Consider the following 72,089-nt stretch of genomic DNA (forward strand, 5'->3'; position numbering starts at 1 on the left):
GCCACCTTCATAGCTTCTAATGGTATTCATCTAATTGTCCATCAACAGCAGCAGAGTGTGGTTTCTAAAAGTGAACACTCCCTGAGGAAGGAGATAAGAGAAAGAGAGAGATAGAAAGAGAGAGAGAAACAAATATAATGCTGACTGGTATGTTTATAGTTTAGGGCCATCAGTCTTAATTACATACCAGCAACAAATGTGATGTCTTTCCACATTTCTGTGGCATTTTTTCCCAGCTTCTGCACACTATTATTCATTTTGTATTTAAAATATGCATATGGATTTGTTTTGGCCTAGATCTGTTGTGTCTATGAGGACTGGATGAATACATGTGCATCCTGCTAAGGCTGGAATAAACATAACAAAAAACAAGGACAAAACAAGAACCACAAAACAAATAATTGCATACTGCGGACCAGATGTATCTACTCACAAAAACATTGTTGTTAGGATAGGTTAGGCTAATGCAATGAGAACTATTTAAAAACCAAACAAGGACACTAAATGAACTTGATTACAATTATGTGAAAATTAGCCTAAAATTATGTTTTTAGTCTGCATACAATATGTATAATAGTCATCAGTCACATGTTTTGCAAATACATGGTAATTGAAACATGATAATGAAAAAAACTTTATTATTGCAAAATACAATATTAAAGGTTATATTATTCTGAGCGTACGTTACAAACCTGCAATATAGAATTTTATGAGGTTATCATGATATCCAGTCAAGCAAGCAAACTATGTGGTAGCATTTTATCATATCATACTTAAATGTTACATTACTTCACATTGTACTTGTACTTTGTATAATTGTTAGCTTATTACTATTTTTTTATCATTTGTCCTAGTAACCTTACCATTGTCAAGTACATGCCACTGTATACTTACTCTTAAAAACAATATTGGATAAAATATATATTTAAAATTGTAATGGTGTTAATGATATACTAAAAACAGACAACAGACATACAAAACTTTTTATTTAATAAATACAAATATATGTTATAAATTATAACCCAAAATTATAATCCAAAATTAGCCAATCACACGTTTTTTCTTGCACAGTCAATTAAATGCTAATAATTTTAGCAACTGCAACTTAAGCAAATCAACTGTTTCACGTTTTCTAAAATTTTTCAAAAGTCAATTTCTTTAGTCAAAACTGATCACTTTTTTATTTAATCTTTTCATTATATATATAGATAGATAGATAGATAGATAGATAGATAGATAGATAGATAGATAGATAGATAGATAGATAGATAGATAGATAGATATAATACATGCAATTAAATGTACACATAATACTAGACCTTTTATGCATGTCAGAAGAACATATGCATTGATTTTAAATAGACAAAAATCTGCCGCCTCCTTTTGGCCAACACCTTGCACACTATACATCTGAGGACTAATTACAATATAACAGTATGATGTAAAAACATTTTACTAGATTTTTATATTACTAAATGATTTTTCAAATGAAAAAGAGAATTAGATACCGTTATCAAGTCATATGTTAGCAAAACAAAATGAAAAGAGATTTGCTCCTTTTTTTGCTGCTATAATTAACCTGCGCACTCTTCTGGGAAGACTTTCCACTAGATTTTATAGTGTGCCGATGGGAATTTGTGCTCATTTAGGTACAAGAGTATAAGAAAGGTCAAGATTTGATATCTAGTGAGGAGGTCTGCTGTTGCAGTTCATCTCAAAGGTTTTCACTGTGGTTGAGGTCAGTGCTCTGTGCAGTTCTTCCACTCCAGCCTTTGCAAGTGATGTCTTAATAAAGCTCAATTTGTACAAAGAGTCATTGTCATGCTGAAATAAGGTTGGGCCTTTAATCAATAGTGAAAAAGAATAGTAATTTTACAGCATACAAACACATTATAGATAGCTGTATGCTTCTGGTTTTGTGGCAACAGTTTGGGAAAGAACCACATATCCATATGATGGAACCACATATGAGTGCATGCGTTCTACCGACTTTTCCTGTTTCCACAGACAATTAATTTAATTCTAAAATCATACAGCAGCAATATGTATTAGAGATATATTAAAGATTATTTTTTACATTTTTTATGTTTTATGGCTTAGCCAAATGACTTTCAACAAGTTACTAGCAACTTCACCACTAAACTTGATTTATTGAACTATACATTTATTCTTTATTCTGGTCAGGGTCAAGGTGGATCCAAGATCCACTCGAAACACCACTAGAGGTCAGTATGCAATAGGTCAAGCCAGACCCACTACGCAGAAGAACTGGCACAGTTTGATGCCCATGTTTAACATACCAGACTTAGCTGCTCAGTAAATTATTGGTTTGGTATGTGTGTTATAGCATGAAGATCAACACATTATATTATAATACTCCAAACATTTGTTTCCGAGTAGCAACTGCGAGACCTAATTGCGATGATAGCCGAAAATTATATTCTTTTTAACTAGAATGCAAATGTATCCTCTCTTACAAACCCCATCCTATAATATAACATAGATAAACAGAAGATAAAATAGATTTAGACAAGAAATTCCCGACAGCTTTTTGTTTACCCTTTTCAAACAGAATTTAAATGCACTCCATGACAACAATCTTTTTTGATCATTTTTGATAAGACATGTACTAATGTGTAGTTTAGGGCAATTATGCAAGAAATGACAGATCATTTGTCATAACAATATCCACTACACATCCATTATTTTCAAGTATATTCGGCAGACTGTGTTATTACCCTCAGGCTATCATAGTAGTAAAGTGCAGAAAGCAAGTGATGGGCTTGCTTTTGACAGTTAATTTCCCCATGTTAACATTCACTACAAGCCAGACAATAATCAACTATTTGCTATATATTTTATTTCTCAAATCAGAAAAGTGTTACATTATTTTTTACAATGTATTGTAATATATCATGGAGTGCATAATACATTACAAAACATGACTTTTGAAATATGCTGATGACCTGGTGTTTGTATTGTATTCATTTTTTATGGCTCACAATGGGGCCATCATTTAATGTACTAATCTTTGTTGGTTTATATACGCAAGCCTAAATCACACAATCCTTTGATTTCAATACGATTAACAGCCTTCCGACAAAATCCCTGACAAAGAGCGCCAGCCTACCACATTAGCATTTACATGTAAATGGATGCAAATTACAGAGCAGCAGAGTAATGGTAGACAGAGAAATGACAAGTCTTTGATAATCCCTAGGGTGGATAAGGCCAAGAGGAGATATTCAGTGGGGCCCTGAGATGCGCACTGCACACATGGCACTGGATAAGGAGGAGGAGGAGGAGGAGGTGCAGGAGGAGGAGGAGGATAAGGAATAATGTGATAATGTCTTCCCAAAGTCTCAGTCAGAGGGGGATGGAAAGGGGAATTGTATAGGGGAATCCTTATATCAACTGGTTTTATTTTTAGGTTAAGAACGTGTGCTTAATTCGATCACCTTTATATTATATGTGTGAATTTTGCTGTGTCGTTTCATTTTCTTAGTATATACAAATGATTTAAATTACGTGAATTACACTCTACACTTATTACAGGGTAGCAAATATAATAATTTACTTCTTTTTGATCAATAACATTCAATGTGAACATAACTCTGTCTTTCTGTATTTATTACAATAAAAAACAAGGACATCATTTGTTTAGTGTGTGATGCAAATGGGTGTGTTTTTTTTTTCAAGGTGTGTGGTTCTAATTAACAAGCTGAAACTATGCAATTTTTCTCCAAACACAAACATACACACGCACACACCCAAACTAATGATACTCTTTTGTTGTATGTATTGTATGGAGACAAAGTTCTTTTGTTGTACCTGTCTTTGTAGCTTGTTTTCAGATTGTAAATGTATTCTGTAATCAAGTCTTTATCAGTAAATATGGTGAATTTATGTTCTTCGAAGCTGATTGTTTTTGGTTTTTGTTGCTTTTTTTCAATTCCTTCCTTTTTCCTGCAACAGTCGATTTAATGATTTTAGAAGTGTTTCCATTGTTTCAAATGCTATGGAGTCCCAAAGCTCTGACACTCCCTTCCTTCCCCCATTCATCCATCCCTCCCTCTCTCTCTCTCTCTTTCTCTCTCTCTCTCTCTCTCTCTCCCTCCTTATCTCTCTCTCACTCTCTCGTGCTCTGTCTCTGTTTCTGCATGGCCTACCCCACATGTTTTGCCTTTTAGAGCAAAACCATGGTCACACACCTCCACATGCAAATAAGCTCTCATGCAGTGCAGCTGTAGCTTTTTGAAATTCTTCTGCAGAAGGGAGAATAAAAGGGAGTGGCACAGAGACAAAAACAAACTTGTATTACAAAAAATATATAAATGTCAATTACATTTAGCTGTGTTACAGGTTTTGTTGCTTAAAAGACTCCTAAATAGCTATGAACTTTGTTCATTTTAAAACCTTTTTTAATACCAATTAACCTCAGTTCCCAGCTGAACTGTTCCTCCTCCTCCTGCTTCTCCTTACTCACAAGGTGAAAGGTGGAAATATTTCTGTGGCTGGTGAGTCACAAGAGAGTCATTACTTCACATTGTCTGGCCAATGATTATCGATGTTAGAGCAGGAGCAGGCAATTTTGTGCATTCTTAAGGGTGAAACCACTGAGCTGGATCAGTCAAGGTTACTAGTCCTTAAATATTTGGTCAGCCATGACATAGCACCTCTGGAGCAGAATGGGTTAAGGGCCTTAACCTCAAGCTTGGCAATACTGAAGATTGAACCCCTGCCCTTCCAAAAAGTAACCCTTATTTTATCACACAATTCTGACATTCCTGCATTATTTTTTCCTGTATATGTTGTTTCATGAAATCTTTATTGAGAAACTCTATACTTCAATATTTTGTGAAAACCTACATGTCAGTATTTTGACATTTTTCTCAATATTCCTGTGAAAACTTCAGATTTTCCTCACATATTTAAGCAAGTTGTAAGAGGTTAAGATGTTGGAATTCCGATTATAAAGGTTGTGAGACAAAATCCCCATCCCCAGTTGTATAAATGACATAATTGTAAGTTACTGTGGATAAAGTTGTCTGGCGATTGCCATGAACGTAACTGATTTTCTTTGAATGTATCTCAGAAGTAAGTAAGTTTGCAAAGTAAAGGGGAGGAGGAGGAGGAAATTGCATTTATAGACTGGATTAATAGATTGCTCAACTTCTTCTACATTCATAATACAACCTGTTTTTTTTACAATAACACTCACTGCCTTATCCTTCCAACAGAGTCTTGCTCCTGTTTTGATACAATTTTACTGAGCCTTATTTCCCTATGTTTTGTATATCCGGGTTTGAGCTTCTTCTTTTTAATGTTGCCTTTGCCAAGTTAAGCATGTTTGTAGATCACCGAACCTTTTGCCTGATTATCTAGTCTGATTTCTGCCTTTGGGTTTGTCTTTGCTGGTTTGTCCAATAAAACATATATTGCATTAAAAATAGCCCCTTTCCTTTCTGTCACACAGTAAAGTAACCAGTACAATTCTAAGCAGTGTTCATTTTAAATATAAGACAAATATAGCCTGGGACTAGATCTTTTCCCCCTGTTTTCGCAAATTCTTTTACAGTTAGAATTGATATATTTATAAATAAACAGAATTTACATTAAAATAAACAAAGTAAATGTTTAATACATATAATAAAATAATGTAAATAATATTCCTAGTCAAATTTAATCATAATTTTGCACAAACATGTGAAGTCCATGCCAGCTCAAGTGCATGTTCTTTAAATGAAAAGGAGAAATGCCAAATATTCGAGAGAAAAGATTTTGCTTTGCACTCAGCTTGTTGTCAGTAATATAATTTGTAATGAAAACTGCTTGAAAAGAAAACAATAGAAGCATCGTTGGTGGTCTAGACCCTCAGATTAGATTATTGTAATAAAATACAGTCACAGACATGTTTTAATTGGCTTATTGCTTATTTCTTACTGACATTTTCTAATTATAGAATCAAAACTAATCACATTTAACTAAAAATACCAATATGGTAACAGGACACCATGGTTTCCATGGGATAAGATTCTTTCTGCCACAGAAGTCCTGAAGATCACACCAAACATAGAAGATACTTGGCAATTAAAACTAAATAAAGCAACACTGCACTGTTTATGTTTATAAGTCTGTAAGTTCAGTCCAAAGAGAAAAAATCTAAAAGGAAAAACTTTTCCATATTAATGTATGATAATTTATCATAATTATGCTTGTTTGACATGTATTTATTGTTTAATAATCTGCCCAAAATTGTTTGCACTTTTTGCTTGGCTAAAATTACCCCCAGAGTGGCATTCATAAAAGGTTGTATTTTTTTCAGCAATAAATTATACATGAAATAAAACTTACATGATCATCTTGAACTTTAAGCAATAAGAAGCATGTTATTTCAATTAAACATCAACATGGCTTCAGCAGTGAAAAAGAAAAGCCCTCATTAAATTTCCTGATTTGAACATGGTTTCACATGACTGAGTTACTTCATGTTTTTAAAGTTAATACCTGGAAGGTGATCTTATAATATATTTTAAAATGGCTTTGTGTTGAGTTTAGGTCTGAATTTGGATCACTGGTATGATTTCACAGTAATTTTACCACAATTATTCAACACATGTCATAACAATCCTATATTTTGTAGTTATATGCCACATCTTTGTTAATGTCCTTGTTGCAATCATTATTGCAGTTGGCTTACATTTATACTACATTAACCGACTGTGCTCACTCTGCCTAACCAAATATTTAGGGTTTTTTTGTGAAATTACAGATAAAAGTTTACATACAGTATTAAGAATCTTTGGTTTTTGTCCTCAGTTATACACATGTTCTCCTCATGTCTGTATGGGCTCCCTCTGGGTTCTCAGGTTTCCTCCTCCTTTTTGAATATATGCTTACATAGAGAATGGTAACACCAAAACTAAATAAGCCAGTGCATGGTAAAGTGGCTTTACTATACTGGTCTTGTGTTATCATGTTATGTACTATTGTGTTATAGTGTTATACGTATACTCTCATTAATAATGTTGCACAAAATGTTCACTTGTTTACAAAATGCTCCTAACCATGACACACACAGAACACAGGTAGAATTCAACCCCCCAGAAAACTCTAGAAATGCAAAGTGTATTAATATTTAGTTCTATAAAATTATATTGTTTTATTGTTCATATTTGGTTTAGATGAGTTATGCTGTTGTCAGTTACCAGAGATGGCAAAAGTACACATCCTTCGCTAAAGTAAAAGTAGCGATACTCATGTTTTAAAAGACTCTGGTAAAAGTTGAAGTACTGACAAATCTTTTTTACTCAAGGTAAAGTAATAAATGATGGGCTTTAACAGGTACTTAAGGTAAAAGTAGCCGTTAATCACACATTTTTATCTGTTTAAAATGTACCCTAAATACTTTTCAAGTTTTTAAAACTCTAATCAACATGGGCATGGACAAATATGGATGCATTATGCAAATGCATGTTTGATGAAAGATTAAATATTCTTTTAAATGTTTTCGAGTAATTATGGTGTTTTAAATTACATAAATCATAATGACACCAAGCGGAACCTTTGCTATGTTTCCACACGGAAGATTAATGAGGTGATATCAAAGAAACAGTAACTTTCATACAGATTATATAATCAGAGAATATGTTTTAGGTTTATTCAGTAGAAAACTAGACATTTTGGGCTTACTATTCATATATTTATTATGCCTGTGAGGTAAGTATTTACTGAGATTCAGGTTGTTTTATTTATGTTTGTGAAGAGAGATGACAGAAAGCGCCACACGTGTCTTCTTTATTTTACAAAAGCACAATGTTTGGATATTATCGTATACATATAAAAGTAGACACTTTACAGTTTTGAATGATGTATTGCTTTCATCTGTATGACGGTAATTTTAATTCATTTTGAGAGCAAAATGCCACAAAACGCGCTAGTGCGTTTGTCGACCCCAGGTATTGCCGGATGTCATGGCGGATTTTGGTGCTGATTTGACACTGGGCGCATCAGCAAAACAAATGTTCACTGATTATAAAAAACATTTCGGTGGAGTGAATTGTTTTTCATACGTCCGAGTAAAGAAAGAACGTGTGTTGTGCTGAAGGTTCTAATTTCGATATAACACAATCGGAGAAAAGATGATGATCAGGTGATCAGGAATGTCTCTGTTCTCAGTCATGTTTACATCGCTGACTCCCTCTGTCTCATCCACATTAGCCATGCTGTACTTCATGTTCCTGCTCATTGTTGTCTTTGTTTAATAGCCTACGTCTGTGGTGTGTGATAACCAGAAAATAATACACCAGTGGTATGATGAAAAAAAGCCGCGCAATAAAAAGAAAAAATATCACCAAATAGATTCAAACTAAAGTCTGGTTTGAAAATGTGAACAGAAGAAAGTACAGATATTTGTGTGAAAATGTTATGCGTGAAAAAGTTGTCCGAAAAATAAATAGTGAAGTACTGATACCAGAAAAATCTACTTAAGTACAATAAATAAGTACTTCGTTACTTCAATCCTCTGTTAATTACTCGTTACTGAGAGACCGGGCTGGTGTGTGTGTGTGTGTGTGTGTGTGTTTGCGCGCGTGCGCCCGTGTATGTGTGTGTGTGTTGAGAGGTAAAGGGGCGGAGAAGAGGCGCTTTTGTGTGAATGGGACGCGACCGTGGCGACGGGATCCTGCGTTCTAACATACACAAAAAAAAGCGATCGGGAAGAATTGTATGTTCACATTGCGTTTTTTTTTTTATTTGCTCCAATTTCAGCATTAATGACTGTTTACCGACTCATGTTTTTTTTTCCTTACGGGATATGAGGCTGTAGTATAAAGCCGGGCGAAGAGAGAAAGACAATACCGGGACCTGACACTGGACTGGAACAGATCTGAGAGGTGAGCGCGCTTTGTCACTCACTGCCACTGATCGCCACCTTTATTGCTTTAGTTGCCACAAAGAATAATCTCTTTTTAAAAAAAAAATGTAAAGTGTGTCTTATCTGTTCTGTTATCTTTGAGACAAGCTGCTTTTTTCATATACAACTTGTATACAAAATATACAAAAACCTGACATGCAGGATCTAATAGGCGTATACGTAGTTATATGTGTTGTATTGCACTGCTCAGTGTTATTAAAACGATTTGAGATTATGGATGAACTGGACACTGAATAAAGTAAATGATCTGCCTGGAGAACTGGAAAAGAGGACACAATGACAACTAAGACAAAAGATTGACTTTCCTCTTTTATTGTAGTATTTCTTGAAATCAATCAGATCCTATCGAAGAAGTGATGGAAGAAAAGGGATCTGATAGCAGATTTGATTATGAAACATGGCAACAAAAATGTTTCTGTTGTAGCTCATTACAAAGCTGTGTTGTTATATGATCTTGTGCCAGGTTGCCAATCACACAACACTTGGCAAATCTTAAGGAAAAACCTGTGTAGCACCAGGCATGCATGCTCTTGTTTTTTCTGGAGTGACACATGGTGGATGTTGATTAAACCCTCTGGTCTTGAGTGTCCTGAGTGGTGGTGTTTTTTTTTTTAAAGACCCAAACTCTATGAAAAAGCTTGACTTTTCCCTTCAGTGTTCCTGGCTGTGGTGGTGAACTTCCCGTTTCCTGGGAAAGACAAACAATAGGAGAACGGAGGACATGTGACATCCGGTCTGTGTCTGAAGCTGACAGAGCGCAGACCAGATTTAAACCAGTGTCCTCAAGTCTTAATAAAACTGATCTTTTACAGAAAGTGTTGGAAAGGATTGGGATATTTGAAGCAGATGATGTCAGAGGCATGCTGTGTAAGCAACAGGAAGGAGACACACTTAAAAAAGAAAAGAAAAGTCCATCAGGGATTCGGGTGTGAATTCACAGGTGATGCATTACTTGAGGGCAGACATACTGTTCCTTACATTTCATGCAGGCTTGTAATGAGGGTAGGATTATATTGATTATGAAAAGAGCACACACACACATGCACACACACACACACACACACACACACACACACACACACACACACACACCTAAACAAACAAAACAAAAGCAGACAGGCATTGTGCAGATTTTTGGGCTCGGATGTTCAGTTGCCTTTAATGCGGTCAGCTGTTCCTATTCAATAAAGCTATTAACAGACACAAAAGAATAAAACCCAGTCAAAACACGAGTTTTTTGACTCCCAGGCTACATTAATGGTCTCACATATAGAAGTCATTCTCCTAATATTTAAAACAAAAGCCTCCAAAATCCAACCTTTTTTTTATGTAGACGTTATTATATGCCCTATTCAGCATGAAGGGGATTTGTGTAAAGTCAGTGTTTATTTGGCATTGGATGCCACTTTGTTCGCCTCTTTGCTTTTCCAGCATTTTTTTTTTCACACATTTGAGATTAGTGAAATGTTATTTGATACAGTTGTAAATCCAGTCTTGTTTGTGATGACTAATATGACATATGAGCAAATTTATGGTGACACGTTTCTGGTTGGACAGGTTTTCAAGTGCAGGCTCTGCACAAAGGACACAATCCTAATCGAGAATGAAAACCTATGATATAATGTATATAGTAGAGTATATAATTATAGCAGAAGCAGGAATCCATGTGTGCAATTTTTATATAGATTTGACCAGCATGGGTGTGCGTGACTTTGAGTTCTGGAGAGCCATAAAGTCTGTTACTGAAACAAAAGCAGGCTTTCAGGTTTATAGTGGAAATCAATTTGAAGCCCTGTAGGTCCCCTGTAATGGTCACAGCTGGAATGGCCTAAAGGGACACGGAAATGAGGAAGAGTCACTTAAAGAGAATCGGTTAAAGTGTGCCTGGGCTACGATATGAACTGTAGTCGTGGACAGTGTGGGCCTACAGCAGGAGTGTAAAACAAGACAAGCTGTTCGCAGTCACATCAGGTCCCCGAATTATTCAAGGGAACAAATTAACCGTGCTGCTGCATATTGTTTGGGCTGCCGGGTTTGGGCTTGATTTAAATAGAAATGACCACCTTGTGATGTAAGTCGGGTCTTTGACTGTTGAGATCGACTGGATGTTTAGTGTATTGACGAAAAAGATTTGTTGTTATCATTCTATCCCACTTTGCTCCCTTTTGCTTTGTATTTATCAATAATATTAAAATGTTTATCTTTCCAATAATACAAAACGTGTCCAAGTGAATGCATTACATATATTTGTAGCTGTACCATAAGTGTTAATCTTAATCCCATGATAAAGAACAAACTGCAGAAACCTTCTAACTTAATCCTTGCAATATGAATTTCATGAAAAGTGTTTTGCCTTAATGTCTGATTAAACTTTCAGTGAAAAACTGTAGACCAAGATTAGTAGACAGATTTACATTATTATCATGGACACATGAAAATTGTTTTAATACCCTCCTTTATCTGTGAGTCTCTTTAGTTACATTAGTCACTGAAATGCTTTCTAGGCTAATTCAAAGTGACACACTGGTTTACCTTGTGCACATGTGTGAGTGTGTGTGTGTGTGTGTGTGTGTGTGTGTGTGTGTGTGTGTGTGTGTGTGTGTGTGTGTGCGGAGGCAACTTGATGGCAGATGCTTTTTGCTGCTGTGGGATCCCTCTGGGATGCTGTACTTCTCTTGGCAGGGATGTTTATGGAACAATAGGTTGCACATTTGTTAACAAATCCCCTCTAAAAACTGTGCATTCCCCAATGATATCTATTATTTACCTAATGGATTTCAGAGCATTGCCCTTTTTGGTGATTTGTTCTGTAAGAATAAATGTAAGCCTGCATTTCAAAGCCCATTGCTTGTAATGCAGCTAAACAAACCAAACATTTACAATATGCTGTGAGTCTTTGTTGCTTTGTTACTTGTTGCACTCTGATGTCTATTTACGGCTGAGTTTTCCATTGTTTTTTTTTTCCTTCTCGGTTTATGTTCTTGGATCGGCTCTAAAACAGGTTTCACTGCCTTTTTTCCCCCTGCGAATCAAAGAAAATATACCATATAGCTGCAGTAGCCTCAAGCCTTATGGCCTTTCTGAGTGGTGGGTTAGACTGTTCTTGTAGAGCTTCAGGTGTTTGCATTTCTGGCATCGTTTTTCACTTCATTTATAAATCAGGATAAATCTTGGGCAGAAAACCCTGAGAACAAAGCATGCTGCTCTGTCTCTTACAGTACCCAGTTGTCTGCTATTCACCTGATGCACTAGAGGGGAAAATTGAAGATGATTTGTTCAGTAATTACCTCATTCATCACTGAATTGTACCGCACTAGGACATACGCACGAACACCTACATATACGCACATACACATGGTGCCACTGTAGAATCTAAATAATAGCAACTGTTAATTTAATTCCATAGTGATTGACCTCAGCAGGATGGGTCATCGATGATGGGATAGACGTTGCCACTACTCAGTGTGTGTATTTGTGAGTGTGTTTCCTCTCTAGAGAGACATTAGTGTGGAGTATATAGAAACAGAAGGGCACTAGGGAGCAGTCATGACCTACAGTCTGGAAACAGCAGAAATCAATAGAGCAGCGTGGGTAAAGTGCAATGTCCCTGATGAATAGGCCTAGTTAAATGTGGGGGAGGAGAGGTAAACTGTACTGAGTGGGAGTGAGATAGAGGACCCCTCCTCCCTTTTCTTGTATTTCTTTGTATCTGTCTCTCCCGGTGTGTGTAAATCAGGAAAAAAGAAGCATGCAGAAATGTCAGGCTCTCAGGCCAAGCTTTTCTGACCACGTTAGACTGTTGTATATTCTCACCATTAGTCAGACTAGACTGTGGGGTGAGTCAAAAGCCAAATACTGAATAAAGTGCAGGCTTTTGGTTGAAAGTCGTGCTGTTAATTTGACCATTAGCTGTTGTAAATTCAAAAGAAGTTTAACACTGCCACTGTACATCATTGTTGCTACCTGTTTGATCTCACTGTTCACAAGAAATTACAACTTTGTGAATGTTAATCGCTTTAATAATTACATTTACAGGCCTTTTTAAACACTATTTGTAAATCTTTGCCAATTGTTTTCTGAAAAGAGTGTGTGAGATTAGATTATATATGATTCGAAACATGAGACAAACAATGATAGACCCTATATAGCAAAAAAAGGCTATGAAATCAAACCCATCTATTATGGCAAGCAGCACATCTGTTATGTTCTTGTTGAACATTTAAATTCTAAAAACCATGGGCACCCTCTTTGCTGTTGTAATAAATAACTGTATTTTGGAACATGTCTGTGTAGGGTTGTGCTAATTTGGTTCAAAAACTGAACCAAATTAGAAGGCCTTTTTTACAGAGCTAGATATTCCTTCTGATTAGAACCGGCTTGGTTAACTTTGAGAAGATAGCTTCAGAAGAAAAAGATCACCTGTGCCTGACAGCCTCATTGACCCCACATAGTGTTTAATGTGAACAAGCTGACTATTTCAGGCCTTCATTAGAAAATGATTACCCGGTATAGAGTTCAGTGCAGTGGAAACATAATTAATTTCAGAGAAGAGCATTTCGCAATACCCAATGACCCGTGCATTCTCTTCTGCTGAATGAAATATCCAGAGAGGTGATGAGACAGGATTTCCTGCTATGAATCAGCCCTTTCTTTTGTTAACTCCATTTACACAATTGTGCCATGACATTTTGCCATGTCACTGAGGATCTCATAATGACTGTACTATCGTAAGAGCACACAAGACTGGAAGTTAAAAGAAAAAGGTTGACAAGGCTAAAAACTAATGTAAAAATATTCTCCATAGACACATTTTAAAATCTTGTGTAAGAAAACTGTTGCAGTGTATGGTGTAGAGTTGCACCAGCCGCAGGTGTACACTAGGTCGTGGTGTATTTTCCTCTTCTACCATCTTTCACTGCCCTTAAAGAAAGCACTGTGCTATGCTATAGCTTTGTCTGCTAATGAAAATGACCTAGAGCACAATGGTGTCAGTCTCACTAACAATATGACCTGAGCTTGAGCTGAAACCTGATGCTTTTAGAGTGTGTTGCTGAGACCACTGCTCCCAAACTCTAAACGTTGTTAAATATCAGCTGACTCTATATACAGTGCAATTGACTCCAGGATGATGAGGGAATAATTAGGTGTGGAGAAAGGTGATGAACCATGACCTAATGTTAGTGATACCTCGAAAGAACAAAGTTTAGATGTAGGGTAAACCTATGTAGCCATATAACTTTGGCACATATGCACAATGAAAAGAAATTAATTAATTCAGTAATAACAATGGTATTAATACTAATATTAATAATAACAACAGTAAAAATAAAAAACGTTTAAATAACCCCAAATGTTGCTAATAAAAGAGGTTGTAAACAGTACCATAGTCTGCCTGAATGCCTGATACTAATTGGCTGGAAGGTGTTCGTTCAAACCAGTCTATTCAGTTTAATCACCTAAATGTAATTGCAACCATAGTACTATACAGTTACAGTTGCAAACAGTCCAAGTTCATTGGCAAGTTTATTATACGTTTTAAATGCACTCCGCTTCGTATAAGGTGGTTGTTTGCCTCCACTTTGTGTAGATGATCCCTTATGTAATTGTGTTATAGTGATAAAAATAGCTCAAAGATTGGAACAGTTTACAACCCTCATGATTGTTTAATTGGTGGAAAATGGAAAATGAATGCAATTTAAATGTGATTGCAATTTAATGTAAATACAATGTTTGACAATATTAGGGAAAACAATATAGAGGCTCTTGACAGGAAAGGTTTAACCTAATGCACACCCAAAGCAGTAAAGCTTAATGGATGAACTGTGCCTAACCCTTGACAGATTTGTTGCAACATGAAGTGGACTTTGGCCTTATTCTTCCCATGAGCTTCCCAAAAGTTTATTAAACATGAATTTTAGAGGTAAAGGCTTTCCTTCTCCTAGCTGTTTTTTTTAGTTGATTAAATCCAGTCCATTGATATTAATTTTTAGGTTTAAATATTAATTTAAGGTTAAATAAATTAAGATGTAGTCAACTTAATGCAATACAGCATTTTCACAGTTAAATAAGCATGCTGTGTTGTAATAAGCGTGAGGTGTTGCATAGTCCTGATTCGTGTTTTGACAACACTTCCTTATTTCAAAGTAGCATTCCATTTGAGTCAACAGGAAGAAGGATAGTGGAGCACAAACAGTTCTTGTAACAAAAATGTGTTAAGAATTAAGAGTGATGAAGGGATGGCTCTAAATGAATGAATCCATTATTAAGAATATCTTTTTTTTTTTTTTTTTTTTTCGAAGACAGATTAATTCAACTTTTGAAAATACCTGAATAGAATCATCAACAGACTGTAAAGGTATATGATTTTCCATTTTATTATATGTTCTCAAGAGACAATACAATAAAAATTGAAACTTGGATATACTTTAAAGTAGTCAATGTGTAGCTTGTATAACAGTATAGATTTACTGTCATCTGAAAATTACTCAACATTCAGCCATTAATGTCAAAATAGCTGGCAACAAAAGTGAGTACACCCTAAGTGATAAAAGCTGAATGTCATTTAACCAATCAAAGCCACATGTCCTATTTATCAGGTTCCTTCTTGACAAGACCATGCAAATTTCTGTATATTTTATAACAACAATTTGAGTACAATTCTCTCATACTGACCACTGGATGTTCAACATGGCACCTCATTGCAAAAGAACTCTGAGGATTATATATATATATATATATATATATATATATATATATATATATATATATATATATATATATATATTCAATATATATATATATTCAATATATATATATATATTTAATGTACATACCCTTTAACATATATGTGCATATATTATGTATTTTTTAATAGTAATTAGAGTTTTTCTAATTCATATAGATATATAAATATTTGAAATGGCAATAGTGTTTGTAACCAAGAACTCTAACATGGTGTGTGTTTCCGCCCACACACTGAGTATCGTCCCATCTTCTGTCTGAGTGACTAAATAGGCATTCAAATTAGGTTTTGATGAAACATACCGTTCTCATGATTCCATTAACCATGATTAGTTGTAATCCTAGTTGGCAAGTGATGTTAATGAAACTGAACATGAGTAGTAGTAATACAACACAAAGTGTTTTAACCAGTTTAACAAGTGTTTTGCAGGAACTGTCATTTTGAACAGCTGCCCCATGTCTATATTTTCTCTTAAGTTTTTCTTTATTGATATATTTGTATGTATTATAATAATAATAAAAATATTCTTATAAAGTGATAGAATGTGAAAAGATCACTGTGGTTTTACAGGGAGGTACATATCCCCTCAGGTCACACTGGTCCATACTGGGACGCTAAGGCAATCTATTCATCTATTGCATGTGATATTTAAACCCAACACCCCTTTTCTTCTCCTCTCTATTTTGCCTTTCTTTCTTGCTAAAGCTTAGCATCTGTGCTGTCCCTCAGAGACCTTATTAGCGGGGGCAGAGGGACAGCATGCAAGTGACGTTAGGCAGTGGCATCGTTTACCTCCTCCTTCTGCTCCGTGGCATCTGTGTTAGGCACACACTGTTTACCACGGTTCATAGCTTGCTCTGTGATGTGCTTTTCTGTAGCCCAATGCCAAGAGCAAAACCCCAAATCTTAGTCTATATGGACATCTCAATGGTTCAGTAGTGGCAGAGCCAGACATGCTGTCGCGACTAACAAAAGGAGGGGCCTTTTCCTGCACAAAACATTTCTTCTTGTGCTTTTATCAGACTTGTTCAGATTTTTTTTTTTTTCGGTGAACACTTGGTTTATGAAAAAAAGCTTCAATAAAATGTGACTTAGAGGGTAAAGTCTACTATTGAACTGAGCATATGATTAATATTAACTCTCAACCCAAATCATCATGGATATTTTGATGTAATAATCTGTAGTTTATTAAGTAATTAAGCAGTTGTAGTCAGTCAGTATGGACTTGGGACGTGTGTTTATGCATGTGTAATGTGTGGATTTTAAACACCATACAGATTCTTGCCCATCAGGTTTGTGTGAGTCATGTACAGTAGATGTAGTTTTGATTCCTTTTCAGCACTGTGAGAGTTTCACACATTTTACATTGTGTGAATGTGATCACGAAAATGAGAGAAACAGCCTTTAAAAAAAGGATGTGTAAGTGTGTGTTGAACATAAATAAATACCTAAATACTTTATCAATTAATTAAACGTATTAAAAGACTTCCTGCCCTCTACGGCTTTAACCTGTGCAATAACAGTAGGTACTTGGTTGAGCAATGCATTGTGGGTGTTTCCTAAAACAGCACAATATTGAAAAACAGATAATAAGCCCTTAAGGTTTAGCAGCATGTATCATAAAGAGTAATTGCTATTGCAGTGAAAAGATATGTCTGTACAACCCCTGATGTATAGAGTCTTTACAATGCTGAGGTCACACAGATGACACTGATGGACAACTGTGAGTCAGGGTATGAGGTCATCATGAATTGTCCAGCTGAACTAGGAATACCAGACAAAAACCAGGGGCAAGAATTGACAGATGTACTGGACAACCTATTCAGTGTTCCCACTGCAAGTTATTTTAGTTATTTCAAAAAAAAATTTCATATATTATATATACTATATATATATATATATATATATATATATATATATATATATATATATATATATATATATATGAAATTTTTTTTAGGGGGTTGTGATGGTACACAAAATTCGCGGTTCGGTATGTACCTCGGTTTTTAAGTCACGGTTCGGTGCAATTTCCGTACAGTTGTACAAGTTCAGTACATACACAGAGAATCAGCGAATATAGAGCTATGGAACAGAGCTATGTTTTCCCCTGTGTAGCATCTGTCCGTATACATTTGGGAACTAATGAGACCAGTTGCAGGAGTTTTGGGAGAAAAATGTTGTGTCATTTGTATCTGATTCTAGCTACTTAACAGTCTTGGGGTTTCTTTGTTGTTTTTTTGTTTCATAATTTGGCAAATGTTCCAACCTGTGAAAGGTCTGGATTGCAGGCAGGCTAGGTTCATACCCCCAGAGTCTATTGCCAAGCCATATATATATATATATATACATATATATATATGCATATTTTACTTTAAAGCCTGTACATACGATTCAGGATAATGTTTGGATCATGTTCACCAGTGGCGGGCGGTCAGGGCCAGCCAAGTTTCATCTGCTGGCCTAAACACTCAGAAGCACTAACCTACATTTACAACCTAAATTCTAATATTTGTGTTATGTATTCATTGTTCAGAATTGGGTTAATCCTGCAATTGTTGTTTTGTGCTGTTGGTGGTGCTGTCTGACCCTGTGTATATACTGCTGAATGGTTATTGGGTAAAGAAGAAAACGGTGATTAAGTGCACTCGGCCTCCATTGTGTCTTTGTCTGTTGAATATACTGATATTCAGACAAACACGACAATTTGTTCCATGAAATTGTATTAATTTATTCCCAACAGTTTTTTCTCTTCATTTCGTAGCGTTTCTCTTGGCTGCACTGCTTCCAGTACGTGTATGTGGATGTTACATTTTTTGTTCAATCAGATTTCAGCCTCCATGTGCTGCCATGTCAATCTAATCTGCCCAGGGCCTGCAAAGTCTATTCTGCTTGCTTTTTATCACAGTCTCCTTAAGAAAAAGCTCTATTTATTCAACCAATTAGATTTCATATTCGCCTCACAGGACCAGCTAGCTGGCCCAAAATAGAGTCAGCATTTTTCCATCCTCTGATTGGTTGGATAGAGGGAAACTGTTACAGCCAAGTTTGACTGGCAAAACACTTGTTTAGCGCTCTGCACACATTAATACATCTGAGTTAGATTTTTATATGCCTATTGATGAAGAAAAATTGATTTGGTCAATTTTCTAAATTTTCAAGAAAAGCTATACACCGTGAGGAGAGGTCAGCCAACCCCGAAGCTAGCTATCCTGTTTCAGCCCAGGAAATGGGTTTGTTCGGCACTTCCAGACCAGTGAATACGATCGGTACAACTGTTACCACTCTGACTTCTTTGCATGATAGAGCGTTAACCTGCATTTGTGGATGGTATGGCAAACCGTGTTAATGGACAATAACTTCTGGAGGTGTTTCTGAGCCCATGCAGTGATTTCCATTACAGAAGCCTGTTTTTAGTGCAGTGCCATCTCAGGACCCAAAGATCACCTACATTTAATATTCATTTTTGCCCTTATCCCCTGCGCAGAGAGATTTTCTCTTGGAATCTCTTGATGATCATATGTACTGTAGATGAGATAAGTCCTTGATAATTTGATGTTGAGAGACATTATTCCAAAGTTGTTTCACAATTTGTAGACACATATTTCACAGATTGGTGAATTTTTTTACATTGTAATCTCTTAATCTAAGCAACTCTGCCTCTTTATTAAACGTGTTTTTTTTTTTTCACACTTTTTTACATGTGTGAGTGTGTGTGTTTGTGTGTATATATGTGTCTATGTGTTTTAGAAGGATTAAGTGTGTAAACTGGGGATGTGGGAGTGTTTGTTTTGGTCTGTGCTCACTACTGTGTTGTCTACGACTACAAGCTGAACCTCAGAGAGCTGACACAGGCTCATTTTTTTACTGAAGCAAACAGGCTTCTTCCTGCTCCTCCTTCACACATTGTCCCTCACTCTTGAAAGCTGAAACGTTGAAAGACTGCTCTATTCCAAACACCTGAATCAGTGGAATCAAAAATGTCTCCTGTGATTAGGAAAGGTGTTGCCAATAGTCCTCTTTGTCTGCTACTGTGTATGGTCCAAACCTGTACTAATTAACATCCATCAATTTGATGTCTACATTTGGATACACTTGCCAGAAGAGTGTTGCTGTGAGTGTAGAAGTGAGGGAAAAAGAGACATAATAGAAAAATGCAATTTTTTTATACTTATACACCTAGTCCACTTACTATATGTACTTATTTTATATGTGAATGAAAAGGGACCATCGTAGGTCCACCAAGATGTCGACTTTATCTGTGTGCAGAGCAGAGCAGTAAAACATGCCTTTGACATTTGTTGTGTAGTGTGTGTATATACTATATATACCTGAAATATACTGTATAGTGGTCAACATGGAATGCCCTATCAATGGTGACAGATTTTGAAACCATCCTGAGGTTCCCGAATTTCATTTCTAATTTGCAAGTGGGAAATAGGAGCTACTTCCCAAAACGCCAACCTACTTCAGGGTAAGTCTTTGTTTTGATCCTCTGCTACTGTGTTTGTACCGTGAATATAATGATTGATGTTGGTTTAGACACAGTGGCATGTTCAAGCCTGCTGAGAAGCTTCTGTGCATTCCACTAAGAGCAAAAAAAAACACATTCCAGTATTGTACCTTGCTTGTTGTGGTGGTCATTGGGGGAGAAGATGTTCACCACATTAGTGTGAGATGCCAGAAAACAAGACAGTGCCTAAGAGTGGACCTGTGTAAATTTACATTATTTACTTATTTGGATGACCTTATAGACTTAGAGACAGGAGATTGCTGAGCAAATGAGACTAAATGAGTATTCAAGAACCTAACAGAGACAGATGTTGGTGGGATTTAGTCCAAAAACCACTGTTGCAATCGTACTTCTTTTGTTATACAAAATGAAATATATGTGTAAAACAGTATGTTAAGATTCATGACACATGTTTTCAAGTTATTTTGATTGTGTTTAATTAAAGCTCTATTCCATTATTGCCATTTTGATATGACAGTATTAGGATTTTAAATACTCTGTATGTTTTTAATGAACATCTTAGATACTTAATTCTTCCATTTATCATTAGCAAAATTAGCAGTGAATGAATAACTGTTTATGTAACTGTTATCCTCAGCTTGGGTTGTGTGGTTATGGTCGCTGGGTTATTATCCAATTTGGGGCAAATCAAATTAGAGCTGTTGCTGCAGCCTTTTTATATTGATTGGCCTGGATTCATAAAGCAGTTTGGTGCACTGATTTAGCTAGCAAAGTTTGTGTTTAGTATATTATACTACTTTCCTCAGTTTCAGTCATACATATGTATTTTACCCAAACATACGAATCATGTAAAGTTAGGAACTACACATTAGTGAGTGTGTACACATCTTTAATTTCTAACATCTTCTTAGTGGGAGGCTGCTCTCACAAAACAAACTGAGGGGAAATGGATTCCCAGATGCATCACATGAAAGTTGAATGTGTTGGTCTTCTTATTTGTGAGACTATGCATAATTTCTTCATTTATGGGTTGGTAGCACACGAAGAAAATACCATTATCATTGTTGTGAAATAAATATTTATTATATAAGGTTTATCTTCCCATGAAGATCCTGATTCCTTGATCTGGTGTATTAATGATTAATTAAATTCAATGTTATTGGAGTAATGCTTTTAGATATTGTCTCGAAAAGATCTCTGATGGCAATGGCAAGCTCCTTGAGACATCATGTGGAAGGAGGCTCGATGGAAGAGTGAGCCCTTGGCTACATGGATTGTGGGATTATAAATCATTACTCTTCTGCAAATGTGTACTATAAAGTTAAATCATAATGTAAAGTGTATTAAAAGAATGCACACTAGGAGTCAATTGTGAACAGGAATGTCTTTAGTATCTAAGTGAGATTATCCACTTAAGCGAATGAGAAGGCAAATTTTCTTTTACTTTTCATGTTCAGGTTATCCACATATGCAAATATGCTGAGGGTTTTAATGATTTTCCTGAAGTTCCTTGTAAAAAAAGTCAAAATATACACAGAACCTTTTTGTTCTAGTGCCAACCTCATGTTAAGGATAGGCGAAATAAAGGTTATTTTTAAAAGGATTTCCTTCGGAATATACCGGGTGGAGTCATCTGATGTCTGGAGGAAATGACACCCCTGTATAAGCCCAGAAAACCTACATAAAATATCTTCAAAAGTATGTTTAATTTACTCAGCAGTTACACATCAAACCCCCTGACCCCCACCCCACCCCCACACATGCACACCCCATCATAACATTCAGAGCCATTATTATATATGGCAGGATATCAGCACGTTTTAAAAAAACGTTAAAAACTGCAGCTATGGGAGTCATCAGTCGACCTCATTATCTGCTAATCAGCATAAGCACCAAAACATCTTTTCTTTTTGTGCACGCACATCTTTACCTAATGTCTGGCCATCATGCAGTGTTTGAGTGAGAGGCTTTGGAAAGACATGAAAATAACAGAGTAAGAAACCACAATGCCTGTTTATGTGGATGGAGCGGAAAGACTGGGGCAGTCATTGTGTCTGCTTGTGTGTGTATATACTTTAAATCCACATGTGTGTGTGTGTGTGTGTGTGTGTGTGTGTGTGTGTGTGTGTGTGTGTGTGTGTGTGTGTGTGTGTGGATAAAGTGGGCAGAACTGGCAAGCTCTGGGTCCTGCCCTCTGGTTATTTCGTCCAAAAGGGGGAAAGTCTTGGATTTCAGCCTGTGTATGAAGCATTAAACACAAGCTACCAGCATCCAAACTCAAATCTTTTTTGGGTTACAGTTAGGTGAAGAGAAATCCGGCAAGAATATCGGTTCTTAGTGTTTCCTCCAGGAAAAACATGGCCCCGGGCTTCCTGTGTGGCATGGATGATATGCTAGCTTCAGGAAGTCAGTTAGTATGGAGTGTTACTGAGCAGGTGCTGAGAAGATGCTACAGTGATGGATTGTTGCCATGTAGGAGGTTAATTCAATCATGGTGGCATATTGGAGATGTTTATCAGGTATGACAGTAACAAGCTAAGCTTTTAACTACAGGGTCATGCTAATCAAAATTTTGTGATTAGACAGCTATGTACCTCATTGATCATAATCTGTTCATTTAGTGCATGTCATCTATCTATCTATCTATCTATCTATCTATCTATCTATCTATCTATCTATCTATCTATCTATCTATCTATCTATCTATCTGTCTGTCTGTCTGTCTGTCTGTCTGTCTGTCTGTCTGTCTGTCTGTGGCAGTCTAAGTCTATCTATCTGTCTGTCTGTCTGTCTGTCTGTCTTTCCATCCGTCAGTCTGTCTGTCTGTCTGTCTGTCTATGGCAGCTATCTATCTATCTATCTATCTATCTATCTATCTATCTATCTATCTATCTATCTATCTATCTATCTATCTATCTATCTATCTTCTACTAGTGCACAAGTTCCTTTTTTTAATATGATATATATTATGAATATGTATGTCTTGTCTTGACAGGGAACTATTGAGCTGAATTGTATACAGCATCATCAGCATTGCATCAGTTATAAGATAAATTTTACTGTGTGATAAAACAGCGGTAGGGGGTTGGTGTATACATCTCTAGTGATTGAAGATGCTCCCATGTTTCCCATGGCCCTCAGAGCTGCCGTAGATAAAGAACTGATTTCCATGAGATCCTTGTCAGTTTAAATGATTTGAATGATTCCACTGAGCAGTTTGCATATTTCCCTAAGAAGGTTTATTTGAGCAGAATGTTTTTAGAACACTGCAACTTAAAGAAGCGAGGGTAGGTTTTTTTTATCATTAAAGAATTTCACTGTTTAATGCATTTAGAATTGTCGTTAGTCTTTGGTTTGCTGGGTAAATAAATATCAAGGCATAAAGTATGAACAACATAATGTTGTAGTGCAGAGGAATATTTATGTCAGGAACAAGTCAGTCACCAAAGATGATTTCTTCTTTTATAACCAGTTATTAATATTTTAATTTGCAGTAATCCCGTGTCTTCTTGTCTTCACAGTTTTTATTTGGGGTTGGATATTCCTACATCCAGACAATTGCCTCTCCAGATGTTGTGTTTGGCGTCAGACCTTTATAGTAGTTTTTGGGACTGGTAGTTCTGAGTCACTGCCAGTCAGTTTAATTTGTTCTATGGTGACTCCAGTGGTGACTTTTTTGTGTATTTAATGTAGAGCTGGGGAAGTAGTTAGCTTTATTTATTTATTTATTTTTAAATGATCAGTAGAGATTTAAGAATTTTCAGGTCATTGACACTGCATTGTTGCATTATAAGGAAAATTAGTAAAGCACTGCTGAGGTAGTTTGGGCTTTTGTGCAGTCTGAACAGTCTTTTTGGGGGTGAGGATACTTGTGAGGAAGCTTTGTTTGAAGTATCTATCCCTGAGAATGGGCCTCAGGGGATGTCGACCCCTGTGTCATAAGCAGTGCACATCACATGACCCCTTCCTGTGTACACCCCCCTTACACACATACACACTAAAAACAATGAATTGCTGTGTGACTGTATAAGTAACAATTAAGAGAAAATTCTTCTTCTTTGTGGGTTTGTGACAGCAAAAACAACTGGTAATAGCATTTCTCCATGTGACACGGTGATCCCTGGTGATGCAAAAACCACTCTGAACCAGGCAGAGCCACCGCCTCATAGATGGATTGACAAAAGCACAATGAATCTGCTGTGCTGAGAATACATACGAATTCATAGCAGCCCAAACAGGCACTTATCAGTGAAGGATAAGTGTGAGTGGTGGATAAGGACAATAGATTGGGTGGGGGTTGGGGGGATTGGGGGTGTATTAAGCTTACATAATACAAAAACTGCCAGCATTGTGAAGTATAAAATCCTTCTTAAGATCTTTTGTCTTCTGGTCAAGGTAACATTCTCCATCAAAAGTTCTTAATTTTTCCGCTTTGTTGATATATTTTTTCATGCTTATTAAAATGCTTTAAAAATGGCTTACATGTGCCAAATTGTTTTTAAAGAACCATGCAGAGCAAGGCGTTATTAGCCAAAAAAGTCCTTACAAGTTGTAATAAATTTGGAGAGAATTAGGTCGAAAAGGAAACGTCGAAAGCAAAACGACAATAGAATTTTCTGTGGTTTACGATGGAGCTTTACTAGATATGATAATACTGATATTTATGAAAGTTATTAAACAGCTTGGCTTCTGACCAATCATAATCAGGATTTATTATTCCTTATTTTATGATGAATATAACAATGAGAAAGCAAGTTATATGTTTTTATGTATGTATTGTGTTTTGAGACTGTTGTTGAATTTGGTGTGATTTTGCCATTACAATGCAGCTTTGATAAAGCTGTTTAACTCAGACTTGTATGAAGTCTCTTAGGGGTTACTATAGTGAGTAATTCCTACTTAAACAATGAAGCTAATGTACAATACAGGCCATTATAATTCGCTTGAAAAAGATGGATTAAGCACGATAATGGTCGTGTTTGTAAAAACCGAGCACACTGTAATACAAAAACGATATAATATTAAATTTCCCTGACATAATGAAGAGAGTTAACACTGATTGAAAGATTTTAATGAACTGAAACCTCATAGCTGGTAATTATTGATCCACTTAGCTCAGTAAATTGAAATTAATTTACTGGACAAAGTTCAGGAGGCAACCAGCTTGTCAGTATTGATTTACAATATTTGCTAGAAAGCCTTATGAAGACAAAGACATTGAGACAGACAAACAATCCGCTTGTGTCATACAACATCTTCGATTGCAATACATCTCCTCAAGATGTGTTCAAGAGAATAAACCTCACAGACGATAATCAAAACATTTCTGTGGTGCTCTTTTAAAGAAGACAATGAATGAAGTTCACAGCAGCTAAATGTATTCCAGCGATTGGTGTTTTGTATGTGTGGGTGTGTGTGTGGCTAGGTGTGCAGATTTTCTGTCAGGGGGAGTGTCTTGGTATGCAGTGAAATAGCGCAAAATTATGTTTGCCTTAGTTTCTGTGGAACAGAATATACAGTATACAGTATTCACAGAGCTGGATTTTATAAAGCAGGTGTATTCCTTTAATATATTTGTGTACCTGTGTATGTGTGTACAACAGGGCCAGTAGCAGCAGTGGGCAGGGGTGGGCTTAGCCCACTCAAATTTGTCCACCCAATCAAAGTTTGAGTTTATTATTTTAGCTTCTGATTGGATGGCAGCCTACAGCCAATAAACAATGATCAGTCTGCACCACTCCTACCCAAAGCTTAGTGCTGCATGTGTTTCTAGTGATGCTGCTGCTAGCACATTAGGCTACGGCTAATTTTAGTTTACCCACCACAAACACTGCTCCTCCTCAGTCTTTAACAAGTGCCCCAAAGCAGACTCATCTCTTGTTTCAGCCTTAGTGCAGGCGGTTAGCAATTTCAATAACGAAGCTTTATCCCAGCCAATATTAGCTAATTACCCATAGTGTGCTTTTGGTAATGTATGCCACTCATTTAATCCTTCTTGTCCACTGTGTGTAAATATCCACAAAACTATAAGGAAGCTTTTCCTGAGTTGCATGACTTTCTTCTCCACACTGTCAAAAAACATAACTCCCTATCGTCACACCATGCTACATAAAATAAAGAGGAATTTACTGAAGTGACTTTGGTCCATAGAGAAATCCATAACAAATACTTTAGACATGGATGAATTTGTAAGGATTGTTGCCAAGGGAAACAGAAGACAAATGCTGTAGATAGATAGAGTGATGGACATAGCAAAAGCTAGACAGAAAAAGGTTATTATCGATATAACTGATATAAATATATACAAATAAAGTTTTAGGTTGCTGTTGTTTCCAAAGTAATTAAGTGAGGTAGAAAGTGGCAAAGAAGAAAAAGGTTATATAATGTTTTGATGCTAATGAATTGAGAATAAAAAAGAAAAAATTCTATAAACGTGGGAAAAAGAAACTTTTTATATGGTGTTCTGATTTTGTACTGGAGTTTGAAAATAGGTTTGAGAAGTTGATTCAGGATTAAATTTCATTTGAGAATTATTCTGATCCAATGAAAACAAGATTTATGGAGTTTAAAGATAAAATACAGTTGAAGGTTTTAGGTTATCAAAGTTTTTTTGTTTGTCACTGTTCAGTTTTAGTTTGAATTCGATTTCTTTCTAATTTTGTAAATATTAGTTATGGGGAGAACTGAATTAGGTGTTGGGGCCACTACCACTGATTGCCCACCTGTTATTTGTACCAGCCCACCCTAATATAATTGGCTAGAACCAGCCTTTGTGTACAATACTAGCTTTTTCAGCAATGATTTTTTTATTTTTATAATGGGTGCTCACACCATTCACTTGTCTTTAATGCATTTTTAAGTTGCACATTATAAAAATCTAAAGCCAAAAAATAACTCGAGAGCGGTATAATACATTTTCATAAGACATAAATGTTGTATCATTAAAAAGGTGGTCAGATGAATGTGAAAAGAGTACAGTGGAACGCGGTTATGTCAATGTCCTAGGGGGTCGCCAAAAAGCATCGAGGTAACCGATGATCGAGATAAACGAAAATCAAAATGGCGGCAATATATTAACGTGCTTGAAATTTCTTTATGTACATGATGTGCGTTTATAAATGAGAATGTGCATGCACGTGTTTTTAAAGGGTTTTTTTACACAACAGCGTTGCCGCGATTTGTTTGATGAAGTCATGCTATAAAAATACATACAGTACGTTTATCTGTCAGGAATCCACCTGCCAACCCCCCTTCAGGCCCCTTCAGTGTGTCAGGTGCTTTCTCGGCCGCTTTCTCTGAAGCTCCCGGCTTCAGTCGCGCACATATGGTGCTCGTTTAGCATCATCACCAGCTCCTATTTAAACTTCCACACTCTCACCGTCCGTTATTGTTGGTATATGTTGGTTCACGGCGGTCGTTGTTATCGCTCATGCGTATCCCGGTACGTGCCTTCCCACCGGCACTCTCTCAACAGCTGCTCTTTTCTTCCCAAAGCGCATCGCGGATTCCCCCCGATCCTGCCGGTGTTCATTCTATGCTTTTGCTGCTCATCACACGTTCCGCGCCGCCAAGCGCGGCTTTCGCCTCCCGTTCATCGCATAACATTTAACAACAAAAGGCATATGTGCACTAACTAACAGCAGAGATTCACCAGTATACATTACAACACCTGTAGCAGCTGTAAGGCTTAATTTTTCCGCCACGTCCTCGAGTTCTTCTGCGGCTGCACAGTGCCGATCGAGATAACCGACGTTAAATGGCAAATTTTTCCCCCCTTGTGCTCGAGATATTAGGGTTTGGCGACATAAAAAAAGTCGACATAACCGATAAAAAATGCTTAGACAAAGCGAGAATTTGGCGGTTCCACTTCAAAAATGTCGACTTAATAGGATTGTCGAGGTAACCGAGGGCGAGATAACCGGGTTCCACTGTATTTGAATAAACCACATGGTGAGTGTGTTCTACCATTCAAACAGCTGTGTGACTGTGTGTTTGGGTTTTATCTAGTTTTAAACATATTTGAAAAATTTCTCCTCATTCCTCCAGTTTTTCACATCTGTGTGACAAGAAAGTTTTCCACTTTGGTCTTTGGTTCAGTCCTATCTGTGGGGAGTTTTACATGTTCTTAGCATGTTCATGTAGGTTATCTCTGGTTTTTTTTACAGTTTTCTCTTACTGACCCCTGTGAAAGATAGGTATGTTGGCAGAATAGCTATACTAAATTGCCCCAAGGTGTAAATAATTGTGTGTGTGTTTGTGTGTGTGTTTGTGTGTGTGTGTGTGTGTGTGTTAGATTAAAAGGATAGCATCTGGTGTACAAGTGAAGGATACAATAACAGGTAGTATAGCTCAAGTATAGAAGTATACTTAAAAAGAGACTGATACCTCTACATCAGTCTCTGACCCAACAGCTCTTCCCTTTCATATAACAGCTAAGAAAAAGGGATGCGTGAGAGCTAACGTGATTCCTCCAAGACAGATACAAAGTAGCGTTGATGCTCTGTGACTGACCATCCGTCATACCTAGAAAGTGAGGCCGATTTTGCTCTCTCGGCCATGGATGGCTGTCAAAAATTAAACCTATTATTTTATCCACCCAGATGATGGGGTAAACACTCTTGGTGTATATGTATAGTGAACACACTACATATACAGTAATCAGGGATTTTCGGACACCATCCCAAAAATGCTATTTTTATGTACAGTATTGTACTGTATTCATATTTTACTTCATTTGATAATTAATAATTATATTTGTATTAATATATTTTTTTATTTTAATATAAAACTCCATAAAAACAATTCCTTATAATTTTTTTGGTCTATTGTATTATCCGCGAGAGACCGGGAAAATCTATCTAGAGGATTACTGTGTGTGTGTGTGTGTGTGTGTGTTTGTGTGTGGGGCCATACATGTATATACTATGTATATAAACATTTATTTATTACAATTATTAATTTCAAACATAATACTTTGTTTATTATTTGACCTTTTTACTTTATCTTCTCGTAAAACATCATATTATTTTTACCGTTTCTAATCCTGAATTGTCTTAAATATTTGATCACGGACTTGGTCTTGCGTAAATAAACTGGGTTTAAATAAACATTTTACTTGACTTGATCACTTTTTTTCGTTTGATTGCCAAGTTTGTCATGAGTCTCTTATTAATAATTAAATGGGAATGAGAATAATTATATTTTTTTGGTCTTTCGCAAAGTTTATTACGTCAAAAATGCACGAAACGTGTGTCATGAACCTTTTACTGCTATGGAAATACTGCACTTGAATTTCTCTTCCTTGCTCTCGCTCTGTGTGTGCATTGCATGTGTGTCATTATTTAACGTTTTTACAAATCAGGCTTTTTTCCCTTAACACATGAAAATGTGGAGGGCACAGTGTATTAGATTTTTTTGTAAACCTAGTTTTCTCCTAGTTTATGGCTTTGTGTTTTACTGTCTCAGAATGGTATTTAAGGATCACATGAGAATATACAAAGATAAACATTTTATCAAATGCCATTAACATCAAATGCTATTAGTTACAACACCTCCTATTCTTTGTTTTAGATGACGGAAGGCCGGCAATGTCAGGTGATTCTGCTGGATGATCGACAGCTGGACCTGCTGGTCCAGGTAAGGCTTTAATAATCTCTTTTAAAAGACTTTACAAGGGTACATTGTGTGAAGTTTTGTGCTGTATTACCTATAAAAGCACACTTAAACATTTAAGGAAATGTTTTATATCATAAAAAAAAAAAAAAAACCATTTAGCTGCAGCTTGTTTTTTATTTTTCTCAGCCAAAACTGCTGTCTAGGGATCTTTTGGACATGGTTTCGTCCCATTTTAACCTGAAGGAGAAGGAGTATTTTGGAATTTCATACACTGACACAAAGTAAGTGTGCTCACTGTGTTTAATGGTTATAAATATTATTATAACCATTAAGCTGGATTTAAGCATATATGTAAATGTAAATGTATGTAAAATAACTACTCGCATATTTTAAAGTATATTATGTTCATCTATTTATCTGTCCATAAACTTCTTCTTTGCTTTTAATTGAAATGTATAAATAAAGGAAGCACAATATACATGACCATGCATAAAAGATGAATGGATAACCAGCCGAAATGTGTGTAGACAGATAGAACTAAATGCATATATGTTGTTATGATTTACTCTAGTGTATTGTGTGTGATTTATTTATTAGTGGCCAGACTAGTTGGCTGCAGCTAAACCGAAGAGTACTGGAGCACAACTTCTCCAAAAAGACTGGACCTCTGGAGCTCAAATTTAAAGTTAGGTGAGTGTAGACTTTTAAAACTGTGCGTTGTCTCACAAAGTTGTGCAGTAAGACATGACACGTCTACTAGAGGGCGCTATTGTGCAACATACAAAAAAGTGGATTTCATTTTCCAAATGCATATGATGTATGTTCATAAAACACCAGCTGCAGGAATATTATATTTATTTCTGATACACATAATGTTTATTCCTTAAGTACAGATGGAAATGTGAACATCTTATTAAACACTAAAGAGTAAGATTTCTGTGTGTTGTCTGACAGGTTTTACGTTGAAAGCATTATATTACTGAAAGAGACAACCACCGTGGAGCTGTTTTACTGGAATGCAAAGTCTTCTGTCTATAATGTGAGTGCTTTATGATTTATAAGTGTTTACAACAGTTTAGAAATATGTACTATACTTAAATAACTAATACAAAATGTTATTATATTAAATCATTTGTTGTATTTTTCGATTGTGAGTTTGGCTTTTTTCTTTTCTTTTCTTTTTTTTTTTTTTTTTTTTGGAGTTTCATGCTGAGTAAATTCATCCAAAGATTACACTGCAAATGTAGAGCTGGTAAAAAATAAAAGCCAATGATACAAAGAATGAATTTATATGAAGTCACAGGAAGGATAGAAGTATAGAAAGAGACATTTCAACACAACTAAACACATACAACAAGGTGCATTTAAAAAAAAAAAGTTAGTTATACTATATATGTCTTAGCAGTGAATGTAAACCAAGTATGAATAATAAAAGTAGTACACAATAACAGCAATAAACAGAAAGTACCACATACAAGGACAGAACAAGGGAGAAAAATGAAACACAATCCCAGTATGCTCTCCATGATTGATATTTACATCATAGAACTGCTTCTGTCACTGAACAAAGCAACAGTAGCTTAACATTAGGCAGTTGCCAGTAAAGTAAAGCATTTTAGATTTGCTCTAAGACTTTAAATTTTTTATCTTTATTCAGCTTCTAGTTTTAGTGTCTGATGCCACAAAACAATGCCGGCATTCAGCTCTAGTACAAAGTACCAAGTGATTCTATAATCCTCTAAAAATATCACTTGACTGCATAGATTTTTTTAGTGTGCCACTGTAATAACAGTTGGAGCAGAAAGTGGGGAATAAAATGAATAAAAGGTCTTCAGTAATCTGAAGCTTGTGCCACACACAGACACAAGCTGGAAGTGTGTTAATTAAAAAGGGGAGTGCAGCAGTGCAATGCCAATAACTGTGAGGAGAACTGGCTAAGCATTCTCTCTCTATCACTCTTGTGCACCCACATACACACATGCACAAAGTGTTACAGAGATCATATCTCAAGTTTATAAGGCTTTTTAATAATGAAACAAAATTTGCAATATTGGTTTGCAACTTGATGATCTTATTTTTTGTATTGCATTTCATTTTTTAATTAAGTACACTTTTAAATATACACTAACAAAGCACATTATTAGGAACATTTTTATTAATACTGTGTAATACTGAGTACCACCTTTTGCTCTCAAAACAGACTCAAGATGTCGGGAACATTCCTTTGAGCTTCCGGTCCATGTTGACATGATTGCATCATGCAAATTCTGAAGAGTTTTCCGGTTCATGATGCGAATCTAAAGTTCTTCCACATTCTAAAGTTCTATTGGATACAGAAAGTCCATTGGAGAACACATTGTCATAACCATGCAACCACTTTAAGACTACTTTTGTTTTGTGACATGGCACATTATCATGCTGGAATTACCCATTAGGAGATGTGCAAGAATCCTTAATTGGGCTGTTTCATGTGATTGATTGGTATTAATAGGCCCAAAGTGTGCCAAGAAAACCCCACATTCCCACAAATGTTCACATAAGGCAGTCTGAGTCCAGGGGTTCATGCTTTTGGCTTCAGCTATTTATCTAACTCTCAGTGTGCCTCAACAGAAATCGAAATTCAGTAGACCAGGCAATGTTTTACAAATCTTAAACTATCCAAAATTCTTTGAAAAGCAATCTGTTCCTGTAACCCTTCCACCTAATGGTTCGATAATTTGTGCATTTTAAAATGTTTTTCTGCACACCACATTTGTCCAGAGTAGTTACTTTAGCCTTTGCCTTAGCTTGTTTTCTTTTAGATGATCTTTTTTCTAAAAAAAAATCTTTCTTTATGCAAAACTTGACTGAGTTCCCATTAGAAAATCCCATTAGAACAGCAAGTATAGAAATACAGATACGGGTGTTTCTACACGTGTTCATTGGGTGTGTTTTCCTTGTTTGATTTTTTTTTCTTTGTACTGTAACATCACATGTCAGATTCTGATAGTAATGCAGTTTGGCTCTGCTGATCTAACCACAGCCAGTTTGTATTACACATGCAAGGCCACATTACAATGTGATGAACCTGTGTAATGTGAGAGCAAGTAAACATGACTAATACTCAGCCTTAGTATTGATGCAGTCTTAACAAATATCTTATCACAGTGAGCATAAGATTAAGTATGGTTAATGATAATTAGCCATACATTAATTAGTTCTGTGAGGTTATAACCTATAGGCTGTAAATCTGTTACATAAAATTAAATTATGAACATTATAAAATGAATATTACATAGGTTCAACTATGTTTTGTTTTTTTTCCCAATGTTTCAGGTGTTCTTTTAGCACTTGAAATGAAGTTAAGATCCATAACGGTAGAAGTAGATATTCTACAAGATGTAAATAATATTATTACATCAAATCACTTCAGATATATACTATTTATTTTGCATTAGCAGGAGTAGGTCCTACCTCACTGTGTTATTAGAGCATATTTACATTATGGCTTTGAATTTTTATCTGTAGTAGCCCAGGCGAAAGCACTTTTAAGACATTTAAGATTGAAAAACAACACCTGATGATAAAACATGGGCATTTATTGCAAGAACATTAAATGTTTGCTCGTGTACCTTCTGACTATCATCTCCAGGTCTTTAGTGTTATGACTGGACAACATGGAGATTTGAAAAAGGAATGGAGTGTTATGGATAAATGCTGAATTAATGACAGAAAATGCAATTATAATACTTCCAAATTGTCTGATATTGTCCCTTATTATCACTTTAAAAATGTTTCTACTGCTAAATTTACTTTCTGCTTTGAAAACGCTGTAACATTGTTCTACTTGATGCTACTTGAAAACCGCTGAACCTGTTGGCAGACCGTACCAACTCAATGCAGGGGTCGAACTCTAAACTTTAATTACTTATATTGAAGAATTCCAAGCGTTTTGTGTTTGATATGATCATATAACTATTATAACGCGTCGATTATTATATGATGATAATTTGTATGCATTTAGATTATTCTTTTTAAACAGAGAGGCACGAATGCCTGCAGTTTTGTGGTGAATGGTTTTTCCCTCGTGGAAACCTGCGAGGGGACGGGTGGGACTGCAATAGTTTAAAAGTAACAGCCGTAAATCGGCAGTGTTTTTTATATATAAATATTTATCTTTTTACACTCTTTTTGTTTGTTTTCTACAGGGAGCTGTTGAATTGGAGACTGAACATGTTTTTAAGTTAGCCGCGTTCGTTTTGCAGGTAAGTGCGCCTTGTTTGACAGAATGCTCCCACAAACACGCTGCGTAGCTTCAGTTTGAATCAAAACCGACTGCCAAGCAGGAGCTGGTGCTTGTTTGTTGTGCTTGTTTGTTGTGCTTGTTTATTCGTGTTTATTATTTTCTTTGAAACACGTGCTTGCGTGAGAAGTTTTAGGAGAAATTGCGGCGTATATTTGTTTCTCGTTCCCTCCAGAAGGCTTTTCGAAAACGCGTATTTGTACTCACAAAAAGCTTGTGCACCACTGGGACAGTTAAGTCTCTTAATCAGTGTGAAGAAGATACTTGGGAGGCATCATGAGCTTTCTCACTAATCCAGTTCAGATTTGCTTCTGATTTATGCTCGTGCACGTTTATCTAAATGCCTTTTCAGATGTGTATGTGTGTATATGTATGTATGTATGTATGTATATGTGTATATGTGTGTGTATATATGTATGTATGTATATATGTGTGTGTATATATATATATATATATATATATATATATATATATATATATATATGTATATGTGTGTATATATATATATATATATATATATATATATATATATATATATATATATATATATATATATATATATATATATATATATATATGTGTGTATATATATATATATATATGTATATGTGTGTGTGTGTATATATGTATGTATGTATTTAGAAATCATGTTGTGCAATTCTTTACTTGATGCAGTAAAGTTCAGTAGGAATGTGCAGTGTTCGTTATACATTTGTTTTCTTCCTCTGTTTTTCAGGAGGCAAAGGGGGACTACACAAGGTAAAAGTCCTGCTCTAGATCCTCTTACTTGTCAAAAGATATAAAATGAAAACATTCATTAAGTTGCATCAATGTCTGTCAAAATTGTTTGCTTAGAGAAACCTTTGGAGAGTTGTTTAAACTGACTTGTAAGAATTTTTCATAGCCTTGGGTTTCAGAAAAAATTAGTTTTTTGGCATGTTTGTGCCTTAAAGTATATGTTTCCATGTTTAAAAGTTATTCTGGATGTTTTGTGATATTATCTATATCTGCAGTGTGTAACAAATATGCCTAATGTATCTTTGAGTGCGTAACCATGCAGGTATTATTGCCTCAACCCTAGCTGCATATCCATGAATGGGTGTGTTTGGGAAAATATCTGTGGTTTGAGTCATCAGATGACTGTCATCACTTGTGGGTTTAATGCTGAATGGGTTGATGTTATAGTCTCGTTGTTAGGAACTTACCTGCGCAAAATATTGTGCAGGCCATAAAAGGTGAGCAGTGTGATTTACCAGATCATAAAAAATTGAGGTTGATGTGAAAACAGACATTAAGTAAACCAAATGCATTTCAAAGAAGTGCTCGCAATAAATTTGTATTTGTCGCTTTATTGTAACTTAGATTTATTGTTGTTAATGACTGCTCACTTTAAGCAGGCCTAGATGCATGCTCTACATATAAAATGCTACCACAGAGGCTGACACTTTATTTGCACGGGTTGATATTTCTGGTTGATTCTGTTCATGGTAGTGTAGTTAATTATTCTTTCAACTGTACTCTGAGACACCAAGGGCATGATAGCAGGCAGATAAAAAAAAAAAAAGGAAAAAAAGGCTGAATAGCATATGACATGATTATTTTGGAGGCGTCCTCCTATTGCCCAGTTTGACCATTTTTCTTCTCTTTGGTAACAGTAACTGGTTGCATAATGTGGGTACATCACACCAGTAAAGCAAACGAGTGTGCAGGTTAATGCCAAACTCGTTTGTTTACTTCTGTCCCTACATAGGTCTCATGACGCCCAACGCTTTGTACACGCTTAGTTGTGTGAAGTGGAAGCCGAGCTGTTTGTGTGCTCAGTGCTGGCTTAAAAAAAAAACCCTGGCTAAAGTGTTTCATACATCAGTGACCTTTACTTCCTTTTCCAGTTGAGACGGAGCTGTGATATAATGAACAGGTTTTGTACAAACAGTACACTATGTATGGACTAACATCACATTATATAGGAACATGTTAAAGACATGGCCTCAATTATCTTGCGTTTATTTTCAGCTTGTTTTTTTTGTTTTGTGTTTCTGTGGATAAAAAAAACCCAGATGGTTTTGGTTGCCTCTGTGAAAATGTGCAAAATAGAATAACCTGTGAGAATAAATGACATTTTTAGCTTAAAACTGCATTCACATTGTATCATTTTATTTAAATGATAAATTTCTTGGGTTTGTTTTCCCCCTAACAAACACCAGCTTAAAATGGTTGCCACTCTAATAGTTTGTAACGTTTACTCTGTACAGAACAGTCTCTTTCCAACTAATTAAACTGGAGGAACTTGGTAAACTCCCCCATTCAGAATACTTTAGGCTTCCTCATATTCTTAGGTTTGTACACACGGGTTTCCCTCTTCAACTCAGACCACAGGCTTTCAGTAAGTTTTCAATCCAGGAATTGCGATTGGAAAATCCAGAATGTTGTTTTCATGTTTCTTATAAAGGTTTGTGTGTTGATTTGTATTGTTTTGTCAGCTTGTTAAATGCTGCCATCTATATCTAAGTCTGAACCTTCTGGCAAAGGCACCAAGGTTTTGTGGTGACACATACTGGTGGTAGGAAGAATTCATGATTCTATCAGTCTTGACAACAGAGTTCCTGGACTACTGGCCCCAAAACATCTCTAAAGCAAAATTGATCCACTATACACAACGCAAATATCTGTATTAATAGCATTTGCTTTAGACACTGTATTTTTCGTACGACACGTTCACAGATCATTGTGACACGTTCACACACACACACACACACACACACACACACACACCCTCTACAGCCATTTGCCCTGCATTCCGTTATCATTTCGTCATGGATTTACTGTACTGTATATATTGACAGCTAATTGTCTGCTTACATTTTTAACTATTGTACTTAAATATTTAAAGTAGTTCCATGGCAGTCAGGTTAAAACCAAAACGAACACTTTGTCATTAATCACTGAATCTCTTTGCTCTCCCCCACTTCTGATAACAACTTGTATTTTCCTCATATGACCAAAGATCCCAAATCCTCTCCATAAAGCACAAGCAAGAGATTAAACCCCCATCCTCCTTTTCTACCTCTACCCCTGTCTTTAAGCCTGAGTGGATGTAAAGCTTGAGGGAGTATAGAAATGTTTTCCCTTGCAGACATTTAGGCGTCAGGCTTTTTATTGATGCATCAGTGATGTTTGTCTTTAAAAGCATCAAAACCACACATTTGAGCATCTTATCATGTGCACTAAAATGTATCAGTTTGTTTGTAATCGCACACGAGTGCAAGAAACTCCTCGGAACTCTTTAAGAGGAAGTCAGTAACATCCTGGTTTGGTGTGAAACATACCCTGCACTCCATTGTGCATGGCCAGTGTTGATGAGGAATGTGCTGATAATTTGTTGCACAATAAAGCATTTAACAGAATGTTTAAAAATATCACTATTATACAACAATGCTGGAAAACACTGTCTGGCAGACAACTCTGCACTGATAAACATGTTTGTGTAATGTAAACCCAATGTAAGCGCACATTGAGATATTTAGTGTTGTTTTTGTTGTACCAATAGGATGCATGAGTTCTTTTTATGTAACAAATGAACAATGTTGGTGTAGCAGGTTAGCTGAGTTTTCAGTCAAGTTCCAAAAAGTGTTTGTCATGAATGTCTTCAGCAAGATTAGACATTGCGCTCTGCTAAACTAACTATATTTCCACGCAAGATTACCGTAATTAATTTCCGGATATATAAGCCGCACCCACTGAATTTGACACAGATTTTTATTTTAAATATAAATAAGCTGCATCTGTATATAAGCCGCAGGTATCTACACTGAAACTATTGAATTTTACACAGGCTTTAACGAAAGACAGTGTCTGTTACATGGTGTAACAGGTGAAATATGTTGTGGCTCCTTTAAGAGCACAGCGGCATTTTGGGAATAGCCTGCCGACGCATTTTTTCGCTATTACTGCATGTGTGCAAGACCGAGGAATATGTCCTCATTATTTTCTGATGCTCATTTCTAAGTTTCTTTGACTAACCCGTTACGCTGTTGCCAAGAAAAATAAAAAAGCACGAGTTTTGGAAACCTGTCTGTGCTTATATGATTTTTGTTGCAACTGGAGTTAGCGCGCTCTCCCTTCACCCAGACTCAACACGTTACAATGGCTTGTATCTAAACAGTAGCCTACCAAGAAAGTCATTGTTCACTGTCTTCCTCCTTCCTTTCACAACTATTTCTCTCAGGAGTTTATCTTTTGGCATCGTCATGCGTTTAAAAAAAGTTTTTACTCCCGAAGCCGTGCAGCTCAGAACACAGGTGAGGTGCGTTTTTTCGTTTCCGTTCAGAAATTTCATTTGTCTAATGTTATGGGGCTCAGTAGTTTTTTTAATACCCATTGTGTAATAAGATGCAAACACATACTGCAAATGCACACAAAATAGCCGAATATAAAGGAAATCCCATTGTATAACAGTCATTTTGCTTCTATTCAATTGACTAGCAGGTAACCCACTGTTTGCTCTCGTCATTTTGTGGCTTTAACCAAATGCTGTCAATTTTATTTAACTAAAATCTGCAGTTTGATTATCAACTATTAGAGGCATGTACACATGGCATTTGTTTCAAAATGATCTTGTTTTTGCTTTCCTCTCTGCAGGAGGTGGTTTTGGTCTGCAGTGAAATAGCTGACACATTAGTGACACGTTGCCTCCTGTAGCCAACTGTTTGATAGTACAGACATAATGAATACCAGATTGCTGACTGGGCATTGTGGTGAAAGCAGAACCGCTCTGTACATTGGCACGTGATTAAATCGCAACCAAATTAACGGCATCAAACATTAACTGTGAATCAGCAACTGTTTAAGACTGCTGTCTTTCTATACAAACCATCTCCTGTTCTACATTTAGGTTTCATTTAAAATAGCAGAGTTCATGCGCTAACAAGGAAGTGTTGTAGCAGAAGTATTCCTTATATTCCATGATTTACACAAGTTCTTATGGGATATACATTCATTTGCGCATACAAAAAGCTTGATAAGAGGATTGGCTTCTTCTCCTCCTTTTTTTTTTTTTTTTTTTATATTTTTTTTTGTTCTTTTATTTGCTTTACGTCACAAGCTCTCAGCACTGTCAAGCTGACCAAAACCTCTTAAATGGCTTTTGTGTAAGTTTAATAGTACAGCACCCTGCCAAGCAGCACTTCTGTTCATGGCGTTTTAATTGCAAGCCACTTTTCACTGCACATGTTTTATGTTACGGACAGAGCCTCTGTGACGTGCTAGACAAGCTTGGTCCGCTAAGAGATATTACTTTTACCATTAAAACTGTATTGGGAAGAGTTGAAAATATGTATTGGAAATATGTCAATATTCACTGTTTCAGAAATCATTCACCTTTTGTAATGGCTAGAGGATGTGATTTGGAAACATCAACAAACTCCCTTGAAGCAAATATTTATAACCTTTCTGTTACTGTTTGGCAAGAAGTGTTTTATCCAATTATTTCTGTGTTAATACAAAGCCTTTGTTCTGGTAAATACATTTTGCTTAGTCATACCATTTTCCCATGGTTTTTATGTATGTGCTCTGTATTGGCATTCAGTTTTAAGCAAACAATGTGTTAACCAACTAATGCACTTTTACATATTGAATACATAATATGCTTAGAATATATTAATAAATTGTATTATTTTTTTTCCCCCCAGTGACGAAAGTGCAAAGTCAGACTTGAAAAAGCTCCCCGTGTTTCCCACAGCTGTTTTAAAGGAGCACCCATCCCTGGCCTATTGGTAAGAAACTTTTAGAGGACCATTAAGCACTTTCAACCTCTACTCAAAACTTTTACTATCAAACAGCCTCAAATTTCGCTCTGCTGCCCCCGCAATTACCCTTTCCAACATGTTTAATTGTTGCCTATATGTGCTAAACTGCAAGTCTCTTTACTGCAGCCAGGTGCAATGGGCTTAGGTCATGCAGTTTAATGAGACAATAATTCCATTTGTAATGATGTGAAAGTTTGTTTAGAATAATAATCTTGTGATGCTATTCTTGTTTTATTGAATCTTGAAATGTCTTCTCTTGTAAAGCATAAGGGCTCATAGAAGCGAGAGTGTGTGTTGAGAAACACCTGTGTGGGTATGTGTGCAGAAACAGCTGTGGAGGCAAGGCGTGTGTGTGCGCGTGTGTAATTAGAGCATATCCTAGACAGAGCGTGTATGTATGACAGGACAGTTGGCCTGATGGCATTTCATGGATGAGTGTGCTGAACTCATGTCTAAAGAGTACAGACTTTATAAATGGCACATTCATCATTCAGCCTGGCATTCAATTCAATTGCTGTTCATTTTGCATGTACAGATTGTAATCGGTCTCTCTTTCTCCACCTCGACCCCTTGTAGTGAAGACCAAGTCATCGAGCATTACAAAACCCTCCGAGGACTCACCAGAGGAAAGGCAATTGTACAGTAAGTGGTCAATTATTTCTTACTAACACACGAAGTGCATTGCCTTCTCCAAAACATATTTAGACCAGAAAGACATCAGTCTCTATGAGGTTTAATCAGGTTTAAATCTAAATTAAATGGCAAGTTAAACAGTAGACTATTGTATGAAAAACTAAGCATTATGCTTGACTTATTGCCCATTTCTGATTAATCTTTATTTTATCCTCAGGTATCTCACATTAGTGGAATCCTTACCTTCATATGGTGTTCATTATTATGAAGTGAAGGTATGCTAATGTTTAAATATTTTTTTTTTTTTTATGTTTACATTTATCTCGCTTGCTTTAGCAATGGTACAGTACATTACATATGTTAGCATTTGCTGCTGGCAAAGTCAACTCAACTTATCATCAAGCATATTAAAGCTGATTGTAGTGCTTTACTGATTTACTGACCAACCATAGTACGCACATACATTTTTTTTATTTATTTATTGGGAGATTACTTACTGGGCTAATTACCCCTAATAATTGACTTCCTTTTAAAACCTCTCTTTCACAGGACAAGCAGGGAATACCGTGGTGGTTGGGAATTAGCTACAAAGGCATTGGCCAATACGACCAACAAGACAAACTGAAACCCAGGAAGGTAGGTTACAGTGTACAGCAGAGGAGACCGTGACATTTTCCCTTTCACCTTTAAAGTTAATGTTTCACCAAACTGCAGATATGCCCACAACAAGGCAAATCTGTGAGAGAACATTCAGAGGAGGCAGTAAATCAATCAGTTTCCCACATTACATACTCGCCTGATATTTTTGGTGATATTCGAGAAAATTTCACTGTCTAATGAGAAATAAATTGAGTTATCACTCATAAAATGGCAGATTGACAATCATCTGAATCTGAAATGACAGACAGTTCTAAAAGCGTTTTGGGCATTTGGATGTTAACTGACACTCTCTGAAAACTTCTCCTCCCTATTCCTATTATTTTTCCCCACCATTGATAGCGTCACATTATAAAAATAGTAATGCATGTACTTGTATAGCTATATATATATATATGTGTATGTGTGTGTGTATATATATATATATATATATATATATATATATATATGTGTGTATATATATATATATATATATATATATATATATATATATATATATATATATATATATATATATATATATATATATATATATATATATATATATATATATATATATATATATGTGTATGTCGATAGTCTTGGAAGTAACACAATACATTATTTATATTTATACTTCATTAAATTTTTTCTTTAATACACAGCAGTCATTCAACTCTTAAATTGCAGTGTTGTAAACCCTGTGTAGGTGGAGTTTTAGGTGGTAGTATGGTCCATAAGGCACAGTTTGTGATAATTATAGGGAGGGGTAAAAGACCTATTTAAAATGGGAGAAACTATGTGGTGTTAATATAAACAGCAATGTGTGTGCATGTGCTTTAAAAAGCTCCTAAAAAAGTTCTGTATTGTTATTTTGCCTTCCGGGTAAAAGAACCACACCTCATTCGTATATTTAATTGCAACAGGACATCATGCTTTGCTGCTAGGAACATTCACATTATTTCACGTTAATTAACACTGTCGTCTCGCCTTCGTCAATTTATTTAATTTTTTTTATTGCATATCGTTACAGTTTGTCATTTCTGCCATTTGTAAATTGACTGTATTTGGGTGTGTATCTGGTGGCACAGTATTAATTGGCATCTCCCCTGCCTGTAAGCTCAAATCTTGAGACAGAGTGTAATTGTGTGGGTCGAAAGCAGAAAAGGGACCAATCCTGGCACGATGCCAGCCAGAGACAGCGTTTCTAAAAGGATTCTTAGCTTATATTGTGCTTCCCTGCCAACCTACTTTTTTCATCCAGCGAAGCCGAGGTGTAGACAGGGGTTTGAGTAGAAATATCCCAAGAGCACATCCTTCTCTCACTCTCATTTTCTTTCCCGACCAGCTCTTCTCCTGGCAAAGTTATAGCAAGGACATGTGAAGGGGGAGGAAGCTCACCCATCGTTTTTCTGTCTTCTATTTTGCCTTGCTCCCTGGCAAATATTTTTTGTTTTTTTGTGTACATTCTTTTTAAAAGTACCCCCTCACCCGGTTGTCAAAGTGCACCCCATCAGCCTGCCAGTATTGATTGTGCTTGCTGTCAACACTGGCTGCCTTTGTATCATCCCAGCCCACTACCAGCAGACTACTCTCATTATGCAAATCCACCCCAGTCATTGTGCTCTTCGCTCAGCCCAAACAATTGATCAAGCAATAAAACACAATTAGTCTGGCAGGGGGCTAAGAGAAGAGAGGACGGGCCTCGCGGCTGGGCCTGCTTCACGTGAGCTATCTATTGGGGGTCGTTGGATTTAAAGTGTTTTCCCGCACTGTAAAATCATGGGAAAGCGCATTTGGCAATTTTTTTTAAATAAAGGCTGTAGCTTAATACTCTTTAAAGTTCTAAATATATTTGGACTAGAATTAGTTTGTAATTTTTTCATTTTATTTAATTGTTTCTTGTTCACCACAGAGGATGTGATTTCTTCATAAAGTAGTATTAAATGATTACATGCCATTTCTTTTACTTGTTTACTGACACAAAGAACGTCAATTTCCACAGTAATGAGCGTAGGAATGCTACTTTGCCGTATGACTGAGTGCATGCTTCCTAGATTGAATTACATTTACCAGATGCAGATTTAATTAGCATAATGAGAGCCAATCTTGTTCCAATACACAAACGCAGGCCTTGCAAAATGTTGTCTTCTGTTTTTACATCTGTTCACCAGGGGATTGTGTAGGGGTTACAGGAATGTCAAGTTTGCGTAGTCATAGGATCAGGATTTCTTGATGAGGCTTAAAATTTTTTTTTTTAACAACCTAGGCCATTTATTAGAGAAAAAAAAATTGGTGCTTTAAAAACAGGCAGTTACTCTTCCTATCTTATTACTCAGGTTTTATCAGTGTGTCCCATCTTGGATTGGAGCCCAATGAACTAAATTCTGTTGTAGTAACTGCCCGAAAGCATTTCGTAATTATTATAAATTTGTAAAACTCTATATAAACACACATGGATTGGATGTTAATATCTACTTATGTTGATTGATGTTCCACGGCCATCTTTTTAATGAAATTCCAAGAGAAGTAAGTTGTGTCCGATTTTTTGACATAATGTGACATGTCGTTCTCTCTGCCATCTTGGAGTGACTCATAGAAGTGGTTATGTGTTTGGATGTGAAATTATATACTAAATATGTCCTTATTGTTTCTTTCCGTACTAAACATGTGTAGCTACGTCTTGTAGATAAATGGTCTGAACTTCTAACTCCTAAGAGGTTTGTTTAAGCTATAATATTTCTGTATAGAACCCTTCAAACCCTAGGAGTGTTTTCTTATCAGAAAGGCTTCATTCTTTTTTCTAACACTGCAGGATAATATTTTGACCTCCACACAGAATATTAGACTAAAGTAAGCTGATATTTGGTAGCAAATGCTAGAATATATAGCCCGCCTTCTTCACGTGACCTGGATCTTCTTGCGATGTTTGCTTCATAAACACAGTGCACCAGTGTAATGTTTTCGTAAGCCAACAAGTTTATTCCAGAAACATTAGGGCTGTTTCATTAGCGCCAGTCACTCGTTCACACATCCAAACTCGTCTAGGTAAAATCGCCCTTTTGAAATTCAAGTAGTAGAAATTCAAATGCCGTTACACAAGGTTGTAATATAGCGGTATATAGAGTATACTGCTTTTAATGTTAGCAGATGATATTATTTGTGGTGAGAGTAGGGAGCAGGTTGAGAAGAGCCTGGACAGCTGCAGGTACATGCTGGAGAGAAGGGGAATAAAAGTCAGTAGGAGTAAGACAGAGTACATGTGTGTGAATGAGAGGGAGGGCAGTGGAGTGGTGTGGTTGCAGGGAGAAGAGGTGGAGAAGGTGGAGGAGTTCAGGTAGCTGGGGTCAACAGTGCAAAGTTATGGAGAGTTTGTTAGAGAAGTGAAGAAAAGAGTGCAGGCAGGGTGGAGTGGGTGGAGAAGAGTGACAGGAGTGATTTGTGATAGAAGAGTATCTGCAAGAGTGAAAGGGAAAGTTTATAGGACTGTGGTGAGACCTGCGATGTTGTATGGTTTAGAGACAGTGGCATTGACTAAAAGACAGAAGGTGGAGCTGGAGGTAGCGGAGCTGAAGAGGTTGAGGTTTTTCATTGGGAGTGACTACAATGGACAGGATTAGAAACTAGTTCATTAGAGGGATAGTGTGGGATGTTTTTGAAGACAAGGTGAGGGAGGCGAGATTGAGATGGTTTCTACGTGTGCAGAGGAGGGACATGGGGTATATCGGTAGGAAAATGATGAGGAGGGAGGAAAAAAGGATGGCCTAGAAGGAGGTTTATGAATGCGGTGAGGGAGGACATGCAGGTAGTTGGTTTAAAAGAGGCAGATGTAGAGGACCGAGGGGGTATGGAGACGGATGATCCGTTGTGGCGACCCCTAATGGGAGAAGCCGAAAGAAAAGAAGATGGAGTATACCGCTTTTACATGCGGTGAAGATGTCTGATTTGCAAGACGTTGCTAACGAACAAAAAGAGCCCTTGATGAAATTAAGTTTAATTCAGTTTTGTCTGAATTGTATGTAATTGCACCTAACTTGCTGTACAAAGACATCTAATTGGATAAACTTTGGATTATCCATGTTAAGAGGTGTGAAGTGATCTGGGGTCATTTTGCTTTGTAGTTCAAATTCAGTTATTGTTAGGAGAATTTCTGCTAGTCTACAGCCAATTTGCAGAAATTTCTTCTGGAGGTTATATGGAAGCATCATATTACCGATTTCTATTTATTTATTGATAAAAAAATTATTATTTTTTTTTTTTGTTTCAACATTCAACAAGGAAATCTGTTTCATTTTTCCTCCAGACTTAGCTTTTTTTTTTGTGTGCATTGCTTCCACCATTATCTTTTGTACCCTGTCTATAAATTTTATCTGTGTATTTTGGCATCTAGTGGAGAGAGATAGGACTTCTGAGACTTCTGATAAAGGGGTGCAGCATTTTCTTTTGTCAGCTTGAACAGTGGTAAAGGGGCCATCTTGTTTTTACTAAGAGGTTAGGAGTGCCATGGCCAGCGATTAATGATTACATACTAGTAGTAGATTCCATGCATATTTGGCCTGAGAAGCATCGGGTGTGGTAAGGAGTTGTGGCAGTGGATTCACTCAGTGAGAGCATAAGCAGCAAAGGTTTAAATGTCTTTTATATACAAGTGTATAACCAGTAAATCTAGTTTGAGGATGGAGTTAAAGTACAAGAGGGAGTGGTAGATAGGCTAGGAGAATGAGTGTAAGGTTAGTCAGGGAACGAGAGAAAAAGGGAGGGGTAGAAAGTGTGTATTCCACACAGAGTTGTCGACCTGTCATAGATGGGCTAGGTCAAAGTGGGGTTTTTATGATGTCACGCAGAGGAGGAGTGAATAGGAGGGACTTGAGCTGAAACTCTTGCAACACCTTTTGCTTTCTGTGAGAGCAGACAAGAGAGTATTGTTCAACGAAGCCTCGACCCTGTGGGAAACTTGAGCGTAGGACTCCATGGAACCTGTTTGATACACCAGGGACTTTATGCCGCCTTCTTAACTTTCCTGAAATGAGCTCTATCTATTGGATCTATCTAGGGTGCAGCCCAGCAAACGTTAAAAAAGGTATACTACCAGGTGCATTTGAGAGTTTCTATTTTTTTTTTGTTTGTTTTTGTTAGAGCGGTCTACATGAGCCGAGTGAATTGTATTTGATATTAGAAAGTTCAGGGAAAATCTTTAAATGAAGCCTAAAGATTTAACACATTTATATTTGGTTTCGGCTGTCGGCAATTCGTTTAATGTCCTTCATTTTGTGTGTGTGTGTGTGTGTGTGTGTGTGTGTTTCAAAGAACTGAAGTGAGTTTCCTGGTTGTCCGATTCTCCATTAGTATTTCCGCCCTGTTCTAGGTAATCTGTCATCAAGATTACATGCTGAATAGGTACTGTTTTATAGCTGTTTGGATTTTGACAGAGCTGGAGAGGCGTTCCAAGGAAAAGTTTGTCTGTCAGCAGCAGATGTTTCGCAGTGACCATGTCCCCTACCTTGTTTGAAGCTCCCTTCCTTTAGGGCAGATTTGAAAATAAGCTGTGGCTTTGAACTTTGCTCATCTCTTGTAGCTTCATTATAGCAGCTGTGGTGCTTAATTGACCATGTAGCAAATGCCTTTTGTCATTCGTTTCCAGCTAAATGTAATGATAAACAAACAAGACTAGGTTTTATGTTTTTGTTTGATTGTTTAGTCTCGAAAAGAGAGAGAAAAAAAAAAGTGAGAGAAAATGTAACAGTGTCTTCCTTGTCACCTGGGTTTTTCCAAACAAAGGAATTCATATGGTTTTTCTATCCAACATGAGTCAGAGCACCCCGTGTTTATCTGCTGATGCCCCAAATCATGTACCTCAAACTATTACTCTCTCTTTGTAGGTCTTTCATTGGAAGCAGTTAGAGAACTTGTATTTCCGTGAGAAGAAATTTGCAGTTGAGGTCAACGATCCTCCGAGGTAAAACCAAAAAATGTACACATCTAAGCTTGAATTTCAATCTGTACATCCTCACTGTTCAAATAGTATCAATGCTCTACATTTGTTGGAGAATGTTTTCTACAGATTAAGGATACGACAGTTGAAACATTTCAGATTTTTTTGCTACAATGATCCTGGATTGTAAAATGCTACTAATGGCAACAATAGTTATAATGTAGAGGTACTGATGTATTGCTCTTGATTTTGTATTTGACTGAGGTTTTAAGCTGTACAGTGGCCACAGAGCAGCCATCAATATAGAAAAGTGTAGTACAAGCATTTTTTATTGTAACTGTTCACAGCATCAAGGTCAGTACGCATCCATGTTGAAATATTTGATATGTAATGGGGGTTTGAGTTGATGTGTAAACACAAATGAGATTTCTGCTTGACTTCTTTCTTCTTTTCTGTCTAACTTCATGCAGTCTATGATGCATCCAGTATTATTTTGCTGATTTGCAATGTTGTCTTCATATTTCCTACCTGACATTGTACTGGCTTTAGAGTTTGCCATTTTAAATAAGCTTGACTATGGCAATCAGTTGTCTTGATGGCTCTTTTTAAATGTATGTATTTATTAATCCTTTAGGAGCGCATCGTCTAAGTCCACTTTCGGCCAGTCTGGACAGGTTATCCACGCATGGTATGCCAGTCATTCTCTGATCAAAACCATCTGGGCGATGGCCATTAGCCAGCACCAGTTCTACCTGGACTGCAAACAGAGCAAAGTGAGTCTTTTAGCATTAGCTTCATCAGGCTTTCTATTTGTATTTAGAACTCGTATAGCTGTATATAATGGTAAACTTGAATTAGAACCTGAATTGGAAGTTAGAAATTACTCTCTTTAGTCTTTACACAATGTGTTTGCTTATGCAGTATGTTTAATAGTAATTGTAAAAATAATTAGACAAATAGATTTATCATAACGGGTGAAGGTCTGATGTTTGCGAAATTATACCGCAATTCAAAATGTATGTTTATAGATTCAGTATGATGTAGATGACTAAAAGGTACACCCTATATATGTATTTAGCATGAGCTAATTGTCTTTACTTCAGGCATTGACCCTCACCTCTGCTTGACCTTCTTATTAATAATTTTTTTTATATAGTCTAAAATATCCACATCAAAGATCTTGGGGGACATTGCCATGGACCTTACAGACATCGGAGCCTCCAGAGTTAGCAAGATGGTGAGCGGAGAAAGCAAAGACCAGCTCATCATGGCCAGCAATGGGAGCTTGGCCTCTGCAGGTAATAAATCTAATAATTTACTACCATTCTTCTCTATGAAAGCTGTTCAGCTGTATTTCCCATCTTATTGGTTTATTAGGTGTGGTCAGCTGAAGCCTGTATTTGCTCTGAAGTTTTACATGATTTTCGTGTGTGTGTGTGTGTGTGTGTGTGTGTGTGTGTGTGTGTGTGTGTGTGTGTGTGTGTGTGTGTGTGTGTGTGTGTGTGTGTGTGTGTATATATATATATATATATATATATATATATATATATATATATATATATAAAATGTGTGTGTGTGTGTGTGTAATATGCCTGGAGATTGTATGTAAAGTTGAGCTTGTTTGTGTGCTTAGGTTCTGTAGATTCTGAGCTAAACGAGGACCTGAAGAAAGAGAAGATTAATGAACTAAAGAAGAAAGAGAAGGGTCTTCAGGATCTTCTGACTCAGAAACTTCATGAACTTAAGGAGCTCTGCCTCAGAGAAGCAGTTAGTGTTTTTTGTTGTCTTTTTTAATGAATAAGGTAAATAAATTTATTTAATTTAAACTAGATTTCATTAAAATATGTTTTTTTTTCCCCCCAGGAACTAACTGGCAAGATGTCTAAAGAGTACCCTTTAGCACCTGGAGAGAAGCCTCCAACTGTAAGAAGACGTGTAGGAACTGCTTTCAAACTGGACGATCTTTTCCCTTATCATGCTGTAAGTCACATTTAAAAATTATGTGCTTCAGTAATATAACACCATCAACTATGACTAGGCAAGATTTTTTTTTTATTTACAGTGGAACCCACTTATCTCGACCTCGGTTAACTCGCCAACCCTATTAAGTCGACGTTTTTGAAGTGGAACCACCAAATTCTCGCTTTGTCTTAGCATTTTCAAGTCGGTTTTGTCGACGAACCCTAATATCTCGAGCACAAGAGGGGGCAAATTTTCCACTTAACGTCGGTTATCTCGATCCGCATGACCAATCGCCAGCTTTTGCCACATCACCATCTCACTACCATATTTTTGCGTCTATAACACGCGTCTTATAAAAAAGTTTTACATACCCATCACTCAGGGTACATCTTATATACGCGAAAATACAGTAGTGAGACGGCACTGTGCAGCCGCAGAAAAACTTGAGTAAGTGGCGGAAAATAATGATAATCGATGGTGGTTTGTATTGTATAATGGTAAATCTTTGCTCTTAGTTGGTGTACATATGCCTTTTGGTGTAAAAAAAAAAAAAAAGCATGTAAATTTTTATAGCATGCCTTCATCAAACAAATCGCGGCAACGCTGTTGTGTAAAAAAAAATCTCCAAAAACACATGTACATTCTCATTTAATAACGCACATCATGTACATAAAGAAATTTCAAGCACGTTAATATATTGCCGCCATATTGGTTTTCGTTTATCTCGATCATCGGTTATCTCGACGCTTTTTGGCGACCCCCTACGCCGTCGACATAACCGGGTTCCACTGTATTTGATTTTTATAAAAATAAATCAGTTTTTTTCTGCCTTCAGGACCCTCAGTTAAGGAACTTGGAAAGCCGGTTTGCTCTTCAGCAAAAGATTGTAGAAGCAGCAAAGAAGCTTGCCAATGAAACAGAACTCTGCAAAACTGTGAAGAAGAAGCGAAGGAGAAACTTTGAGGATGCTATGAAGACCCTTCAGATGATCGAGAATGAAATTAATGACTACAGAGTTCAAACGGGCCAGAAACCCACACAAAGGGCCTCACTAATCATTGGTACATGCCTTTTTTAATTCCCTGTCTGAGAGAATTTCTAGTGGTTTTGTTGACTGTATATTAATGGTATTAGGGTTACATGATTTTAACTGCACTGATTCTTTCTGTTTTATAAAATAAATTTTCCCCCATAGTGCTTTAAAAAGGCTGAAGTTAGCAAATATTGTGTTAAAATGAAGCTTTCATCTCTTCATAGACGATGTGAATGCAGCGGAACTCAGCTCGCTATCCGACTTAAATCTGGATGATGGTAAAAGTTAAAACGGTTTACACATTGCTTCGCGATATAAATTGGATCTGTCTATGCATGTTAATCTGGATTACTTCAACCTTCAATCTCTTCACAGATGAGGCATTTGTAGTGCAACGGCAGCGTTCCCGTTCAGTTCAATGTTCACCACGGCCTTCAGACAACCTAGGCATTCCATATGAATCCAATCGCCGGGCCTCCGAAGACCCACGCAACCCCGACCGGTAAGACTTCCCCAGCAGTAACGGTCTTTTCTATCACTGCTTGTTCTTTAAATGGGGTTTGCCCTGCATTTGAGGCTTGGCTGAGGCTTGTTACCTCATGTTATGGCTTGTTAGAAACCAGACATACATTCCTGCTTGGGTTTCTACCTCTATCTATACCTCTTATCGTATTAAGTACACTCAGGGTGTTAAAAATAGTGCAAGACGTGTTTCTTCTTGACTGACTGCTAAAACAAGGACAACAAATTTAGCAGGCAAAAAAGAAGCGTTTGCAGAATTGCTCTTTAATTATTGAAATTCATATTTATTTAGTGAGTCATAAGTTCTGGATATTTTTTTTTTTTCAAGTAAATAAAATGTCTTTCAGCTCTTTGTGAATTGAAAAGAAATGTTGTGTTTATTTTTCTCCAATAAGTTGCTTGATCAATAAAATAATCATTTAGGTTCTACTCAAGTGTAGAAGGAAATAATCCACTGTTTTTTTTTTTTGTTTTTTTTTTATTGAGTTTCTGTATCAGTAGCTCATTATAGGAAGTGAACAATGTAAAAGTGGTTTCCTTATTTGTGTTATAGATTAAACTACGGTGAAGTCCATGAACCTTATTCCTACAGCCACCAAGATTCTTTATCACCACATAGTAGCCCGTATTACTCTCAATCCAGGCAAACAGGAAATTCACGCAGCATGCCTCCCACACCCCAGCTGACACGCAATGCATTCAGCAGCATCCAGCTCAGGTAATGAACACACCTACAGTGTATAGATTTTTAGCTCCAGCTCTCCAACATGCTTCCATCTGCTCCACTTAATGTATACCTATATCAACTTCACTGTGACTGATAACATGATCTTTAATTTCAACACTGCTGGAGAAGAGTTACATCACACATACACATGGGGCATTTAATTACATCTAGTGAAAGAAACGCACACTCAATTTTGCCAGTGAGTTCATGCTGACTGCTACAATCTGTTTTTATCACCTAGTCAAAATTAGTTATACTAGAAATGTTTGTCAAACTTTTCATTTAAAAGCCTGTTTAGAATGATTCTGACCCCTGGATGTGCACACAGGTGTGAAGAAGACACGCCTGAGCATTTCCGGCAGCGCAGTGGCAGTCTTGAGTCTCAGTCACTCTTTACTTCAGAGTGTGATGGTCCCGAGCCTGTGTTTACAATCACCCCTGCTGCACGGCGGAGCAACAGCACCGAGGTACTTGACGACGTCTCCTCACACACCAGCCAGTCAAGTACAGAGTACTGCGCTCATTCGCGCGCTCGGAATCGCCATCGTCGCCAGAGGGACTGCGTTTATGCTAATACAGGCAGCATGCCCAACCTTGCACAGAACGATTCTCGCTGCTACACCCCTAAGGCACCGACCAGGCCCACCACAACAGCCTATTACGTCACTGGATACCCCTGCTATGCGGATCCATACACTAACGGAAGCTATGCCTATGAGGAAGAGACAGCGGGCCATTATAGCGTAAATCCTTCCTACCAGACAATGTCTTACCATGGACAGCAACCATACAGTAATTACAGTCACAGTGAGATGGAAAGCATGAACCAGAATCCATATGCTACACTGAGGCAGGCACGAAGTCGTCCGCCCTCGAGAACCGAGAACGTAGCACGCAACATGCAGAAGGCTATAGTGGCCGAGCACTTACGAGGCTGGTATAACCGGAACAGTGCACACAGGCAAGTGTCATACGAGTACGAGCGGGAGACCCAGCAAAACATGGGCTACAGGATGGCCCCATACGCTTACAGCTCTAATGACCGCTGCACCTCATATGCCTCAGGTTAGGCATTTCAGCTTTTGTTTTTATGTAAACCTGTATGTTGAAGCAGCAGAAGGGTTTTTGATTGTTTGTTGAGTTAAAGATGCTAATTGTATTTTCTTTTTAATTGTTACAAATAGATACAAATGGATTTACAACGTGCGTAGAATATTTAAATAAAAACCCATTTGTGTTTTGTGTTTAAGAATTTCTTAGAACTGTAATCTTTGAGTAGTTCATAAGAAGACTCAATCGAAAGACATTCCCTAAATATTTAGAATATTATTTCTAAATATACACCGTCTTGAATTGCCTTATACTTAATTTCCAGTTTCGACAGCATCCAACACAGGGGACTGGCGTGATCACTTATCAGTGGGTTTATCCGAATACGGCATGGGTCTTCATCCACAGCACACCTATAGCTTAAACTCAGTCCATCAGAGTCACCTTCCACAAAGCAGGTAAGCAAGTTATTTACCTAATGTTTTATATATATATATATCAAATATTGTCTTAACCACAATTTCATGCCCCTATGCCCAGGAAATGCTCTAATTTCACATCTGTTCAACTTTAAGCTCTTATTTGGCCAAGTTATGTGCATCACTCAAAATGTATTTCACTGATTTACCTACTTATTACATCTTTTTGTGATTTAGTTTTTTGTTATTGGTGTAGAATGGGTTATAACTCTCTATAGAGCTTAGGATTGTATTCTTGTACTATGTTCTCTCCAATGCCTGCACCTCCCCTTTCTCTCACTTTCTTCCATCCTCTTTTTCCATAGACATGCCTTCAGTGCACACCCTGCACCCTCCTGGTACTACCTACCTCCTTTCTTCTCACCTACTGCTTGTTCCTCCTCATCCTCTTACTTCTCCCTCCCTCCACCTCCTTCTTCTCGTTATCGAGTGGAGCGCTCAGGCTTTGATGGCTCCAGAACTGACATGGTTAATAAAGCCTCCTTATTAAATGTAGCCCTTGATAGTAAGTAAACATGTGATAGTTATTTGTTTTCTTTGTGTTTTGTGAGCTAAGTTATTAAAGTCCCTGGTTGTTTGTACTCTTTGTTGCGTTTTATGTGCCATTTCTGGGTTTGTCTTCTCATGATAGGGAAGTTGCATGGCTTTAAGTGTCAGTGTTTGGCAAGACAAGGTCTTAACGTAAAGTCCTTGACTCACTTATTCCTCGGTGTGTGTGTGAAGAGAAATCACACTCAGGTTTCTGCCTTGTCTGACTAACCACCATACCTTTCATGCCAGCCGCCAGCCCCATCTTCTAGCTCCGCCCCCAGGGCCCAGAGCTCCATCTCCGTTTGCTAGGAGGAGCCCAGCTCCAGGAACTTTAGACATGCCTGGTGCTGTTGCCAGTGGCTATGTCCAGGACTATTATTATACTCAGTGCTAGAGCAACTTGCAGCACTAAACAATGTGGTGAGCTGCATACAAAACCCCCACACTGCTTTCTCTAACCTGTGTGCTTTAATTAACTGTTCTCACTTCTAACAATCATTTTCCTGAGGCACTAAACCTGTCTGGTAGCTCAGCTTTATTGCACCAAACTGCTGGATAGGTTTGTGTGTTCAGTGGTGGCGGGTTGGTCCTGTGTGTCGGGCATCAAACTACACGGGTGGCGTCTTGTCCTGAGGACAAACTTGTGACATGTCTTGATCGCTCTGTCTTGATTGCTGCCATTTGTACTGTTTGTGTTGTGCGCATTTTTCATTTGCTGTATGAATGTTTTAACCCCACGTTGAACATGCATCTTCAACACAAAAAAAAAAGTTCACCTAGTAGTACACAATAACATATCCTCTAATTTAACGTGGACAACCAGGGGTTAAAATGTTCAGAAATATTCATTCAGAATTTTGATTTCATGACTCACTTTATTAATGCCATCTTTTTCTTTTTTAGGTCATACATAGATGTAAACCAAATGGATTTACACCTGAGGAGTCCAGTAGACAGTTTTGACTCTGAGGATCAGACACTTTACTGGCACGAAGACTCCAAGCCTGGAACTATAGTGTAGGAAATGAAAAGAAGTTCCTCATGCTTTGTGCCTTTTACAAAACCCCTGTTTATGTTCATTTTTTTCTGTGGGTGACAAGTTTAACTACCAGAACTTTAAGGAATGTTACCAGGCAAGGATTCTGTAAAACAGCATTCAGCCAGCTCAGAGAGCACGGGTGAATTCCCTTGCAACAGAACCGAAACGGGCCTTTGGGGCACACTGAAGAGCAACACATTGTGTGTGGTGCTAGCACTTCTGGAACTTGGCCTGCCATGATGAACGTCTGCTGTGGAATTTTCTTCGGGATTTGTTAATATGGTAAAAGTGATTGGGCCGAGTAAGGTGGTAATCGAGCCAAATAGCCTGGACCATTCTATTGCCATGGAGGGATATTACAATCGTAAATCTTTTTCATGGACACAAAGCAAATAATAATATGAAGGACTAAGCTCAGCTGGTTTCTATTGTGTGAAAAGTCTCCCATGGACATTTTTTTTTTTTTTGCCGTTTGTTTAAAGAACTTGAAGCATTGATCTTTATATTGCTGTTGAAGGTCTCTTTTTTTTTTTTTTTTTTTTTTTTGCAAAAGTATTCTATATATAATTATGCATAAACATTGGATTCACAAGGGCTTTTGAAAATGGCTATGCAAGAAAATGGAAGTTCATTCAGTATTTTTGTATTTTTTTTTTTCTTTCCACCCCACTCTAGCAGGTGCTGTGCTTTTAATCATGTATTTACGTGCTGAATTATTCACACACATTATTTAATGTGCACTGTGTTGGTCTGCCAGTTTGCTGGGTGTAAATCATATAAAAAGATCAGAAATCTGTATCTTCACATTAATTAGATAAACATTACTTTGGGATGAAAAATGCAGACTCCTGGTGGCACGCACATGACATACATATGTGTAAATCATGCCATGGAATATTCTACATAACTTATTACTAATCATTGGAACATAGCATTTCTAGCTTTTCTTTATTACTGTTTTTTTTTTTTTTTTTTTATACTTTTTAAAGCCCAAATTGTTTTAAATTCACACAATTTCAAAGATATAGCACTAATGAGGTTACCATGTGGATAGGTTATACAGCTTTTTTTTTTTTGCTTTTTTTTTTCTCTCTTCACCAATCTTACTGCATACAATAGCAGCACCCTAGGCCTGGCTTTTGCCATTTTCTCCCTCTTTTTCTCTTTCTCCAGAAGAGACTTGTTTATGTATATGTAAATTCTGTATATAGTTTATTTTTTGTCATTTTTAAAGAGAATTTTTTTGTATGTCCTTTTTGAAAAATGTGTAATATATAGTAATCCGAAATGTTAAGCTGGTTCTTAGTAGTTTCAATCAATGAAATCTCTTTGAATTAAACAAAAAACGACTAAACTAAGCATTTTCATTTACAACTCGGCAGGTTAAGATGAAATGAAGAGTTAAGGCTCTTTGTGTTGCAAAAGAAAAAAAAAAAGTTCTTTCTTTCTTTTTTTTCTCAAGGAAGCGATCTAATGCCTTGCATTCTTTCCAGTGTCACACTATGAGGAAAGACAAAAGTTATTTTGCTGCATATATAGAAAACCAGAAGAACCTGTAGGAGAGCCGACACACTCCTACCTCATAGAGACCAAAACCTGATCAGCTACGTTTACATAGCTGAGTAAGAGCAGATCACGCATGCAAAATCCATTCATTGCGTGTATATATAATACTCGAGGTTAATGGAAATGTTCACTGTATACATAAAGAAATAATCCAGATTTTTTCATTTTGTTCTGCTATTTTTTATTTTTTTTATCTTATGGGTGTAGGTGAATCTTTCAATGTTCTGCTAATCAAACATTTCACAGCTATAGTTCTCCAGTTTGCCTTTTTTGTTAGCAATTTACACCATCTGCAAGTTCTCCACTTGAGGACTACTTAAGATCTATTCATTATCCTAACAAAGGATTCTAAGAAACACTGCAACAAAACACAATACAAGTGCAAGCTGGAACAGCAAAGTTGTTGTTCTTGGGTAAACTTTAGTAGGCCGAAGTTTTAGTAGCTGCCTTGCTTGAACGTCACAATGTGAACGATCACTATCGTCAGTACGTTAATTTGTCACTAATTCTATTTGGAAAAGCTAAACAGGTTTAAACATTCAACAAGATGGAAATACTGAATTCATATTTTTAACTGCAATTGTCTGCTATTTATAATTGTTGTTGCACAGAAGCTCAAGCAGAACAACAGCTAAGTACAAATAAGACTGTTCTATATTGTAAAGTACTAATTACATTTTGGAAAGAGCAATATCTTGTCACATACCTTGCATGATTGAAATATTACTCTGGGAAAGTGCTTCCTTGTCTCACTCATTGATGTACTTCCTTGTTCGAGTCAGATTTTGCTGTCGATTAGCTGATTTGTGAACATGATCTCACTTATGTTTAAGACCCCATCAGCAGCTTTAGCTTTAGCAGACATTTAACAACTGTCCTGTATTCCCGGGGTCCCCAATCACCAGGCCATTTGGAACAATTGAAAAACTTTTAAATAATGATTTTATTTCCATTTGATTGCCTTTCACATATTGATAGTTGACCACATATTTTAAAAGTCAATTTCCATTTTTTTTTTTTCTTTTCAACGTGTCGATAAAAACGGTTTCTGCTGATTCTGTATCATGGCGAGTTACATTTTTATTATATACAGTACAGACCAAAAGTTTGGACACACCTTCTCATTCAAAGAGTTTTCTTTATTTTCATGACTATGAAAATTGTAGATTCACACTGAAGGCATCAAAACTATGAATTAACACATGTGGTATTATATACATAACAAAAAAGTGTGAAACAACTGAAAAATGTCATATTCTAGGTTCTTCAAAGTAGCCACCTTTTGCTTTGATTACTGCTTTGCACACTCTTGGCATTCTCTTGATGAGCTTCGAGAGATGCTTGGCACTTGTTGGCCCTTTTGCCTTCACTCTGCGGTCCAGCTCACCCCTAAACCATCTCGATTGGGTTCAGGTCCGGTGACTGTGGAGGCCAGGTCATCTGGCGCAGCACCCCATCACTCTCCTTCTTGGTCAAATAGCCCTTGATGCCTTCAGTGTGACTCTACAATTTTCATAGTCATGAAAATAAAGAAAACTCTTTGAATGAGAAGGTGTGTCCAAACTTTTGGTCTGTACTGTATGTTATAACTGACCACCAGTCCACCAGTATACAAAGCTTGACTTGCTTTTGCCTAAGATGAAATTCTCAAAAACTAATCCGTGACCACAATTGTTTGTCCCACCCACTAGCATTTCCTCCTAAACTAGAGATGGTCAATACTAAGTAATTTTAGGAGCAGTGTTGTCCATCAATACTGGTAGCAATACTTACAGTAGCTGTGTGCTTGTAATACGCACTGAATTGGAAATTTAAGATAATCTGAAATAGATTCACCTTTAATGACTGAACAATATTAATCCAATAAATATTTAACAAAAATATAATCCCATCTACATCCTTCCCCTTGTTTCTGTTTTGACTGATCAACTCGTGCCTTTGAAAATCTCTCAAAAGGTACAGAAAGCTGAAATGTATGTATTTGGAGGAAAAATCCTATATATGTTAAGTATCAACTCTTCTGATTTCTATCCTCTCTATGCAACACCAGCATTGAAAGTACTGATACTTTTGGAATGTTCTGCTCATCCATATTCAAAGCAGCTGCTGTTTTTGACTGCAATGTTGAGAGCAAATTACACTCATGCACTTTCTACTGAACAGGGTCATGGTGACTAAGAATTAATGTACTTTATAAATATGTACATATTTAGCTTGGCTTTAAATTGTTTTTTTAATCAAGTGTATTCCAAATGTCTTCACACATACAAGAAATCTTCACTTTTTTTTTTTTTTTAGCTTATTTTTAACGATTTCCAAAATATCCTCTACATAATTGCCGGTTTTTTTTTTGTAATTGCCGCTACAAATTTTGGCTCCCGGTTTGGCAGCAGTGTCATGTCTGATGAGCTTGTGGTTTCCTGTTATGGTCCATCGCATCCTTGATCCCATCACAAGAATGATTTCAATATGTTTGTCCAAAACAACGCATAATATATATATATTACAAAATATGAAAGATTTGAAAAGACTTCATTAAACGGTTTCATTTACTAACACACTTGTGGCTGAAGGAGCACAAATCTCCATAAGCACACTCCAAAATCTAGTGGAACATCATCTCAGAAAAGTGGAAGTTGATAGTAAACTACTAATGTGAAGTGGGATGTTTTTAAAAAAAACACAATCAGCTATAAGACAAGTGTTCACAAACCTTTGTCTATACAATGCAGTTTCTGGTGGTGGTGCAGAAATGTTAAAAGTCTTGGTATTTTGACACAATTCTTCTTGTATTAAATCATATACGTGTTGACATTTTCATAAATGAGCATGACTTTTTCGGAGCATGCATTAGCGTCTTTCTCCTAAAACGAGTAGGCTGCGATCAATTTACACTCTAGTACCATTTACTGTTTATGATCTACCTTACATGAGACCCGTTACAGACTGACCATAGAACTTACATTCAACTGGAGCTGGCTATTGTTCTCTTGTAAACTCTGTTCCATAAAGCTCACCTCTCCCCAAACAAACTGCGATGTTAGGGTCACAGCTGTGCCCTGCTGTCTCTCTTCCTTCTTCCTTCAAGACAACAGCTGCACAAAGACATCAGGAAGGGGCAGCAGCAGCTGACACTAGTCTTTCAAAGAGACAATGGCCTTCTATCTGTATCTTACTTTACCAGGCACCTCTTCCTCCATCAAAGTCCGAGTTAACACACGTGTAAGTCCGGGTCGGTCTTTCTTTCTTTGGTGGTCAACCTCTGTGGAGTAGGAGCTTGATCATTCTTCAAACATGTCTATTTCTGGAACACACGTTTACCTCAAAAGGAACGGCTTGACCTTTTGAACTTTTAGGTCGGAATTTGGTTTTGCAGCAGCCTTCTAATTATGAGGCAAACCACATGCAAGTACATTTGTAAAAGTACTTAAAAAAAGGCCTGTAATTATTAAAGCCAAACTGCAATATTTTAAAAGCAGATTGAGAGGTTTTTTGTGCTAATTGCTGAACATAATCCTACTTTTATACAGTAAGAACATTTCTGCAGTAACCAAGTGTTGCAGAAATGCGTGTCAAGATTATTTATGATAAAATTAGGGGATTTCATTCCCAAGTGCAACGTAGTTAATCACAGGATACAGTGGTGTGTCAGTATCCCAAATACAAAGAGTTTTTAAACACGTCCCCATACAGAAAAACGTCTCAGAGGTACTTTAATTACGGTTTAGGTTGTCTCACATTGTGTCTTGTACTGGGAAAACTATTCCCCTCTCACTGGACAACTTTCTATTGTTCGGCTGTTTTGTGAAGCTTTGTCTTTTAAACCACTTCATGTTGTCTTGTGTACAGCTGTTGCAGAAGGGGTTGTTCTGCAGAAAAATTTGCCTGCAAAACAGGGCGTCTTAGCTGCACAGCAGGTAGGGTTGGTGCCTTACACTAACTGAGCTCAGATTACCGTTTGTGTGTAGTTCCACGTGTAGATTTCCTTTCCTCTCCAGGTTCAGGTTTCAGTTCTGCCTGTATGTATGAATGAGAGTCATGAGACTGCACACATGTTTGTGATGCCCTGTGTTACACAGTTAAACTTACGATCTACTGTATGGTGACCCCGATCCGAATGAGATACATAAACCAGCATAAAACTTACATGTGCATAAACAAGAGAAAAACTTGCATAATCGACTTAGCTGTTATATATTAGCTGGTAGTGTGTATGATAGAAACGCTGACCACAGCACTCCAGTCATTTAGGGACAACACTAGAGAAAACACACACACAGCTGTTCAAGCTCTGTTTGGAGAGGTTCCTGTAATAGCATCTGCACTCACTCTGACTTATTGCTACATTCATTCGTAGTGCTTGTCCATGTTGCCTGATAGTCATCAGCCTGAGAAACAAGTACTTAATTCAATTCTGTTGCTTGTGATTGCTTGAAGCTTAAATCGAATGTTATTTGTGGAACACTTTTCCATGGAAACACTAACACCAGCCTCAGAGAGATGTTGAGGAGAACCTTATGTACAGTAATACTGCTTACTGAAATTGATATTCTTCCTGATAAATTGTGTACTGTAAGTGGTTTAAAATATAATCTATATTGTTAAATTCTTGAACCCTACATTAAATAGTTTAAATAAATTCTATATAAATTCTATAGCAGCAACTTATTTGTATGCTGGACGCATTACATAATCTTAAACTAAAAATATGATATTTAACAAGTACACTGATGTTTTCACGTCTTCTGAACAGAGACGTGTATGTATGTAACGTCTATGGAGTCTTGTGGGCCAGTATTTGAACAGTCTGTCTGTTTTCTCTCACAGGACAGACTTTATGATGGTTTCAGATTTTTTTTTCCAGCAAGTTGAATTCTTGCCTTATTAACTTCAAGAAAAAGGAAAATATGAGCCTGGTGAAGCGATGACTGTTTACTGTTAATGCAACCTTATTACAGGAAACGAATTGTTCTGTGGACTCCTGGGAAAAGGAAAAAATAGGCAAAATATTAAGCTTTTAAAAGGTCAGCATTCATCAAGAATGTAACAAAGCCCATTAAAAACCTAGACATTTATATGTATGTACATTAATAGTAAAAATATGGCATCGCTTTTAACACATAAGAAGAATTGTAATTGTTGGTATGGTTTACATGGAATAAAAGAGTTTGGTTAAAAAGCTGTAGTTGGACAACGATCAGGGTCTAGTTTGAATTGCACAATGCAACCATATTTCTACAACAGCACATCTCATATGGTTTTATTTCTTACTTAACATGTACCAGAAACCTGGGCTCATGAGGAACAAAGCGGGATTAATTAGGTCACATGGGGTGCAGCTTGGAAAAGGAAGCGTATTATGAGCGCTGTTGCTGATTCAGCAGTGCAGAAGAGCAGCCACATGAGTAACTACAGACACTCTTAAGTCAAGCCATGCATATAACAGACATAACAGACCCAGTCATCTACTGCACCTTTTGATGAGAACACCACAGTCATACTCCATGATCTATGACAGTCTTATTCTCTGGTTAAGATAAGCCACGAAAGCATGTACTTTGGGAGAGAAAAAAAAACATACAAAAAAAGTTTTTTGTGTCATTTAATACCACCATGGTGGTTTTTTCACAAAATGTAAACACTGAATCTTTCAGACATAGTTTACATTTGCGATTTCATTATTAACAACAACATTTTTGGATTTATAAATGATTGACCAGATAACGGAGGAACACTACATTTTGTAACCCTGAATATGTTAAAGACACTTTCACATTCTACATGATTCCTTGCATTACTTCCTCTTACACTAAAACATGCTGCTGTACATGCCTGTTTAAGTTAAATGAGATGCATTTAAATCCAGGAAATCCACAAAAAAACAAACAAAAAAAAACAGGAAACTAATACCAAAGGACTTTGGTTTTATCACAGATTAAATAAAGATCATAGAAGGATCATCTACCAAGCCATAAATCTACCTTCAATTCATGATAACGGAACTTGAGCCCAGAAGCTACTTTCATACGCGTTTACTCATCATCAGGAGTTTTTATCAGGTTAACATCACATCCTACAAAATCTTTGGTTCTCTCTTAAAAACACAAAAAAAACCTTTAATCATTTGATAGTACAAAGAAGAGTATTTCAATTCATAGAAAAAAGTTTTTGTCGCCTCTTTATGTCGCATGACGGACATCTCCCTGCAAGCATACATTCACACATCTTATCTTGAGATGTAATCATCCGTACACTCGGATCTGATCGTGAATGAAAATAAGGAACCCCCCGCAGTCATTCCTTGAGCTTGGTCTCTAGGAAGTCTTGAATCTTGTTTAAATTCTCTTCGTGTTGGCCGAGCGCTTCCAGCAGAATGCCCATAGGCGACTTTTTCAACCCTGCGCTCTCCATCTTATTTTCCAGCTTGTTCTTCATGTTGCGCAGCCGCAGTGATGCATGAGCAAAGATCACTGTGATTCAAAAAGAACAGCACTGATTGAACTGCAATGAGATGCTTATTGTCTTAAGAATATGTATAAAGTAATATGTGTGATAAAATTGTTATAAACCTTAAAGAACATTTTTACTAAAAGGGACATTGCTGCTCCGGAAGGATAACAGTGGGGATTTTTCCCATTAAAAAGCTCCTGATAGTATTTATAAACTCCAAATTTACTGTGCGTTTGTTATACATTCCGACAGCAATGTGGTCTGGAAAAAAGTTTGTGTCTTATATGGTTGATCATTCTCATATCATCGTAGTTTGAAAATAATGAACGATGACACCTATGGGTGTACAGCATGAGTGCGGTGCACTTCCTCAATCATCTGAATCATCAATCACAAGAGAGGAACAAATCTGACTCACAGATTAGGGGGAGTTTTATTCCCAGCAAGAAGACCATTACTCCGCCGAAGAGGGTCATCAGCAGGTAGCTGGTAAGCATCACTAAAAAGACAAACAAGGTAGGGTTGTCCTGCTTAAAGTTCTTAATCATAGCTTTGTTGTCTCCAGCCCACACGGCGGCAAGGAACATTGCTACGACCACTGCTGCTCCTGTGAACATGCTGATGGGGTTTGAGAACCTGAGGACAGAGGAATAGACAAAGGCAGGACATCACTAAGGGGAAACAGAGACATTATTTGAAAATAGTGACATCTAGTGATAGACTGAGAATATAAAAAGGAGCAGCCTTTATTTGTCACATATACAAGTGCATCTCAATAAATTAGAATATCATTAAAAAGTTGATTTATTGTAGTAATTCAATACAAAAAGTGAAACTCGTATATTATATAGATTCAGCACACACATACTGATATATTTCAAGTGTTTATTTCTTTTAATTTTGATGATTTTGGCCCACATTGAACAAAAACCTCTAATAAAAAAAAAACTCTAATCTCAATTCTTGGTAGTGGCTCCTTTTGCTTTAATTATTGCCTCAATTCGGTGTGGCATGGAGGTGATCAGTCTGTGGCACTGCTGAGGTGGTTCCAGGATTCTTTGACAGTGGCCTTCAGCTCATTTGCATTTTTTGGTCTCTTGTTTCTCATTTTCCACTTGACAATAACCCACAGATTCTTTATGGGGTTCAGGTCTGGAATTTTGCTGGCCAGTCAAGCACATCAACATCATGGTCATTTAACCAACTTCTGGTGCTTTTGGCAGTGTGGGCAGGTGCCAAATCCTGCTGGAAAATTAAATCAGCATCGATATATAGCTGGTCAGCAGAGGGAAGCATGACGTGCTCTAAAACTTCCTGGTAGACGGCTGTGCTGACCTTGGACTTGATAAAACACAGTGGACCAACACCAGCAGAAGACATGACTCCCCAAACCACCACTGACTGTGCAAACTTCTGTGCCTCTCCTCTCTTCCTCCAGACTCTGGGACCTTGATTTCCAAATGATTTCTGTTCATCCTTGTCACTCCCAATGAAAACCTCAACATCTTCAGCTCTGCTACCTCCAGCTCCACCTCCTGACTTTAACCTAATGCCACTGTCTCTAATCCATACATCATCACAGGTCTCACCAAAGTCCTATAAAATTTCACTTTCACTCTTGCAGATACTCTTCTATCACAAATCACTCCTGACACTCTTCTCCACCCACTCCACCCTGCCTGCACTCTTTTCTTCACTTCTCTAACACACTCTTCATTATTTTGCACTGTTGACCCCAGTTACCTGAACTCCTCCACCTTCTCCACCTCTTCTCCCTGCAACCACACCACTCCACTGCCCTCCCTCTCATTCACACACATGTACTCTGTCTTACTCCTACTGACTTTCAATCCCCTTCTCTCCAGTGCTGTCCAGGTTCTTCTCAACCTTCTCTCTACTCTCACCACAAATCACAATATTTCGGACATTCGGTGCAACCCAGATGAGGATAGGTTACCTCTTGAGTCTGGTTCCTCTCAAGGTATCTTCCTATCGCCATCTCGGGGAGTATTTCCTTGCCACAGTCGCCACCGGCTTGCTCATCAGGGACAAACTTACTTATAAAGAACATATTCACTTTTAATCACCACATTATCTGTGTAAAGCTGCTTTAAGACAATGTTCATTGTTAAAAGTTCTATACAAATAAAAATGAATTGAATTGAATTGAATATTATCTGCAAACATCATAGTCCATGGAGACTCCTGTCTGACCTCGTCTGTCAACTCTTTTAATCCCAATTCTGTTTTGCCAACCTTTCAACTTATGCTGTCCTGCACTTCCTCATTCCACCACCACGTCTTTTTGTCTTCCTTTCTATTTCCAGATGTCACACCAAGTATCTTTCTAGCTGTCTCCCTTATCACATCTGCAGTAGTTGCCCAATCATCCAGCACCTCTTCACCACCACCGAGCCCCTGTCTGACCTCTTCCCTGAATCTCACACTACAGTCTTCCTTCTTCAGTTTTCACCATCTTATTCTTCTTTCAGTCCTCACTCTTCTCACTTCTTCTTAAAATAAGTATTTACCACTGCCAATTCAATCCTTTTAGCAAAATCTACCACCATCTGCCCTTCCACATTCTTCAACTTAAGGCCATACCTACCCATCACCACCTCATCACCTCTGTTCCCTTCACCTACATGCTAATTGAAATTTGTCCCAATTACCAATCTTTCATTCCTAAGTACACCTTCTACCACTAACTCACTCCAGAATTTTTCCTTCTCCTCCATCTCACATTATTGCAAATAGCATATGTTTGCATAAGGTTCACATGACACAATAGTAATGAATGAACAATGAACAAATAGTGAATCTTATACAAATGAAACTGTTTAAATGTTCCAAATCTTAGATTCTTGATACTGTGTGTTGTTACCTAGATGATCGAAGACTTTTTATGATGATCACATGCACATTATCAACTTGTGCTGTTAATATCATGAATAGCAGCTACGCTAATTGCTCTCCACTGCTTCTCTTTCTCTCCCCATCCCGAGGCTTCCTGAGGTTTGGCCAGCTCCAGTCACGTCCCACCTTGTGAAGATTATGGACTTTAAATAAGTAGATGCCGAACTCGCAAACATCCTGAACCATCTAGAGACGTACCAGTGCCAGTTGGATCCCACTACATGTGTGGAGTTTGACATTGGACTTCCTGAAGTGTTTAAAGGCTCTGGCATGGAGAAGCTGTTGCTGGATCTGTGATGATCACAAATGTTGAGCTCAGTAGCTCCTACATTTATACCAAAGACTGTAGAAAGAACATTTACTTATAATCTTACACTCCAGTGCTCATGTTAGTTCTCACTCTCCAGTGTTCTGTATTGTTGAAAGATTTATGATCAAACTCTTGATGTCACCCAAATGAGGATGGGTTCCCCTTTTGAGTATGGTCCCTCTCAAAGTTTCTTCCTCATAACATCTAAGGGAGTTTTTCCTTGCCACAGTCACCACGGCTGCTCATCAGGGATAAATGCACACCATTCACCTTAACTGTTGATTTCTGTAAAGCTGCTTTGAGACAATGTCTGTTGTGAAAAGCGCTATAGAAATAAACTTGACTTGACTTGTTATAGTTTTTCAGTCTTGCAAAATTAAACCCCCATTTATTTTTAAATAAATTGCCCAAAAACTGCATAATTATTTGATGTTGATGAAGGCAACATGATACTTCAAAGGGCTCTTAAGCGTGTAAACTATTGAACAGGATGACCAATGTAAATGTTATTATTTTTTATCTAGTACTGCCATGCAAAAGCTAAAAAAGAAGCCACAAAAATGTTTACATTCTTCTCAGAAGATAAAAATAATCTGCAACGCGTATGTTCATTTATGACTGCAACTATGCATGATTGATCATTGCAACAGTTTCTCATTGCATAATGAAATTTCAGAATGTGAATGACACATCTGAAAAGTTCTGAACTAAATGAGGAAGAAAATGCTGGGTGAGGTTCTTTGTAAATGTATCAGAATTTCATTAGTAACCAAAGCAAACTTATTCAAATTAGTTCAATATTTGACTGTTTTATTTTTAGTGAATATAGCTTCCTGAAGCTGCCACTTTTCATCCTGCCAGGTTTCGTTTCCCTCAACCATTATATCACGAAGATTTGATCAGACTTTCCTTTTGTTAATTACTTGGATCTAGGGTCTTGGATTTCCATCTGTTTAGGTCTATTATGCATCTTAGGGAAAATGTTATAAAAATCTCCTACCACAAACATATGCATTTGTTGAAACATTTGCAAGATGAATAATGATGCGTTATAACTGAGTTGCTTTTTTTCCCCCATCAGTAGCTAGCAGTCATTTCTCACTCTAAAGTCACAGAAGTTTCTATTTTCATGCTCCACTTCCAGTGGCATTGTCATATTGGTGAGAAATCTATGACTTGAATTAAAGAATTAATTAGTATTAGAATTAAAGTGTATATTACACATTGGACTCCAGAATGTTAAGCTGACATGCAATACAGCTGAACAGAGCTGGAGGAAACTCTTGGCCTACATGATGGCATTCGAAAATAGCAGCAAAGGAAAAAAACTCAAATATGCCACAACATTAAGACAGCTGTCTAACATTGTATAGGTCCCCCTTGTGCTGCCAAAGCACCTGACTGAGGCATGGACTTCACAAGACCTCTTAATGTGTGCTGTGGCATCAGAAACCAGGATATTAGCAGCAGAACCTTTAATCCTATAAACTGCGAGGTGGGGGCTCTATAGATCGGACTTGTTTGTCCAGCACATCCCATGGATGCTTAATCAGATCGATCAGGAACTCATGTTCTTCATTGTGTGAGGACACTGGCATTAGGGAATGTCATTGCCATAAAGAGGTGCACAATGCTTAGTTAGGTGGCAGGTAGGTGACATGTATCGCAGTAGCATCTATTAATAAAAGACTCAAAGCCTTCCTAGTAACATTGCCCAGAACATCACAGTGCCTCTGGCAACTTGCCTTCTTCTGGGTTCAAACGTATCCAGCCGTCTAAGTGATGTAAAACATATGCGGTCCCTTACACAGCAAACTGTGAGTTCTGACACCTTTCTATTTACTTTTTCATGAATCAAATTTCACGTGAATCAAAGAGCTCATGGTCATGTCGCCGGTCCAGCAGTTGCCATTCTTTGAAACACTTTGTGCACTAACCACATTATACTAGGAACACCGCCGATTTTCCTGCCATTTTGGAAAAGCTCGGTCACAAACCGGCACTTGTAAAAGTCACCAAACTTCTTGTGCTTGCCCATTTTTCCTGGCTTCAGCACAACTTCAAGAACTAACTGTTAATATATCCGAGCCCTTGACTGGTGCTTCTGTAAGGGGGATAATTAGCATTCTTCTCTTCACCCATCAGTGGTTTAGGGTTATGGCTGTGTTACAGTATGTGTCTCCTAGTCTGCACTGCACTTTTAACTTTGATGACTGGATTAAAAACGTATACTTTGAAATCAAAAACAGCTGTAACTTGTCTGAATGAAAGGATAAAGTATAAAAAACTGGGACTGGAGCTGGACTTTATTCACCAATACTTCTGAGTCCCTGTGGATCTGCCATTTGGATGGTCAGCAATTTATAGGCACCGTGTCATCCGGCACAGCAATCACTATGGGTTTCTATATTTACAACCAACAATTACCTCATGTTCCCAAATTGGCAGAAATGTTGAATGATGCAGCTCTACCCAAGTCAGTGAGTTACAGGGCTGATGTGCATGTGGCAATATGGCCTCTTTTACTCATTTCTTTGTTTATGGTTCAAGAATATGGATGTTAGGTTGTTTGGATACTGTTAAGTCAAAGTTCATATTAGGATGATGAGAAAAGCGTGATTAAATCAAGCATACATATGGAAGACCAAATTCAGGATGTCCTACAAGCAGGAAGGACTTTGCAATCAGTTTTTTTTTGTAAATACTGTAAATTATACTGTATGATCTCGACACAAACATATATTGATGATAAATATTTGCACAAAACAATTCGTGTGTAATACGGTGTGTGTGTGTGTGTGTGTGTGTGTGTGTGTGTGTGTGTGTGTGTGTGTGTGTGTGTAAGAGAGAGGCTGATGTTTACGGCACTCACCCAACTATAAGAAACACGATCACTGCCATGGCCATATAATTAGTCTGGTAATAAAGTAGGTTGCTGACCACCCTGTTGTTCCATTTTGGTAAATCTCGAAAGTCTGGTTTGGCAAATCGCTCAGATCCAGGGAAGAAATCATCCCACGGTCTGAGCGGCGTTAACTCCACTTTGGCCATTCCGCCTCCTTGTAAACTTCTTGACAGCTGGTGATCAACGCGGATCTCATACAACATCAGAGTCTCGGAAAATATCGCGAGAATTCACGAGTTGTTAGTACAAGTGTCCGCTAGTGTAGAGTAACCAGACTTGCATTGTATTTATTGTGAACGTTCAACTATATCAGTGAGACAAGACATAAAATGCATTATACAGAGTATGGAATGAATGTGTGTGTTATTTTTTCCGTTGCGGATGTACTCCTTATATCATTCAGAGTAATTCCATGGACTGCGAACGCGCTTTTTGTGTATCACGTGCTTCATGACGTTGTACACACACTTGCGCTTCCTTTTAGCTGTCATGGCCGAACAACGGCAAGCAGAAAACTCCAACACCGGAGAGCACTGACCTTTAATTTATTTTGCAGGTAAGTTCATTTCATACAATTGTTTTCCAATACGGATGTGAATACTGCGGACAGTTTTCATGAACAGTCACAGCAACCATTATAACTAGTGCTAAGCTAATCACAATCAGTCATTGAACACACAGACAGAGAGAGAGAGAGAGAACATGCTGCATGCAGGCTTTCAATTATAAATAATGAATTTATTACAAATCAAGTGGATGTAAAGTCGTGTATGTGGGTCATTTATATAGGAGAGAGAGACAAAATAAAACCATCAGTATATAACATGTAGAACGGCACCGTATCTAATTTACAGCTGTTTATCCACTGCCAGATGTGGGGAAGAGGATTTCTCATTCCCCAGGTGATAAACACTCTTCGCCTCACGTGGAGTCACAGGCATTTCTTCACCATGCAGCTGAAAACCAAGGAGTTCCAGTCATTATTCACTGATGGACTGAATGCTCTAGCAGGTAAAACTTCCCATAGAACATTTGTTTAACTGCTTAATAATACAATCAGTAATAACTTTACATAAAACATACAATCCGATATAATAATGCTATCTGATTTAATTAATCACTACCTTTTTTTATTTATTTATGTCTACTTGCATGCATCATTCATTCAATTATCTCTGGAAAACAGCTTTACCTCCTTGTCTCATGGTGTTTTAATATTCCATTAAGTATTTTAAATGTAATCATTTTTTACACATAAATTTCATCAAATGATAATGCATGTTGTGTTTGACCAGAGATTTTTCAGAAGCACCGGTTTGAGTTGAGGATTGCAGGGGGAGCTGTGCGGGACCTCCTGTCGGGACAACAACCTCAAGATGTGGATTTTGCTACTACCGCTACACCTGAGGAGATGAAACGAATGTTTCAAGCTGTAGGGATCCGAATGATCAACAACAAAGGAGAGAAGCATGGTACCATCACTGCCAGGGTGAGAGAGCATGTCCCACATGTCGTGCACTGTTCAGATGTCTTTTGATTTGCTTTTCAGTTTTCCTTTTGCCAAGTTAATTCAAGATGCATGAGGAAATCTCTGTTTTTGTGTTCAAATATTTGGTGTCTATTAGATAATTATTATTATTATTTTTTTTTTTGTGTAAAAATAAGTAAACATTCAGTGGTCCCCAACCCCCGGGCCGCAGACAGGCCATTGGTCAATTGGTACTGGGCCACACAGAAAGAATACATAAATTACATTATTTCCGTTTTATTTATCTGATTCTGAATGATGTTTTATTTTGGAAAATTACCGGATTCTCTCTGCCACATCTGTCTATGACTCACTTTTGATGCATGTTAAGATGCTTGCATAAGTCACATGTCTTACCTACATACACGTTTGACCTTCTTAAAGGGGCTGCTCCGGCCGCTAACACATTACCGCTAAATTAAAACCCCCAAGCGAGCAAAATGAACAAACAACAACACAGTGGATTCACGTTTATTATTATATTTAGAAAATAATAAATTTTTATGCCGGTTGTATCATTTCATTTTGTTGTATTTATCTGCCACACCTTAGAGACCGGTCTGTGAAAATATTGTCTGACATTAAACTGGTCCGTGGCACAAAAAAGGGTGGGGACCATTGCTTTAATTGACTCATTTACACTTGTTGCTGAGGTCAGGAATTTGAATGTTCAGTATAAGAATTTTAGAGAATTCGGGCCAGAATTGTTCACATCAAGAAATCAAAAATAAAAAAATCTGAATTATCTGTCCATATGTCAGAAACTTAAAGTAAAACCCCAAATTTATTCAAAATTATGTATCACCGTAGTTATTTTTTTAATATTAAGCGACATATCTTTATGTATTGGATGTTAATCTGCTGGTTCAACCCACATACAGCTGCATAACGAGAATTTTGAAGTGACCACTCTGCGTGTGGACGTACAGACAGATGGGAGACATGCTGAAGTAGAGTTCACAACAGACTGGCAGAAAGATGCTGAGCGCCGAGACCTCACAATTAACTCCATGTTTCTTGGTATTTATTATTTTGTGCCATATTGAATTGCAAATTTTTTTCAATCGCACCTTATCATCTTACTTGTACTTCAATCTTTTTTTAGGGCTGGATGGGACCTTGTATGATTATTTCCAAGGTTATGAGGATCTCCAGAACAAAAAAGTTCGCTTTGTTGGGAATAGTGCACTCAGGATTCAGGAGGACTACTTGCGAATTCTACGATATTTCAGGTGCGTTAGAAATTCATTTGGGGCAAACTGCACTCTCTTAATTTAAGTGTATTTCAATGATTTTGAATAGGGTATTATCGGTGTGCTTGTAAGCTGCTTTAGTATCAGATGCGATCAGTAATTGCTGTGTGTTTGCATGTGAAGCAGCACAATATGGTTAGAATACTGATGCAAAAGTGAAAAGTTTATATGGTTAAGCAGGTTAACAGAATCCAAATAATCATCAACAGCAAGTGATTAAGGATGCATATAGAGGAAATGTCTGTGACTTGTGACACAGCTTATGAGTCTGTGGTGCCCTTTACTAACTTTTTTCTGGTATTTTCATGAGCCAGTACAGGCCTTTGAATTAATAACAATGTTTTTGCTATTTTCTAATTCAATAAATTGTATTTGTATAACACTTTTAACAATGGACATTGTCCCAAAACAGCTTTACAGAATGAAATAGATTGCAAATATAAATTTTAGCCTCATAAATTAGTCCCTCTCATTTTATTCCTAATGAGCAAACCAGAGGCAACCTTGTCAAGGAAAAACTTCCAAGCCAAATGCATTGAAGTTGAAGTTGCATTGGACTATAGCATGTTAACTAATTGTTTATTTCACGTACCGTGTACATACTTATTACACTGTATATTTGGTGCAGGTTTTATGGGCGTGTGGCGTCCGAGCCAGGACAGCATGACTCGGACACTCTGGAGGCGATCCGGGACAATGCAAGTGGCCTGGCAGGAATCTCAGGGGAGAGAATCTGGGTGGAGCTAAAGAAGATGCTGGTGGGAA

At 37.2% G+C, this 72,089-nt stretch overlaps 3 protein-coding genes across 9 annotated transcripts in view; 2 read left to right on the top strand and 1 right to left on the bottom strand.

Moving 5' to 3' along the window:
• The first annotated feature begins 8,629 nt into the window (after nt 1–8,629).
• Nucleotides 8,630–55,750, top strand: frmd4ba (FERM domain containing 4Ba). Of its 6 annotated transcripts, XM_046852886.1 has the most exons (25): nt 8,630–8,725; nt 8,821–8,894; nt 29,722–29,787; nt 29,953–30,047; nt 30,364–30,456; nt 30,721–30,805; nt 33,954–34,010; nt 34,785–34,807; nt 39,736–39,819; nt 40,429–40,494; nt 40,703–40,760; nt 41,035–41,121; nt 47,001–47,077; nt 47,688–47,826; nt 48,210–48,351; nt 48,687–48,820; nt 48,917–49,033; nt 49,851–50,076; nt 50,273–50,326; nt 50,424–50,550; nt 51,124–51,288; nt 51,626–52,362; nt 52,673–52,805; nt 53,132–53,331; nt 54,261–55,750. In XM_046852886.1, exons 3-25 carry the CDS (start codon nt 29,722–29,724, stop codon nt 54,269–54,271), a joined length of 2,976 nt encoding a protein of 991 aa, XP_046708842.1. In that variant the 5' UTR covers nt 8,630–8,725; nt 8,821–8,894; the 3' UTR covers nt 54,272–55,750. The 6 variants fall into 6 exon arrangements, with proteins under 6 accessions (XP_046708842.1, XP_046708833.1, XP_046708852.1 ...); XM_046852877.1 differs by having other exon boundaries at nt 8,645–8,894; XM_046852896.1 differs by lacking the exons at nt 8,630–8,725; nt 8,821–8,894 and adding an exon at nt 15,272–15,290.
• Nucleotides 55,751–61,547: 5,797 nt separating this feature from the next.
• arl6ip5a (ADP-ribosylation factor-like 6 interacting protein 5a) lies at nt 61,548–68,743 on the bottom strand. The gene is made up of 3 exons (XM_046857057.1): nt 68,511–68,743; nt 62,831–63,048; nt 61,548–62,432 (listed from the first exon to the last, which is right to left on the bottom strand). The coding sequence occupies exons 1-3, from the start codon at nt 68,687–68,689 to the stop codon at nt 62,257–62,259; spliced, it is 573 nt and encodes a 190-aa protein (XP_046713013.1). The 5' UTR covers nt 68,690–68,743; the 3' UTR covers nt 61,548–62,256.
• A 207-nt stretch (nt 68,744–68,950) lies between these two features.
• trnt1 (tRNA nucleotidyl transferase, CCA-adding, 1) overlaps nt 68,951–72,089 on the top strand; it is a 5,224-nt gene continuing 2,085 nt past the window's right edge. Inside the window, exons 1-6 of one of the 2 annotated variants that reach the window (XM_046857037.1) lie at nt 68,951–69,099; nt 69,416–69,554; nt 69,839–70,032; nt 70,953–71,091; nt 71,177–71,303; nt 71,953–72,089. The exon at nt 71,953–72,089 is cut by the window's right edge and continues 57 nt beyond it. In XM_046857037.1, the coding sequence (XP_046712993.1) occupies nt 69,416–69,554; nt 69,839–70,032; nt 70,953–71,091; nt 71,177–71,303; nt 71,953–72,089 (736 nt within the window). In that variant the 5' untranslated portion in view covers nt 68,951–69,099. Of the gene's footprint in view, nt 69,100–69,397; nt 69,555–69,838; nt 70,033–70,952; nt 71,092–71,176; nt 71,304–71,952 lie in introns of both variants that reach the window. The other variant, XM_046857044.1, reaches the window with a different exon arrangement.

This window comes from Silurus meridionalis, chromosome 1, assembly GCF_014805685.1.
Source record: "Silurus meridionalis isolate SWU-2019-XX chromosome 1, ASM1480568v1, whole genome shotgun sequence".
NCBI classification, from domain to species: domain Eukaryota; kingdom Metazoa; phylum Chordata; class Actinopteri; order Siluriformes; family Siluridae; genus Silurus; species Silurus meridionalis.

What these genes read in the sequence shown, in the direction of transcription:
- arl6ip5a (XM_046857057.1), bottom strand. Translation starts at nt 68,689, where the DNA reads ATGGCCAAAGTGGAGTTAACGCCGCTCAGACCGTGGGATGATTTCTTC. An exon ending in ATCGTGTTTCTTATAGTTGG is followed by an intron (nt 63,049 to 68,510) that starts GTGAGTGCCGTA and finishes CTCTGTCCTCAG; the next exon opens with GTTCTCAAACCCCATCAGCA. An exon ending in AATAAAACTCCCCCTAATCT is followed by an intron (nt 62,433 to 62,830) that starts GTGAGTCAGATT and finishes TTTGAATCACAG; the next exon opens with TGATCTTTGCTCATGCATCA.
- frmd4ba (XM_046852871.1), top strand. Translation starts at nt 22,509, where the DNA reads ATGGCCCCGGGCTTCCTGTGTGGCATGGATGATATGCTAGCTTCAGGA. An exon ending in ATCTTTTCCCTTATCATGCT is followed by an intron (nt 49,034 to 49,850) that starts GTAAGTCACATT and finishes TTCTGCCTTCAG; the next exon opens with GACCCTCAGTTAAGGAACTT. An exon ending in AGTCACCTTCCACAAAGCAG is followed by an intron (nt 52,806 to 53,131) that starts GTAAGCAAGTTA and finishes CTTTTTCCATAG; the next exon opens with ACATGCCTTCAGTGCACACC.